At 31.7% G+C, this 52068-nt stretch overlaps 3 protein-coding genes across 6 annotated transcripts; 2 read left to right on the forward strand and 1 right to left on the reverse strand.

Moving 5' to 3' along the window:
• Positions 1-11220: 11220 nt before the first annotated feature.
• LOC133693339 (protein JASON-like) lies at positions 11221-15636 on the forward strand. 2 transcript variants are annotated; one of them, XM_062114535.1, is made up of 7 exons: positions 11221-11566; positions 12015-12066; positions 12168-12247; positions 13194-13441; positions 13819-14602; positions 14687-14769; positions 15312-15636. In XM_062114535.1, exons 1-7 carry the CDS (start codon positions 11465-11467, stop codon positions 15418-15420), a joined length of 1458 nt encoding a protein of 485 aa, XP_061970519.1. In that variant the 5' UTR covers positions 11221-11464; the 3' UTR covers positions 15421-15636. The 2 variants fall into 2 exon arrangements, with proteins under 2 accessions (XP_061970519.1, XP_061970520.1); XM_062114536.1 differs by having other exon boundaries at positions 11222-11566; positions 12018-12066.
• A 20955-nt stretch (positions 15637-36591) lies between these two features.
• LOC133694337 (transcription factor JUNGBRUNNEN 1-like) lies at positions 36592-39791 on the forward strand. 2 transcript variants are annotated; one of them, XM_062115832.1, is made up of 3 exons: positions 36592-36945; positions 38140-38438; positions 39234-39791. In XM_062115832.1, the coding sequence occupies exons 1-3, from the start codon at positions 36738-36740 to the stop codon at positions 39642-39644; spliced, it is 918 nt and encodes a 305-aa protein (XP_061971816.1). In that variant the 5' UTR covers positions 36592-36737; the 3' UTR covers positions 39645-39791. The 2 variants fall into 2 exon arrangements, with proteins under 2 accessions (XP_061971816.1, XP_061971817.1); XM_062115833.1 differs by having other exon boundaries at positions 38144-38438.
• A 4146-nt stretch (positions 39792-43937) lies between these two features.
• On the reverse strand, positions 43938-51848 carry LOC133695060 (uncharacterized). Of its 2 annotated transcripts, none has more exons than XM_062116830.1 (10): positions 51468-51848; positions 51233-51346; positions 50970-51031; positions 50804-50887; positions 50652-50683; positions 50468-50549; positions 49093-49321; positions 45594-45821; positions 45053-45345; positions 43938-44739 (listed from the first exon to the last, which is right to left on the reverse strand). In XM_062116830.1, the coding sequence occupies exons 1-10, from the start codon at positions 51489-51491 to the stop codon at positions 44376-44378; spliced, it is 1512 nt and encodes a 503-aa protein (XP_061972814.1). In that variant the 5' UTR covers positions 51492-51848; the 3' UTR covers positions 43938-44375. The 2 variants fall into 2 exon arrangements, with proteins under 2 accessions (XP_061972814.1, XP_061972813.1); XM_062116829.1 differs by having other exon boundaries at positions 51233-51349; positions 51468-51847.
• Positions 51849-52068: the final 220 nt, after the last annotated feature.

The raw sequence follows: 52068 nt of genomic DNA on the forward strand, positions 1-52068 counted from the left end.
CATGAGTCCACTAAATCTCAATTAACAATGGGGTAAATGCCTGACAGTCGCTCCTCCCATTTGTCATTTGCAAGGACTCGGCTCTAGAAGACCACCATGCTTATAAAATAAAGATGTTTTCACAAGCAGGGAGCTCAATTGTGAGGTTTTGAATTTATTCTTTAATCATGGGTTTATGTTTTTTTAAATTATTGAAGATTTATATAATTATTAATTTTAAAAATTTTAAAATTAGTTGAAATGCACATAAAATAACTCGAACATTTATATTAAAATAAAGATGTTTTCGCAAGGGACGACCTGCAGCTTCTGTTACATTTTTCTGAAGGATTGTGGTTGGCTGGAAGAAAAACTTGTGCCTACCATCGAGGACTTCTTCTTGTTGTTCGTTGTTGTGGGACTCGCTGACGTGGCCATTGCTCAACGTGCTTGGCCATTTATAGTGGAAAATAGTATTAGGCTCAACGCGTTATGGCCACTAGCTCACCTGGGCCCGGGAACTCCCCACTTTCTTTCTCGAGTGTTCTAAACAAAAAGCCTTATTTGAGATTGAGATGCTCGCCACCCAGTCATACCCTTCCAAGCACACAATATTGTAGTAACCCGCCACGTGTAACATACAAGAGATCTCTACGGCGGAGCACAGCTTTTAATTTTGATATCATTTAAAAACATCAAAAATAAATAATTTACAACTAAAATAATTTTAAAAACACAGTTCGATTACAATGCGAACTGAACCGATATTCATTAAATCTATACATATTTTCATAATTTTTTAATCAAAATAATAATTATTGTAATGTCATCGGGCTCACAAAGCAAATTCATTGTGATAAAAAAACACCGATCTTCTAATTAGCCTATAAAAAATTAAAGACTGAATCCTTCTTGAAATTAACTACTATAAGTTTTTAGAAATTTTAAAGTAATTTAAATTTATAATTATTAAGAAGTCAATTAAATTATTTTTCAAGATTTTATTTTAATCTTATCAGGTTTTTTGCATGGTTAAAAAAATAAAAGGTTTTAGGACTCAACCTTAATTTATTTAGTTATGTAAAAGGCTATATTTGATAGCATCAAGTGTTGTTATCCACGTCACTGAACAAATTAAAGGCTAATCAACAATCTAATCATGTTATTTCTAGATTAAGAATGCAAGATTTGCATGGAACAGACTGCTTAACAAGAAAGATAGCCAAATGGGGACAATGGGCGGGCCATTATCATGTCAACTGTAGCCACATATTTGAACGAGGAGGGGGCAAGTGACCATGTGGGTCTGATAGCTAGGTTCTTGACGTGAAGAGAGGCAAGTGGATGCGTGGAGCAATTTGCCCTCTAATTAACCAATTTTGATGCGGTGTGCATGACAACATTAGTAAATGCATGTTTGTTTTTGTTTTTTTTAAAGTAATTTTAAAAAAATTATTTTTTTATTTAATTTAAATTAATAATTTTTTTGGTATTTTCATGTTATTTGTAAGGTGCTAATATTAAAAATAATTTTTTAAAAATAAAAAATATTATTTAAATATATTTTCAAATAAAAAATATTTTAAAAAATAATTATTAACATGTTACAAAATACTCCTCAAAGATCTTTACAAAAATGGGTGCTGACTCAAAATATCGTCGCCATTAATATTGTTTTAAGGCAATGTTTGGCAGTGTGGTTGCGGGTGCTTTTCAAATAACTTTTCGTGCCAAAATACATGTCAACTATGTTTTTTTATTTTTTAAAAATTATTTTTGACATCAGCACATCAAAACGATCCAAAACATACAAACCATATTAAATTTTAACAAAAAAAAAAATTCAAATTTTTTAGAAACGTGGCCGCAGCCGCGTTCCCAAACGGTGCCTTAAGTCTTGGTGTTCTGTCTCTGGACCACATACAGCTTTGGAGATCTGTACACAGTCAGCATGTGACTCTCACCCTCTTTTTATTGATTGCATGACCAGTTAACCACACAACTAGCACGTACCATTATCACTTCAAACACCCGCCGAGTTTGACTTTGACCTCTATGTATAGCATCAGTACTATTCACTATTCAGTACGCCAGCGTTTGAAGTTACTCTTTTTATTTCTTCTCTCTTTTATTTTTTTAAATAAAGAATTCTTGGACTGAGCTTTGTAACAGGAAGAGGCCTTGCCCATTCAAATCCGAAATATTATTATCTCTCTTCGTATGTTTTTTTATCCTATTTCAATTCACTTTTTTTTTAAATCTAATTGGAAGATCCGTGAGTTCTCAAATTATATGATAGAAAAATAAATGCCCTCTGTATTCCTAGTATTCCCTCCATCCCATTATAGGTGCCACCTTATGATTTTTAATTTTCAAACAAAACAGTATTTATTATTGTTTCTGTTGTGAATGATCACATAAATATCTTGGAAACTATAGAAACACTTCATTTTAAAATAATATTTGTTGTTACCTATTTTTAAGGCTCCACGTAAACTGGAAATGAAAAAATTAAAAAAACTAGAAATAAAAAAATTAAAAAAAGTTGGAAGAAAATAAAAAATGTAAATCAATTAGAAAAGTATACCAGAACGGTAGTAAATTGCCAAAGACTGGCTAAGAAAGATTAAAATATATGAAATGAAAAATATGACAGCGTATTTTCAACTAATGAAGGCCTTATTAACAAAGAAAATCCAATTAAGAAGGAAAACTCAATATTGGATATTTAGGGACTCGATTGGAATTTTTCAAGATTTAATTGAATTTATCAAGGGCTTAACTGCAAAAAAAATTGATTTTTAAGGTCAATTTAAGCTTTAATTGAAAGAAATTAAAGTCTGATGGTCGAATTTCAATTCTCAAGAGTTAATTTGGTCTAATCAAGGGCTTAATTGCATAAATATTGAAGTTTGATCGGTGATTAGAGACTTGCTATGACAAAGCCTTGAAAGTGCAGTCAACCCCGGCAAATGCAACTATTTGGTTTTTATGTGTTCACACATAAAGACTCCTCAATGGGTTCACAACACTCCCCTCAAGATCAAGAGGTTAGAAATGAATTTAAGATATCCCAAAACCCTATAAATATCCCCCTCAAAATTAAGAAAAGGGGCTGGAAAAAAAGAAGAAAAAGAAAAGAAAAGATCAAAAAGAGAAGAGATATATCAATAAGAAATATAATGATAGATGTTCAAAAGCTAAAATAAAAGTTTTTTTAAGTTTTGTAAGCTTGAGAGAGGTAAAAGAGAGTAGCTATTCTAGATACATATTGCAGACCCAAAAGCATAGAAAAGAGTTTTTGAATGTTTAACAAATGATGTTGTATTAACCTCTTTGTTGCTGTGATTTCACCTCTTTTGTTTAACAAAAGTTATTTTAAAGTTATTTTTAATGTTTTTGATGTATTAAAGTTGATGTTTAAGATTTCTTTTTAATATATAAATGTTGTTTTAGCTTTGGTTTAGCTTAAGCTATGCATTTTTAAGGTAAAAGTGTTTATCCTTAACTTATTAAGCTTGTTCATACACAAAATGGGTTCAAAACACCAATTTTGAATCCATGTTGCATGAACATGTAGAATGTTTAAGGTTGTTAGTATTTTTATTTGGTATCTCATGCTTGATTTTGATATTTTTTGTTTGTTTTAGATTCAAACATGTTTGTTTATAATATTGTGACTTGTTGAAATAAAGAAAGCATGCTTTAGAGGCTAAAAATGCCCATTTCTAGGCTTGGTAGTGACTGCCTCATGACTAGGTTTTTTGTTGTGTTCTAAGCAATGTTCTTTGTGCTATTAGGAAGAACATTGTCTTAGACCCTTTATTTGGATCAATTTTGGTCCATTTCTCTGCACATAAACCTTTCTTATACATGATTAACCAATAATTCAGTGTTTATTTGTATTAATAATACATTTATAATGTTTTTTAATCTTAGGGTTTTGGTTTTGAACCGAAACCCATTTTGGCCAAATTACGATGATTTAAAGATAATCAAAGTGAATGAACCATTAATTCTTGATTCTGAATGATTTACAATCTTTTTTGTTTTTTTGATTTTCATGAAATCTGGTTTGAATTTGAGTTCAAGTTGTTGGGTTCATTCCGAGTGTTCTTCGTGTTCTTTATTTTATTTTATTTTTATCTTTGATCCATTTTGTTCAAGAATTTTTTTTATTTGTTGAGTTTTTTGTGGTTTTGTTTTTGGGTTGTTTTGTTAGGTCAAACTAGAATTTTTTGTTTGGTTTATGGTCGAACCAAAAATTTCAGGTCGATCCGGTCATGTTAGGTAAAAATAAAGAGTGGGTCAGAGGGCTTAATAACCTGTTTGGTTTACCATAATTTTTGTTAAAGGGTTTTTTGGTTTAAGGGTGTGTTTGACAAACACCCTTTAAGCCTATTTTTTGTAGTTTTATTATAAAGAAAAATAATTTTTTTCCAAACAAAGCCTAAAAAATATATAAAAAAAAATTATTTTTTTTCTTGCATATGGCTGAAAATTCTAAAGTTATTTTAGCATTTTTTTAAAATATAAAATACTTTAACATGTTTTTTCTTAAAAAATATTGTATGGATATTTCAATAAGTTTATAATTTTTCAAAGAATTTTGACCTGCATTTCAAAAATACTAAAAAAAATTATTTTGTTTCTTTTAATACGTGGGATTATAAACTTATAAATAAAACCTATTCTTTTTATTAAATAGAAATATAATTTATTTTTTGTTGGCATTAAAACGGCTAGTTTTTAATCTCATAAAATAAAAAACTCCTTACTAAGAATGACTTCTTTTAAATCTTAGACTAACCAACGCTTAGAAAACACAACTTTTTCTTAGTTTATATCAGATAAATAAACAATGCATTTTATTTTAGGTAAGACATTTGAAGGGTGTTAATATCTTCTATTTATACAATCAGTCCCCTTTCCTAAACTCTAAGACCAGTTAAAGTTTCTAGTGATTAAAATATTAGGTGACAACTATCATTCTTTTTTTTTTACTGATAAAAAACTAGAAATCCTTGTCATTTTTACCCATATTATTCCTGACTATCCTGATTCAAGAGGATAATCGCCGCGACAGTACACCTATTTGATAAAAAATTTAAATATTAATTTAATGATTTTTCAGATAAAAAAGTGATTGAAGAGGTAGATCAGGAATCTATCTTGCAAAGCTAGTCCAGTCCAGTGCATGAGGTAGATCCTTTCACGTGCTTTAGGTTTGGAAATTAAGGTGACAATTCTCCTAGTCCTTTTTGTCAGATGCAGGCAACCTGCGTGTGGTCGTTTAAGGTTCCCAGTGATTTTGTGGCCTTTCTCACATACACATCAGTGAAGACTGACGATGCATGGTTGGCCAGCTAGCTACTGTTTCATATGAATGAAAATTGACTTCAACTTTTAAACTTGATTCTGATTCTCCAAAACATTTCCCTTGCCACATATTTAATTCTACAAATGGCTGTACTTACTTTCCATTCAAGTCCTATATATATTGGGTTTTTACACATTTATATATATATAAAAGAAGATATTCATCCATTATATTTATGCCAAGGATTTTATTTGTAGGGAACTTGCAATTTCTTTATCAAAATAATACCATTAGGAATATTATTTTTGGAATGATTGTGCTTCTTGATTGATTTTAAAACAATGTGAGTGCGGATTGTGTTGTTATAAGCTCAGCCGTTGCTGGCGCTTTCATTGCTCTTCTCTGTCACCACAATTCCCAACCGCATTTTTTGTTTTATAAGCAAAATAATAACATTTGCCCTAGCCAACATAAAGGCACTGTAATTCCTCGATTTGAAAGGCTAACTTCAGCTACAAGGTCAGGAAAGAATTAATTATATCTCCTCAACACGTGGGTAATTAATTATTATAATTATTCAGAGTTGATTATAGGTCAGGCCAGTTGGAAACGTGTTTGGAATATTGTTCCAAAACATTTATTTATTTATTTAAAATTAAATTCTTATAAGCTTTTGATTTGTTTTAATATGTTAATATTAAAACTAATTAAATATATTTTTAAATAAAAATACTTTAAAAAATAGCACACTCTTCGACACCTTGCTAATAATTCACGCTACACATTCATTGTCGTGCGTCGAAGCCAGCCTCGAATGTAATAATCTTCTTCGAGAATACTCTTTCTTGCTGTCCGTTTTGTAGCCCTGGGACGGAATATGCTAGACGACACTTTTGCTGTCGTGGAGCACGATCGATTGATGGGTTCAGGAGTTGGATCCTTTGGTTCTGGGAAATTTGTCACGTACGCCTCCATCCAAAAAATCATGAAAATACACTTTGCACGTGATAACGCCGCATGTCTTATAATAATATAAGACATCTTATCTCCCAATTCTATTATCATAAATTAATCTAATTATTAAAATCAATTATAAACTCACTTCACATTTTAAACATCTTCCAAATTATCTAAAATAAATAAATAAATAAATAGAAGGTGAGTATCATACACTCAATAAATAACAATTCATCTTCCTAACTAGAACAAACATGTCAAAACCTAGTAATACATATAATATGAAATTAGTTCATTTATTATACCAAAATATTAGTACTTTCAAATATTTAAAAGTCAAAAAGCATATTTATAAAATCATTTATAAACTTTCAAATATGTTCATTAATATTCATTCCAATACATGAGCTTGTTTTCAATTTATATTTAATCAAAGCTTAAATATATCACTAGCTTAAATGACCATAAGATTCTCTTTAAAAATCACCTAACACTAGAATTATGTTATTATAGTCCTATGTTTTATTAATTAAATATCTATTTTTTAAAATAATTAAACACAAAAAATAATTATTTAAAGCATATGACAATTATGGTCTAAAATAATAACATTATAAAACTTGACCAGAAAATACTAAGACATTTTTATTTCAAGGAAAGAAGTATTCTAAGCATAACTAAAGTGGAGGTGTCAAAAATTATTAGCAACAACTATTTTTAGAAAATCATTTTTTATTTTTAGAAAACCATTTTTTAAGTAAATAACTAAATTCATATAAAAATCAAGTTCTTTATGAAACACCTTCCATTTATTCAAATTCTAAATAAAAATAAATTGATTTTAGTTTTTTTGAAATGTTTAAAACATAACTATAAAAGTTGTTCACTCTTCAAAATAAATTTCAATTATTAACTACCAAAATTCACTAATTAGAGATATTTTTTTATAAATTTGTAAAGATTCTAAAAAATATATTAAAAACATGTTAAAACTATTCAGTACCATATTAAATAGAAACATGATTAATATAATTCAATTTAAACTATTCAGTACCATATTAAATAGAAACATCATATTAAATGTAATTTAATTTTGCACATAATCATTTTATTCTTTGACATAACATAATTAAACACAATATCTCATCACTTTAAACTAACCATTTATTTCTCTCATAATATAATATAATTTAATTTACTCACAATTTAATCATCATTTATTATTCAATTTGTATTGATAATTTTATTTCAATTTCTCATTCAATCCATATTTTTTACTTGATTAACAAGAAAGACGAAATACACGCACAGAGAGAAATTTTATTTTTATAACTTTTATCATTTAAGTCTTATAGCAAGAACAATTCTAGACAAGGTAAAAATTAAACTAATTCCATCCAATTTTACTTAATCACTCAAAAACACTATTTAATATTTTAATCATAACTAAAGTTATAGAATTAGGTTTTGGGCTTTGTTTGCCTCTTATAAAAGATAAGATATGAAGCTACAACTTTAATGTAGAGAAGAAAACCTAGTTTTATCATTAAGGAATTCAAAATTATCAATTATAGCACTTTATGCAATATGTCCAACAAAATTCACTTTGATTTTTCTTCAGTTTTTAATCCATATATATATATATATGGAGTTTTGTAAATTTAAATTAAGTAAGGTCAATTCTATTTGAAAGCTAACATCCTTGGATATAACTTTTATGAAGAAATTTATTTTAAATTTTATCATTTTTAAGTCCTAATCTCATTTGAAAGTTAGGTAATGAAATTGTTCGGTTTTCAATCTATGAGTTTGACAAACAATCAAGTATTTTGGTTAATTTCCTTACCATTCAAAACAAGTATTTCCATTCCATATACCTTATAACATCATCAAACACAACCCTTCTATTAATCAACTAATCCAATTTTATCCATATTCTTTAACAAATAATAATTTCAAATGATACAATTCATAATTAATTAATAATTCACCACCATTAAATAAAAATAATTCAACTCTTTAAGATTCATCATTTTCACATTTATAATACATTCCACAAATATCATCACAAATGCATCAACTTCCATGTCGTTTCCCTTATGGCCAAAATCCACCATAAAGAAGGCATACATTCTTCTTCAATTTTTTCTATAATTAACACATAACCCATTAATTTTTCATATTCAATAACACAATTCTAAAAACTAAGCATTTTAACAAGCAAACTAATTTAAAACTATATATTCCATATTACATAACTTACTAACTAAGTCTCAATTTATGCCACAACCATAATCAATCATGATGAAAAATATTCTCACCTTCCAATCACAAGAAATCAAGGAGAAATTGCAAAAAAAATCATGCTTTCTTCACCTTCTCTTCCCTCTCCTTCAACTTTTCAAAACCTTCCCTTTTAAGCTTTTAAAACTCAAGAAAGTTTCTAGATTTCTAGCTTAGATACTTTAAACCCCCTTTTGGTCTCTTAATCTAACTTTTTTTATTGTGTTTTATCAAGAATTTTAGAGGAAACAATCAAAACCCTAACTCCTTTTCTCTTAACCATGATGTCGGCCAAAATAGAGAGAGCTGGTACAAATAATTTGTTTTCTTGTTAATTCTAAATTAACCGTCCCCATTATTTTCTAATTGGTTTTTCTCCCTGTTTAATTTAGTGCTATACATATTCTCACTTCATTCAATTCCACCCTTCTCATTTAATTTAATTCTTTAAACTTAATTTAACTCATTTTAATTTAACTCAGATGAGCATGACAAGGAGGTTATAAACAGGGATCCTATTTGGAGCTTGATATGATATTGAAATGGACCGGAAAGAATCAGAGCTTTTCTTTGGGTGATAGCTCATGATAATTGAGAATAAATGGTGTAGGGATTTAGCTGATGATCCACACTGTCACCATTGTCCTTTGGAAGAGGACTATATTCTTCATGTCTTAAATTAAGGACTGCAGTTTAGCTCAGGTTGTGTGGAAGGCTTCGCTCAATTCGAGGGAGAAAAGGAGTTTCTTTGATGCTGGGTCGGTCCCGTGGTTAATTAATACCCTCTCAGACAATGTTTGTAATAGCGAGGGGTCTAATTCATGGGCATTAATGTTTGGTTTTGTTGCTGGATAGCGTGTTTGGAAATGGAGAAACCGTAAAGTCTTTGGAGGAGAATCGTTATTAAATTCCAATCCTTCATATGCTATAAGAAGCTTGACACAGGAGATAGACAAAGCATATGAAGTGGGAGATGTCGGTCTGAACCGGAACCAGGTTGGGGGCATGGTCTGTTGGAAGTACCCTTCTCTGTCACCATTGTCCTTTGAATAAAGTTGGTGCTAAGTTTATGAAAAAATAGGGTTAATTAAAAACTCGGTCGGTTTGGTAAGATCCGGTAAAAAACCTGGTTGCAACTCATTGTTTATTTTTTTTTTATCAAAATGACGTTGTTTTGATTTATAAAAAAATTGAAATTGACCCGGTGACCCGGTCAAAACCCGTGACCCGGGCCTTGAGCTGGGCCGACCACCGGGTCGGGTTTAAAAACACTCCTTGCTTTTTTGTTAGAGCAGAATTGAGAGAAATAGTTGTTAGAGAATAATATAAATTAGACCTCGTCTAAAAACTTAAGTTTTTGGGTTAAATTGGTTTTTTTATATAGTATAAGAGCCTTGATGAACAAGCGATCACGAGTTTGAATCTTACCATTCCTAATTATTTGAAAAAAATTAAGCACAAAGTAATGTAAGCGTATATAAGTTTCAAGACCAAAAAACTTTCATTTAAAAATACATATTAGAGAATAATATAAAATATATTTTGAAACCTCACCTAACAATCTAAATTTTTAAGTTACAATCTAAATTTTTAAGTTAAATTAGTTTTTTGGTATTAGCATTAAAAAAACTTGGTTGTTAGGAATTAGAAGCCTTGATATTGAATCGGATTCCTTGCTGGTGGTTAAATTTTTGTAGGAAAAGGCAATGTGAAAGTCAAGTTGATGCAAACTATGCCTCGATCACCAGAGCAGGTGAATTGTTAGCAATAGAGGGTTAAAGTTTCTTCTTCTTCTTCTTCTTCTTTAGTAATAGACCTTTCATGAGCAAGTATCGTAGCATGGTTTGCACGCCTCTAGAGACAGAGATGCATGGTGCTACGTAAAACTTATAACCCGTTAATGGCTTAATCTATTTTATTGTGTGTTGAAAATGATGTTTTAGCTTATCCTTTTGTGGTGGATTTGGCTGGAGTTTGTTTGACCAGAGACATGGAGGGGGATGGCAACGAGTGGCGGGTTCAAAATATGGAGGCCGGAGGGGGACTCTTGGCTACTTTACACCGGAGACACTCAAATCTCCTAATCCTCGAAGGAGCTTCTTCTCCCTGATTGATTAACTCTCTGCGTTTGATTGCCAGGAGAGTTGCAGAGAGGCAAGCGAAAGAGAATGAGAAATGGTAAAAATGGAGCTCAAATCCCTCGGGAATCCTCCTCAAAAGTTAGGCCAGGACATGGTAAATCTGGGCCTGAGGTCTGATATTTAGCTGTTGCTTTGCTTTCTTGAAAACAATGGCACAACATTTCAAGATGGACTTGACCACAAAAAAAACAATTAAAATTAAAATATTTGAAAAATGAATCTCAAATAATTAATCGAGAGTCTAAAAGAGACGTTATTCCTCAAAAGGAAGTAAACCTGCAACAACACACATTGCCATTCATGAAATCATACCCCTTGACTCCACCTTACTGATAAGACTCGCTCTTCTCTCGTAAAAGGAATCCCTTTCAGGGACACCCCCGTAATTGCATCAACCAAAATATCTAAATCCACCAACGTGTCATGATCGAAAAGCGAGTAGCGTCATTATTTGCTTACCCCTCAAGTACGGAAGCACTCGAAACGTTTTCATTTTAAGGGTGCAAAATCTTTCCCTCGTTTGATTGGTTTCAAAATTCAAAAACGACCCAGCAACTCTCTCTCTCTCTCTCTCTCTCTCTCACTGATTAAACAGCACAAGAAAGAAAGAACATATAAATAAATAAAACCAAAGGGGTTTTGCATAAATATTGAAAAAAAGAAGAAGATGATTGATATATAGAGAACAGTGGCATGAGATGTGTGCATTGCTGAAGCGTGTAATTGGATTTGATTTTGAGATCGGTTTTGCGGTTTCTTGATAAATCGTTTTTTATCAAGAGCTATGGGTTGTTTCTTTACCTGCTTGCGTACTAAAGAAGATCGATCCAATCGGTCTCGACCTCACGCCATCTCCTCAGATTCTCTTCGATCCGAACCTGCTCTTGTATTCTTTCTTTTCTTCCATTTTCTGTTTGATTGCTCATAATTTTATGTTTTAACTGGAAACGAAACTGAGTTTTAAGAAAGGAAGCGAATCGTGATTTGCACCATTCCTTCTTAGTCTGATTTTTAGGAGTTTCTGGGTTTTCTTAGTTTGATATCTGTTTGACTGGCTAGAAAATGAAGCAAAGTAACTGAAAAAAAGTAGAAAAGGCTGCTTTAATATCTGTTTTTTTTTTAAAAAAAAATTGGAAACGAAAAGTTCCCTTTCTCTGTTTCTCGAAACTGAGTTTTTAATATATGTTTTGGTTGGAAAGAAAATGATAAATGAAAACAAGTGGAAATGACTGTTTAATTTCTTGGTGTTCATGCTTGTTAGAGATTAAACAGGGGATTATTGGATTATAAGATATTTACTATTTACTGCTTCCTTTTTTTTTTTTTATGGGAAGCAGGAAGCTCGGGTATCTAAAAATCGTTTATCGTCTCTATTTTTGTCTGAAGGTAAATAGTTGTTTTCTTTAGTTAAGTTTCGCTCTAATTTTTGCAGATTATTTTTTTTGGTTTCTAAATTGTTTTTAATTGCATTTGTTTCCCTTTGAAAGAGAAAGAAGAATCTTTGCGTGGCGACGTTGAGAATCCTTGTTTAGGATCTCCACATATCAACAAAGGACTTAGGGATGAGGTATGTATTAATTAATGAGTCGCTTGAAAAGGGAAAATCAAGTTTCTTTGCAATTCTCACACTTTCACGAATTTGCAAAATGTTTGTGGTATTCTTGCTGCTTCCAAGCTGTAGTTTGCTTAATTCAAGCTCTAGTTTTCAACATTTATTAGTTTTCCATTGATTTTTGATGGGGGTGCATGCTAATGTGATGTTTGTGTTACTGCATTGTATTTCTTAGACCGAAAGGTTGTTCTGAATCGTAGGGGTTTCACCACTAGATAGTAGTTACGAAGAAAAGGATCAGATCATGAATAGGTTTGGAAAACAATACCGTGAAGAGCTTTTTGTCTACTACAGCTGCATGGAATCATTCTCCTTTTCCGATCAGTTAGAATTTTGATAGATTGAACTATCAATCCAAGTTACATTCAATTATTAGGATCTGAATTAATTTTTCGAAGGCAATGTAGTTTATGTTATTTGGATTGAATTTGAATTGGGATTTAACAATAGTTGCATAATCTTCGACCAGAATTTTTTTTACCTTTTCTAAAATGCCTCTTTTGTCACTTCCGAATTATCATTCCCAGCATTATACTTCTATTACGAGTTAAATGAACACGCGAGTTAAATGCAAGAATGATTTATGATGTCGTATGGTCATAGATCGTTGGACCGCTTAGAAGGCTATAGGTGGGCATATGGTTTGACCTTTTAGAGGTGGACATTCTATGGTAGATCCCATGAGAAGATGATGATACAGTTTACATCGATATATATCTTCCTGAAACAGTCATTAATGTTAAAATATCTAAAGGAAGAATTGATCTCGTAATATATTGTTTTTTTCTGGATTTTATCTTTCCCTCTTGCGCACTTCAATTAATTGAATCATCCTTAATCATTCAATTGATAGATTCCATCAGTTAATTTAATTTTTTTGGCTGTTTACTTCTCTCTGCAGGCTAAATTTCTTAAAGCTTGTGGTACATTGACAGAAACTCCAATTGAAATTCGGAAAGCTTGCGAAAAGTTTAATGGTTCATCTACTCTTGATAAAGATTCAGAACCTTCAAAATTTCATTCATGGCTTCCCAGCACATCGATCAAGAAACTTCAATTGGATAATCAAACAGATCTGCCTCTTACTCCGGTTAAACTTTGTGAAGAGTGGGGAAAGGGTTCAGTTTCTTCTGAGCAGACACCTAGCAGGTTGCACTTCTAACTTCTATGAGTTGTCAAACGACTGACACTCGTTTAGATTCTCCGTGGGTACATGTGACCTGGAAAATAATTTTCATCTGTCTCATTTTTCAAGCTTTAGAATATCGCTGTGCAATTAGTTTGAAAACTGTTTGGCAATCCTATTCTTTGACTCCTTTCTGAAGGTCTTGAGAAGTAACGCTTCTGCCCTGTTAAAGGATCTGAACCTAACGATTGTATTTTATTACCATTTTGTTTCTGGGCACGATGAGATCTATTGGAGGCTCATCAAGTAATGCAATTTGTTCCTTAATTGTTTGCAAAACTTTAGAAGAACTCATCGATGAAAGTTTTAGGCTGGCTAACATTTCATGTCTTCTTTTCAGTAGCTGTATAACAAATGTGCACACCAGTGAAGATAGTGAGTCAGGGAGTCGTGAAAGAGTGATCAAGGTTCAAGCAAATGAGAATGATGATGTTGTTGCTGGTCCTCCTTGGCTTTCAGCTTCGATTGTTCAGAGCAGGAACAAGTCTGTTCGCTTCGAATGTGATTTTGATACATCTTCCTCCAAAGGGTCTTCATCTGAAAATAGTTGCCAAGTTCCTGGGAAATATGAATCTCCAGGGAATCTCAGTGTTTCAAAGCCTTCTCCTAAACCAACCCCTTCAAAACTTTTGGACGACATGCAAACACCCGGTACTGTTTTCCCTGCAAACCTAGAAACTTCAGATAATGGAAAGACTAGGTTCAGGTCCCAACATGTTTATTCAGTCCTGAACCCGGTTGAAAGTGCCTCTCAGTGGAAGTTATTGAAGGAAGATGATTTCAACTCACTTCGACTGTCAGGTGAGCCGAGAGAATCTCTAGAACAGTCTGAAAGTGCAACTCCTAAACCGGAAAGGGGAGTAAAAGAATCTTCCTCTGGGAAAGATTTGAAGGTAGAAGCGAGCTTGTCTTCTTGGTTCAAACCATCACAGTCCACACTTGGTGAAGATAATCCAAATACCGGTACTGCTTCTAGCAAAAATTTTCGTTTTGGTAGAACTCCTGGGGACAGGCCTATCATTGGAATGGTTGCTGCGCACTGGAATGAAAATGAACCTTCTCAAATCTCCCCAAAGTGGTGGGATGGAAATGGGATTCCAAATTCGACAAACAAATATAAGGAGGTACGTCATACAACTGTATTCATTCTCTTTTCATTGCTTGCATTAATAGTAGATGCATTCAAAGAACCATCGCTTTGTATACAGGATCAGAAAGTAAGCTGGCATGCAACACCATTTGAGGAGAGGTTAGAGAAGGCATTGTCTGAAGAGAGTGTCATCTCACAAAGGTAGCTTCCTTCTTTTATGGCCCTGTGGTTCCGATCTACGTTTTTGACTATTAGTTGGTCATGGAGTAACTTTATGTCTATTCCCAATCCAGAACCTCTTCTTTCTACAAAGGAAGCAAGTTTTATTACGAGCTAACTTTGTTTCCACCCAAAACAACTTCCTCCCCAATAGAAAACTGATCTGAATCGGTTCCGCATATGGATTATGGAGTCCCATAATTTGGTTATCTTGCATATTTAGTAAGATTTGCCTTGCACTCCTGCCCCTGCTCCCTTCCATAAGGGAAATAACCAGAAATCTAATCCACTAATTACTGCTGAGTTCTGATGTTCGTACTTAAACAAGGAGGAATTAGGGCAGAAACCAATTTCATCAAGGATGGACTCAAAATCTAGCAGCTTTTAAGGAGTTAGTCAAATGAAGTCATTCTATTTTTTGACCACTTGCAAGCAGCTATTGTTAATACTTGGTTAAATATGATTCGAGATTGTAGAGCATGTATCCCTTTCATATAAATTCTGATTGGTTGTCTGGTCAACAGGAAGCCAATCAGCGGGAGACCCATTGTTTTTGACGAATGCGAGGAAAGTGATACTGCTCTATCTCGGTTGCAAACCTCAACACAAGCCAAGTCAGTTGTTTCGTTCTGATGCAGTCTGATTGTGGCTTGCAGCTGATATATTGTGAATGCCAAAGTAGCCACTGTCTACACCATCCTTGGTTTGTATTGCGATGTTGAACAATCCAACTGGTTTGGAAATTACATGAATCTTGATAGTCGTCATCAACTCAAACTGCTTGTAATGTACATTGGTAATGAATATTAGTAATGGTCTATTGGATTAAAGTCTGCGAAGATTTTGGAATCTCTGCCAGCTTTTTTCCTCCTCGGATTGTTGCCTCGTGTGTGGAATCACCATGGTTGTTCAACTGACTTGACTTGGCGTGATTACTTGGAAAACAAGAAGCTTTCAATCTGACTTGGGTAGAGTTTCTATTTAAATTGAACAAGTTATTGACTGTACAAAGTTTGGTTGATCTTATTGAATTTTTAATAATTTAATTGGGATCAACAATAATAATAATAATAATTAATTTTAATAAAAAATATAAACTCAGTAACTCACAAATTAATATTGAATTTTTAATAATCCAATTGATCTGGTTGGATCAACAATAATTAAAAAAATTAATTTTAATAAAAAATATTAGCATTGTTTTTTTTTTTGTTTACTATGGTCTTATGATGCTTTTATTTTTATCATGACAGGTTTGCTATGATGAATAAACTTTGATTTTCTATATCAAGGACTTGGTCTAGAACGGTGAAATGTTGTTAATTATCATTGTGATTTTTTTCAAGGTGAATTTGAAATTTTTTGCTATCGTGTCATTCTAAATAATATTTCGGATAAAATTCTTTGCAGTTTTTTTTTTATCTTTATATTGTGAGTAAATAAGTTGTATTATTCCCAAATATTTTAGATATTAATCTCATATAAGTTTTATATTCTTATACTAAAATAAGTAATAATAAATTATTATCCCAAATAATATTTTGAATATTAACTATTTTTAGATTTTTTTATCCTTATATTAAAAGTGAATAACATTTTCTTACCAAAAATAATTTTTTAAATATAAACCAAAATCCTCTATAATTTTACAAACTTGTTGTAAAATCTATGCAATATCTTTTTTTTTTAAAACATGTCAAAGTAGTTTAGGTTTTTTTTTTAAAAAAATGCTCAAATAATTTTAAGAATTTGTGGCTAAATGTAAGAAAAAAGAAAATATTTTTTTTTGGTTTTGTTTGGTAAAAACTTATTTTTTGTAATAAAACTGCCCAAAACAATTCTAAGAGGTGTTTGCCAGACACACCCCTAAATCAAAAAAATCTTTAGCAAAAACATTACTAGCCAAACAAGGTCTTAGCCATGTGACCCAATTTTAACCCAATCAAGTTAACTCAGAATTCTTGGTTCGACCATAAAACGAACCAAATATTTGCGTTTAACCAGAAAACAAACTAGAAACAAGACAAATTAAACACCAAAATAAACACAAAAACTCAAAATATCTTGGTCAAATCAGATCAAACACATAAAAAAAACACAAAAAACATCCAAACAAATTCCAACAACATGAACAGTAATCCATACTATATTTCATGAAATCAAAAGCATAGAAACATTGAAAATCACTAAAGGATCTAGAATCATGAGTTAATTCACTTCAATTATTATTAAATCTTCACAATTTGGCCGTAAAAAAATGTAGGTCCGAAACCAAAACTCTAAGATTAAAATGCTGAATTACACGTTATAAATGCAAGCTAACTCTAGATTATTGGCTAAAAATATGATGCGAAGATGCAAATGCAAATAAATGAAATAAAACAAGTCAAAATCACATAGCTAAGGTAATATTCTTGGGAGGAACATAAAAAACTCGAAGAACATTCAAACTCGAACCCAACAACGTGAAACCCAACCCATACCAGATATGATTGAACCAAGGCCACATACATATTGAAAATCATGAAATGATCAATAATCAAACATCCATTCACTTCAATTATAAATTAATCAATATGATTTTGTCAAAAATGAGTTTCGATTCAAAACTAAAATCTTAGGATTAAAACCCTCTAAAATCATTATTGATACAAATAAACTCTAGATTTTTTATTAATTAAGTTGCCCGAATGATTTAGTACAAAGAATTGGACCAAAATTGGTCCAAATCATATAGTAAAGGCAATGCTCTTTCTAAGAACATGAAGAACACTGCCCAGCAACCCAGAAATAGCCTAGAAACCTAGCACACTGTCAAGCCTCCAAAACTAGCATTTTTTACTTCTAAAACATGTTTTTTTCAATCTAACAAGCTGCACAACCATAATCAAACATGTTTGAATAAAAAAACTAACAAATATCATCAAAACACTAAAATCATGCAAGAGGTTCCAAACTTCAAAACTGCTAACTTAAAACAACCTATAAAAACATCAAATTTAAATTCAAAATTGACGCTTTAAATATTTGAAACTCAAATCATGCCTAGGAACCAAGAACACACACTAACAAATAAAGAAAACATCAATAACCCTACTACCAAAATTTTAAATCACTTTTTTTTTCATTTAATCTAAACATCAAGTATATTTTAAATATTTAGCAACATTAATAGAAAACTCCAAACAGGATCAAACAAAGAAAAAAATGACATTTTATGCATTAATTAAAATCAAAGCTAAAAGTAATATAATGCAACAAATGTTCAAAAACATCATAAAACACGAAAGAATAGGTAGAGATATGTCTCATGGACATCTACTAGGATGAATAATTTTATTTTTTTTACCTTTTAAGCTCAAACAATAGCTGCTGCCTTTTGGTTCATTCTTTTCCAAGTTTGTTACTTTCTCTCAAAATTGAGAAAATCCTTGTCCTAAGCTCTTAAACCTTCACATTTTAGAGTTTCTTTATTAATCTTTTCCTCACATCTTTCTCTCGTTTCTTCCCCCTTACCTTGATATTCCAGGGGGTATTTATAGGGTTTCAAGCTAGGATTTTTATGGATTGAATCAAATATTGATCAGTTTTCCTCAAAGCTTGGCCCTCTAATCAAAATGAGAGCTTTTTTAGTATGTCTATAGCTGTGAGCTATGTACCTATGCTGGTTTTACAATGATAGTTTTGCAATAAACTTAGTTTTAAAGATTCTGATGGTTTTCGTAAACTTGGAGACCAAGTAGCTTATTTTTGGCCTTTTAATCTTAAGAAAAACATGGTTAACCTTTGATAAGAATTCACTGAGAATGCCTGAAGTGTGAACACACAAAAAAGATTAGTGATTTTGTGAAATGGATATCATAGTCATCGATGACTGAGTTACCCACTTTTGAGACTTTGTTACTATAACATCATCGTTGTTTAAAACCACCCAAAGTTGGTAGAGGGGGTGCATACCTTTCGTTTGGATCCAAATTTACTCAATATGGTGGTTTGTAGCTCCACATTCATTCATTTAAAAGTACTAACTCGATCAGCCCGAATCTAAAAATAAAGTAATGGTGGATCAGGAACAAGATGTTTTTGAGTTCTTTTAAGAAAATAAAATGTAAAAATTTGATAGGAGTAGCTGATCTTTATAAAAGGGGTGTTTTTTATTTGAATAGTGGTGGTTCACCTGAAGGTGCCTATTCGATCAGCCAAAACTGTTAAAAAAAAAGTTAAATAATGGCCGAATGACGCATCGTCTAGGTTAAACCCTAAAATTAGGTTTTTTTAAAAAAAAATTTGTGATTTGATAAACTTTAATTTAGTCCATGTTCTTCCAATTGCTTTTAATTGCACCTAAATTGCCTCTTAAACTTTTAATTTCATGTGATTTAATATTTGTCAAACTCAATTATCAACCTCAAAGTTCAACACTTTTTTTTATCGTGGTCCTTGTTTTTTGATTTGGGCATTTTGACCAACAATTGACAATCAAACTTTCAATTGTTTTCAATTTGCTCCTTGATTTGATCAAATTCAAACTCTGCGTTCATGCGCCTTTTTGTTTTGGTGCTTGGTTTTGAATTTTTTCAATCAAGTCTCTAATTGCTCATCAAACTTCAATATTTATGCAATTAAATCCTTGATTTGACCAAATTAACTCTTTAAAATTGCATTTGACCTCATACTTTAATTTCTTCCAACTAAAGCCTAAATTGACTTCAAAACTTAATTTTTCTTGTAGTTAAACCCTTAATAAATTCAATTAAACCTTAAAAATTCTAATTGAGTGCTTAAACATCTAATTTTAAATTTTTCTTATTAAATTGACTTTCTCTTACCAATAGAGCCTTTATTAGTCAAAATTGAATTGTTAAATTTTCTAATATTGTGTATTTTGATCTTCCTCAACCCGTTTTTGGTAATTTTCTAAGCATTCTCCATGTTCTCCTCACTAATATTTTTTTTATTTTCTCTTTTTTCTTTATATGTTTACGTGGGATTCCAAAACATGTAAAGAAAGACAATTGGTAAGAAAGTGAAAGTTTGAGAGTAAAAGTCTAGAAGGTAAGAACTACGAAGAGAAGGGTAAAAAAATGGATGAGAGAAAAGACAAGTGAAGAAATGATAAGGTTATTTTGGATCATTGAAAATAAACCAATTTTTTAATTTATTTTTCTTGTGGTTTTAGGTTCGAGCCATGTGGTTGCTAATATAATGGCCATTAAACGCTTACATGGTTGTTAACTTTAGGGCCCGTGAGATTAGTCAAGATGTATGCAAACTAACCCAAATACTCATATTAATAATAATAAAAAAAACCAAGTCACACTTGCTTTTATTGAACATGTGGTTAAACGGTCCTATAACTTTTAAAATATAATTGATATCTTAACAACATAATTTTATAGTTTCAATCAAACGACTATAAAAACAAACAATTTCTTAGTCTCTCGCATCACAGTACAGTATCTTTAAAAATATTTTTAAACGGAACACAACTTAACAAATATCTTATTTTCATTGTTTTAATCCAACTTTTATCTTAAATTATAATAAAAAATTGAGTTTGATTTATAGTTTTTCTCAATTTTTTGTGCGGAGTCTCCCGACAAAATTAATTACTCCACCAAGTACCAGCCCCGTCTATGTTGGGGGTAAAAATTGAAAGAAGAGGAGAAAACCGAAAATCCCAAAACCCTAACGATATAAAGAAGACGGGCTCCGTCTTCCTTACCTGATAGATAAGAAAGGGAGCGACCGCAGTGGTGTGCGAGAGAGAGGATATGTAAGAGAAAGACTGGAAGCGGCAAGAAGAGAAACATGTGGAAACGAAAGCCTGAGGGGATAATCATGATGCCCTTTGTTTAAATTATATATTAGTTTTCAATCTGAATCGAAACTCGTTTACTGCTCGTCTTTCATCTTCATACCCCTCTCTGCAGTTACTTGTTATCGACTCCCTTTTGAGCCTTGTGATGATTACACATCTGAAGGTTTACTAATTCTCTTCTCTTCTTTTTTATCTTCTGTTTTTATGCTCCTCTATTCATCAATCTTCTAATTGTTAATTGTTTTTTTTTTAATTTGTTTTTTTATTTATTTAATGAACCGATTGTTTCGTTTATCAAAAACAACTCAGTGATAGTATTCTCTCACTGTGATGCAATACAATTTTGTATCCAATTGTGGGCTGTCCGAAGAAACTAATCAGAGTTCCACATTTTTTCACAAAGCTCAGAAACATGTTCTGTCCTTCGCTTCCTGGAGAATTTTTGTACCTTACCTCATCTCGACAGACCGAATAATCTTCCTCCTTTTCCCCCCCTTCATATTCCTCTTAGGCCAATGCACCAATCCCCCACAGGTCTATGAATGCCAGAAAGCTGAACAGTAGTGAATGATAGATGATCCCTTTCTTCTGAATGCTGATTACACATTTCACAACCAGCATTGTTCCTCCCCAGTTTTAACAACTGTGGCCGTTGAGTATTTGATATTTCACTAGAATTCCTTTGTTCCCTATTCATTTTTCCTCAAACCTTTGCCTGATTTTTTCCATTTTGATGGTAGCACCTGTTTTGCTTGCTTGTGCACGAGCTCTATTCGGAGCGACTTGAAATTCTAAGTAGCCCGAAGTACAAGTCCTGCTCAATTAGACTGCTACTTACAGCTGAGTCATATCCATAATTATCATAGTAGGAGGTAAACATTAAACTGAGATAGGTATCGTGGTCAGAAATGATCTTGCTTGACCATCAGGGTTCAGGTTCAAGTTTCAGGTTAGGCTCCCAGAGCTGAAAAGTAAAACTCCTATGATTTTAGAGGGAAACGGTGATGTGTCTAATAAGAATTGAGAGAGAGAATGAAAGGAAAGGAAACTAAGGCAACAAGACTGGAACTAGTTTGTCTTGATAAAAACAGAGGAACCCATAAAGAAGAACTATTTGAAGGGTTCGCTCTTCCAAGGAGTTGGGAAAACCCCTCTGAGGGGGCGGATGAAATAAAAAGTCCTAAAATGGTGTCCTCTTAGAATTCGAACTTCAAAAGTCAAAACTGAACAGAGTAATGTGAAATTAACAAGCTGCACTAAATACTGATGTCGCAACTCTTTTATGACAAATTTCTAAACCATAACTCAAACTAGCATCATGAGCTATTACAAATTTACAGTAAGGGAGAAGACATTCTACTCTGCCACTACAGTTCGGAGAGGCAGAGAACTTTCAACTTCCTTCGCATCAGCACTCCTCTCAGCAACAGTCTGACATTCCAAACATCTGAAAATAAACCAAGTTTTAAGGCCAGCTACCAGTTCACACGCACTCGGAGATTTACACAATAAATTTGTCAGTTGGTACTTGGCAATTAGCAAGTAAACATTCAACTTAAAAGTGGGAATAAACCTTCTTGATTGTCTTCGTAAAACAAGACTTGTGCTCATCCATAGACGCATGAATGAACTCATCGATGTGATCCTTCACATCCTCCAAAAAAGTGGCATCATCCCTCTTCTTTTTACGACATGAAGTGACAGCAGGATCCAGGGATGCAGATGATTGCTGTTTTTCTGGTTGACTTTTCTGTGTCTCCATTTGAAATATTTCTGTGACGCACGAGATTGGTTTTTAACACCATTAAAGCAAGAAGCTTAGAAGAAAGTTTAAGAGGTTTCATTTATAAATTTAATTCCTGCCTCGACTTGGAACTCAACAATGCTTAATCATCATAAAGTATCCGATGAACTCCTTCAATTTCCCTTCCTTTACACAGCATATTAATCATCATAAATGAGGAGTTATGTTTGGTTCAAGATGTTTGATACAACGCTGCTGAGGAGAGTGGATTTTAATCTAACTATATATATATATATATATATATATATATATATATATATATATATCTAACTATTGGAGTTTATATATATAAAGACTTGAGATGTTTAAGGTTCCAGTCATAGCCCGGTCTAAATATAATCCACAACCAATTTGTTTGTTTTTTTTAAAAAAATATAAATTGGAGTTGTTGTACATTTCTAATGGAAAATATCACTTAGATCCCGTTTGTTTATGAAAAGTAGTTTTCTAGAAATTATTTTCCAAACTTTCTTTCATTTATTGTCATTGAAAAAGTTAGTCAACGGAAAACACTTTCCAGTCAAAGAAAAATTTGGCTTGATTTCTAAAAAAACATTTTTCTTTTATTTTGAGCGGAAAACACTTTTCAAAAATTGTGAAAAATTTAGAAATAACATATTATTTGCTGATTATATCAAATTTGGTCCTCAAACTTTTGATTGCTATATATTTTGTTTTGAATTTTTTTTTTCAATTTCATCCCTTAAAATTTGATTTTTATATTAATTTTGGTCCTTATTTTTGTGATTGTTATTTGCTTTTCTCTGATCATTTTCTTAACTGAAATTTTTTATCAATCAGATTTGGCCCTCATTCTTTTGATTGTTATTTATTTATTTTTTGAAATAATTTATGAAATTGTATTTTTTATTTTCATCATCTTTCAACTTTTTTATCTGTTAGATTTGATCTCTATTATTTTGATTGTTATTTATTTTATTTGAGATAATTTATGAAATTAATTTTTTTTTTATTTTATTCTCATTTAACTTTTTAATTTGTAAGATTTGTTCCTCATTATTTTAAAAAACTTGAAAAAAAATATTAACAACTTATTTTTCAGCCCATTTTTCATGACATATCCAAACACTGAAAAGTATTTTCAACTTATTTTCCATGATACTATCAACTATTAAAAAATAATTTACTTTTCAGAAACTTTCATTATTTAGAACTCAAGAAAAGCACATTAACATTCCACTTTTATTTTCAAAATGCATGGGAACCACATTTGTTTTACAAAGCAATTTTTGAATCAAGCCCAATTAAAGAAAAAAAGGAAAACAGTGGTTGCAGATGTGAAGCAGATTTTTGAACCTATTTCGTCCAGAAATAAATCAAAAAGCAGATTAATTTTAGCTAAAAAATTCTCGAAATCATGAAAACACAAGTGAAGTACCTATTTTTCTATTAAGAAGCAAATCAATAAAGGCGTGAACCAGTCATCAGAGAGATCAATGTTGGTCTTAGATCTTGAGCCTTTGAGAAAACCCATGTTACATCACAAAAACTCTCAAGAACCTGCATGCAATTTCACTAAAGATCAAACCTGAAATTTCTCCTAAAAAGAGATTATATTCAAATCTTAGAACAGTTGGTGGAGATGTGGGATTAGGGAATGGCTACTTCCATTTTATCTAGCATGACATATATATATATATATATATATATATATATATATATATATATATATATATTATTTAACAAAGTATATTTTACTTAAAAATATATTAAAATAATTTTTTTAAAAAAATATATTTTTAATAACAACGTATTAAAACGATTTGAAAATAAAATAAAATAAATTTTCAAAAATAAAATAAAAATTTTCAAAAATACTTTTAAAATACAAAAAATAAACTAACACCATATCTAACTTATTTTACACCTATGATTTGGCCGTGTACTTTTTTAAAGAAGTAAATCTGTCGTAGTTCTTGCAAAACTTATGCATACTAGTATCTTTTTTTTTTTCTTCTTTAGATTTGAGATATTTTTTACTTAAAAATATGTTAAAATAATTTATTTTTTTAATATCATAACATTAAAATATCTAAAAATACCAAATTTTTTTATTTTTTTAAATACTTTTAAAATGTTGAAACAGACAGTAACTCCTTCTCCTATGCTTCCGATAAGCTGGTTGGACAGCAATCATCTCACGTGCACTTTTCCCGATGCACATCCTTCCAAATTAAACAAAAAACGTTGAACTTTCTCGTCAAAGTGGAAGAAGATATCATGTAAAAGTTTTCTCGTACTCGTTTGTGATTGGTTTCTGTCCATTTGAATCACGTTTGGTTAAACAAGTTGAAGATTGTGTAAACATAGAAGCTTGCTTTCGCTGAAAATTCATTTTCCCGTCATTTACGATACCAAGAAAAATCGATGGGTCATCTCAAGACTCGGATATTAACTAATTTGACATGGTGAATTTATGTTTTGTTTAAAATTTTATTTGATTTTAAAAAAATTAATATAATGTTATTTTAACTTAAAAACTAATTAATTAGGATTAATATGAGTTACTATGCTGAATTCATAACCCATAACCCGAATCTTCTATAAACTCAACTATAAATTGAGTTTAATAATTGTTTGAGAAAAAAAGAGTGGAATTAAACAGGAAAATTGAATATAAATAATTTCATATGTACCCACTTAAACTATTATATACTTTTAAATCCCCTAATCCCCATAGATTGGTTTAATTACATAAACTGGCTATTTTGTTTTCCTTTCTCAAATTTTATTAAGGCTCCGCTTAAAACATACATTTACTTAAGGTATGTTCTTGGTGAATTCTCTTTGAAATAGAGACTTTAGATATGTGAAAGAGATGTATTTTATCTTTTCATTTTATTTAAGTGGAATTGAGCTTACAACTATGAGTACGGTATAACTAAATGTTAAATTTTCATTAATTTTGACATGTTATTAATGATGTTTCAATATCTAAGATATGTAAATAACAAGTTGTTTAATGTTTTAGATAGTGGTTTATCAATATGTTCAAGTACTTAGATTTTATCTTTTTAATTTTAATAATTTTATATTTATGGTAAAAGCTTAAACATAGGCAAAGACAATTCTAATCGGGGAAGCTTAAAAACCCTATGATAATATAATCAGTATATATGAAAAAAACAATAAATATCTTAAAAGAGCCTTAAATCCAAGGAATAAGGATTTTTGTTCTTAAGTTTTAAGTGAATTAATGCTCTGAAATCTATAAGAGTTTATCTCATGAGATAAAAAGTTATGAACTCTTACCTGGATGGTTCACGAGGTATTTATACCTCCTAAACCTTGTCGTTTTTAAATAAAGAAAGGACTGGAAAGTCCTTTGCTTTCCGCGGAATTAATGAGAGACAAATATCCCTTACATATATTAATGAGACAATAAGTATGGAAACCATTACATCAATACAAATGATTATTTTAGATGGAGAGACATAGTGATTTATCATACCTTCAATACTTTTATTTTAGGGGATCGTCTAGGATCAAACACATAGTCTTAAAACTTGGTAATGGTTGAATCTAAATGCTTTGGGTCTGACATGTTTTCCAAACTCGCACTGTCTTAGGCTTGGCTGATTACCAAGTCCAAGCTCTTTAAGTCTGTCGTGTTTGCCAAACCTACACTATATTGAGCATGGCTGACTACCAAGCCCAAAGTCCTTTGGATCTGGCATGTTTGCTAGACCCGGGCTACCTTGGGCTTGGTTGACCGCCAATCCTAAGTTTTTTAGGCTGACATATTTGTCAAACATATTTTATTTGGTTAAAATTTATTCTATTTATAAAAATCTTAACCAAATATTTTAACTCATTAGTTACCCCCCAAGCCTTTAATATGTAATCTTGTATTAAAGACTTAAGAAATTTTTAGAGAGATAGCTGGTTAGTACATGTATTTTCTTCCTTTGTGAAGAGGAGTTGTTGGTTGATCTAAAAGATTTTCTATGGAAAATGAAGCAGAAATATTTTAGGAAGACCAGCCGACAACGCACAATAAATATTACAGGTTTATGGCCCTTCTATGGTTATAGATGAGATGTCATCTGTCATTCATTCATATCTTCTCACCCTTGATTACTTTTACAAATCATTTTTTCCAGTATTTCCTGACTTAGAAATTTTCAATTTTACACAATAAAAGAGCTATTGTATAGCAGAGGGGATTTCTTTGGCTAGGTAAACTAGATTTTCTTCTGTTGTATTTTTGTAAACCCTCTTTCAATCTCTTCTTCCTTCTACCATTATGAATTTTAGAAAAGGGAAAGGAAACATATCTCCTGAAGGTGCTTTCAGTTTTAAACCTGAAACTAAAATTGCTCGTCGAAGATCTCCAGCCATAAGGATTGGCCATAAATCTAAGAGTGACTGTGCTCAACCTTTTTTTTACTGGAAGAAGGGATGGGGACGTTCCTCATGAGGTTTCAAACCTAAGAGGATAACTGAGGTTGCCTAGGACTCTTGTGGATGATGAGTAAAATTCGGTGACTTGGGACCAAGTAACCCTAGCCAATTTTAGTCAGCTAGGAGATTATAAAGTGGTCATCCCTAAAGCTAGTGACCATATTTTCCAAGTCACCATCAAATATAGTGGGGGTGATGTTATAATTACTGCCCCTATACTTATACGAGTTTGGATACTAGTTTCCTTTACAAGTATTTATAAGAGATATTCTGAGTACTACAACCTCAGTCATGCTCAAATTCATCCTAATGGATAGACCATTTTGTTCTCATTTGTTATTGAGGACTTTGAATGAGGAGCCTATAGTCAGGGTATTTAGGCAGTATTTTGATTAGTAGCACTGAAGGAAGACCTTCAATCCCTTGCTTTTTTACTTTCATCAATAGATGAAATGGGCCAATAAAAAATACCATAAGAGGAAAGTCCACCCGCTTAAAAAAATTAAAGGAGCAATGGGTTATAATGAGGTTTGCTGGCCTAACCAGACCTCAGGATATGTATAGTCCAATATGAGGCTATACCCATTATTAGAGGACACCCATGATGGGTGTAAATGACAAGCTCCTATTGGGGCTGAAATAGAAGAGGGTTTGCACCAGGTTGAACAAACTTCATATTGAATATGACATTAGTTATATGACTAAAAAGCTATATAATATTCGAGTAGTTGTTTTTCATATATATTTTTTTATTTCAATACATTTCATTCCTTAACTATTTCTTTGTGCAGGGTCTTTACCTGGGATTGTTGGAATGGAATTCAGTGGGTCTATCCCTTCTATGTCTAGTCACGTGTTTATGCCCTCTTCGAATGACGACTCTTCTTTTAAAGATAGTCAACAATTGATGCAAAGACGAAGAGTTAGGTCTTCCATTCAAATGAGGAGATTTTCATTGTCCAAGCTGAGGATTAAATACATCCCTATAACTGACCTTCTTACTGATGAGGAATGTCAAGAGACAGCAGAAGGGTCTCTCTCCCCCCCTCATATCGAGAGGCCTCAAGGTGCCAATACCAAACTTGGTCATTCTAAAAGTCATTTCCTGATGGAAAAGAATGAGAGTCTCCATCCTATCAGGTTATGATGTGGAGATCATTTCTTCTTTATATAGTGTTTCTAGGTCTTCCAATCAAGCTCATTCACCCTCCAAGATATAGGATATCTTCTCCAATCTCAAGTTAGATCACGTCCCTATCTATTTCCCCACTTTAAGTGAGGAAGAAAGGAGGATAATGGAGACTATTCTATAAGGAAGGTCCATGCTGGGACCTAATGAGTTGGATGTGATTGAGACATTGAAAAAACTCCTCACTTTTCATTCTGATATGGAAGGGCTAGTTGACCTAAGCTTTCAATGTTATTTGGCCATTATTGGACACATGGCTTTTTAGGTAAGATGACAAACTAAATTTTGTATGCTATTTTAAGAGATAACTTATCTTATCTCTTTTGTTGTTTAGACTTTATAATATGTGCCCACTTCAAGAGTAGATGGGCTAATGAGAAAAGAGCCATGAAGGAGTTCATTAAGCAATATCGTATTAATAAGTTTAAAGTATGCAAACTTTGAAAAGAAAAGGTTGCTCAAGATATTGAGATGAACTCTCTCAAGACTGCTTACTCCAAGCTACAAGGGCATATAAGAGCCTAGACCTGTGTCTTAGAGTTAATTGAGCAAAAGCTAGTTAAGGCATACAGTCGTATTGACTCCTTAGAGAGAAAGACAAATAACCTGAAGAAAGAGGTGGCTGAGCTTAAAGGGGCAAGGAAGACCTTAAAAGAGGAGCCGAGGATAGCTAGATAGGAGGTTCAAAACTCTTATACAAGAATGGAAAACTTGAAGAAGTACTCCTAAGCTTTTTAGTCTGAATATGAGGAGTTTGTGTCTCTAACGGAGACAATAGGAGATAAGCTCTTCTTGGCCATATCAAACTTGTATTTCTTTAACATGTCCAGAGGGATACAAATTAACTTTAGCGAGAGTTTTCTTGATGGCCAAGTCCCAGATTTCATTGATGTCTTTCTAATTAGAGTTGTTTTAGCTATAAGTTTTGTTTATTTAGCCCAGGAACCTAACATGAAGATGTAGGTTCCTTTAAGGTTTGTTTTTGTTATTTTCTCAAGTGTATTACAATGTATTAAATACTTGGGCTTTTAAGGAGTTATATCTATTCTATAAGTTATTGAAGGATTGGTTGTGTGGGGAATGGAGTATTTGTTATGGCAGAGAGATTGATAATTTATCATATTCCAAGAGTGTCCTGATTATTTGCCATTGCCATTGATAATGATAATTAGAAAAAATAATTAAACAAAAAAGTTATATATGAATTTTTGTAAATGTTCCCATAGACAGCGCCACTGATGATATTTCAAAATTCAAGATATGTAAATAACATGTTATTTAGTGTTTTGAATAGTAGTTAATTAATATGTTCAGGTATTTAAGTACTTACAAAGACAGTCCCAATAGGGTAGCTTAAAGACCTTCCAATGATAAAGTCAATATATATAAGAAAAATAATAAATGTCTTAAAAGATCCTTAAATTCAAGGAACAAAGATTTTTGTTCTTGAATTTTAAGTGGGTTAATGCTCTAAAATCTATAGGTGTTTATCTTACAAGATTAAAAGTTATGAACCCTTACCTGGATAGTTCAGGAGGTATTTATACCCGTGAACCTTATCGTTTTCAAAGAAAGAAAAGACTGGAAATTCTTCTGCTTTCGGCAGCATTAATGAGAGACAAATATCTTTTACATATATTAATGAGACAGTAAGTATGATAGGTTTTTGAAGAGACTTTGTGTTCATTTATAAATAAAGGGAAATAATTACATCAATACAAATGATTATTTTAGATAGATAGGCATGATGATTTATCATACCTTCAATACTTTTATTTTAGGAGATCATCTAGGATCACGCACATAGTCTTAAAACTTGGTAATGGTTGAATCCAAATGCTTTAGGCTTGACATATTTTCCAGACCTACGTTTCATTAGGCTTGGTTAACTGTCAAGTTCAAGCTCTTTGGGTTGACATGTTTGTCAGACCCACGCTATCTTGGGCTTGGCCGACTACCAAGTCCAAACATTTTTAGATCTGTCATGTTTGTCAGATTCACGCTATCTAACTACCAAGTCCAAGCTCTTTGGATTTGACTTGTATGCTAGACTCAGGCTAACCAAGCCTAAATTTTTTGAGTTTAACGTATTTGCTAGATCCATTTTATTTGATCAGATTTTTTCTATTTATAAATTCTTAACCAAATATTTTAACCCATCAATTATAAATTTAAAATTGATATAGCTATTGTAAACTTGGTAGCATTGAGAAATTTTGATAATCCCAAATAATGCATGAGAGAATTTAATTCTTGATAAATATAAATAAATTGTTTTTAACCCATTTAAAAAGTAAATTTAGTTTCGATTTGTGTGATGGCTTAGGGATATCAATTAACTCACATAGTCACAGTGAGCTTAAAAGAAAGGGGGGCAAAATGAGGTTGGTATTTTATTTATAAGAATTGGGCAAACAATAATAGAAGCCCAATCATGTCAGCTAATGTCTGTAGTGATGGAGGAAGAGTAGACTCTTTTGATTTTTTCCTCTCACGAATTCAAATCACGGGTTTGACTTTTTCCTCAATTTAAGTTTTTTTAATGTCCACGTATATAAATAAAGAAAATTCTTTTCCTTATTTAGTTGACTTGCATTCAAGTTTGGTGGCATCCTCGTGGGTAGTTTGAGGGGTAAGTTTGTTGAAAAGTTATTAAACATGATTTGAATTAAAACTTATATCATGAATTGAATGGATTTTTTTTAATTAATTTAAAATAATATTATTTTATTTTATTTTAAAAAATTTAAATTAGATTTTGACCGATTTATTGGTTCAAATTAACACACTGAATCATTCAGGTCATTTTTAATTTAATTTAAAACTCTACTTAAATTAAATCTTAAAGGATTAGTTTAGTGGTTAAAAAGGTTAATTCTCTTTTTAAAACTTTTTAGAACTTTTAAAATAATTATTAAATTATTTTAAGTACACCACAGCATTAATGTGATAGTTACATCTTTAAATGTTTAAATAAAAAAAAAAGGTTGATAGACATCCAAACTAGCGTGAGGATATTCTTGCTATCAAATAAATAAATAACTTAACTAATTATTTGCACTAGAATTTTTTTTAATGTCGGTGTCCGGGTTATATTACGTGCACCTCGACTAATCATACGAGTCATGAAATTAACGATCATGTAAACCTTCAGTGGCCATTATATTAGCAACCACATGACTCGAACCTGAAATTACAAGAAAAGCAAATCTTTTGATCTCAAATTTTTATTATTAGATGACATACTATATGGTTGCACGAGATTTTTTTGAAATTAAGGATAATGGTCCCTCACTGAGTGACTCGGTCCGTTCTCATATTTTTTGAATGATCAATTTTAGTACGCTCGTCATAGTTGACTCACTCCAATTTCAGAGATATTTGGCTTACTAGCTTTTCTTGAAACTCTAACTAGGCTACCAGGTCAACAAATTCAGCTGCCAAAATTAATGAGTAGACGCTTTTCATGACTGAGTTCAATATTCGTGCCGAAGCTACCTTGAATTTTTTTTATTCTTGTTTACTGTGAAATGCCAAAATACTCTAACCCACTGATGGAAAGCATGGCAGACCTCATAATTAATTTGTGTCTGTTTATTTGAGAGATACTATAAGTTACATCCAAAGTAGTGTTCTTAATAATTAATTTGTCTGTTTTTTTTAACATAAATAAATATAGCATCTATTATAAAATTTAGAGTAATAATTATTTAAAAAATAGTAATTTATATAAAATTTTCATGAAAGCATATGTGGCAACTTTTATCATAAGAAATCAACTATTTAAATTTATTAAATTCACATTTTACCACTTACAAATTGACACATCAGTTTTTATGATAATTTAGTTTTGTTGGTACATATTTTTAAGAGATTATCCATTGGTTTTATTTTGAGTAAAAAAAGTATAACTTAAAATATAATGAATAATTCCTTTTTTAAAAATCAAAATGTATAAATATAGCTATCTTTTAGCGTTGCATAAAAGACAATACTGAAACTATAAAATACATAATTTATAAATTAACTTTTTAAAATTATAAAAATCAATGGAGGAAAATATGAAGATAAATTATAAGATTTATTGAAGTAATTCAAGGGATGATTTATTTATTTTGTACTAATATATTTAACTTATTCTCATTTTTTCATGTATCATTTATTATAGATATAGATTATTTGTAATATCTTCAATTGATCACCAATTAATAAGAAATATCCCTAACATATATATCAATGAGAGAAAATATTTTAGGTATATATATTAATGTAGATAGAAATATGGTAGATTTTTTAAAAAAATTTACACGGTTTTTTATATAACATTAAATATAATAAGTCTACGGAAGATTTTTATATATTCAATAAGCATGTGCAGGGAAAATAAAATTCAAAATATGTACAAAGAAGATGAGTCTTTTCTACCAATTTTATATGTTAGGTATTATTTGGATTGTAGTTGAACAGTATTTTTTAAAATTTTGATTTTTTAGTTTTTTAATTAATGTTTTTTTATTGTTTTAAAATGTTAAAATTAAAAATAAAAAATTATAAAAAATATTATTTTCATATATTTTTTTAAAAAAACTATAAAAAATATTATTTATCACGCTATAAAATATGCTCTCAATATGACATGGGATTTTAGATATATTTTTTTTTTATCATAATATATATGTTTCGAAGTTTACAATTCGTCTTATATATTGAAGATTTCAAAGTTCTTTCTATTCAAATCTGTTATGAAATCCGAATTGGTCCCCGTACCAAGGGCGGTGTTTGGGATTACATTAGAAGATATTTTTGAAAGATATATTATTTTAGTTTTAAATTATTTTAATATACTAATATTAAAAACAAAAAATATTATTTTAATAAATTTTCAAATAAAAAATATTTAAAAAAACAATCTATAATATTGCTAATCTATTAATCCCACTACATTAAGCTATCATCAATTATAATGTTATTGTTTAAAGTCAGCAAGCTATCATTTTCTCTTCCTGTCACTTTTCCCAACCCTATTAATTTTGAAAAGAAAGACAAGTCAAGTATTTTTGTCTTTTTGAAACAATGTTTGGAGTGTTATTACTTACTTGTTCGTCTTCTTGTTAATGTAGTTATCAGTTCATTAACTTCAGTTTATTATTACAGTATGGCTATGTTTTTATTTTTTTTAACTTTAAATTATTTTTTTAATGTTTTGAAATTATTTTCATGTGTTAGTTATATTAAAAATAAATTTTAAAAATAAAAATACATGTCTTTTTAATGCATTTCCATACAAAAAGCATTTTTTAAAATAATTTATATCCTTAATATTTGATATAAGTTGAAATTAAATTAAATAAAAATTAATTTAATTAAGTCCAATAGATTTTCCTAGAGCCAATCAAAACTTAATATAACTTTTTAAGTTTTTAAACAAAACTACATATTTTTTATTTTTTTAATATAAAAAAAACCCTATTTGTTCTTATGTTTCAAATCAATTTTTTTAAAATAATTTTTTTTAATTGTTTTAAAATATTTTAATACACTATGTCAAAAATAAATTTTAAAAAATAAAAAAATATTATTTTAATATATTTTTAAATAAAAAATATTTTTTTAATTTTTTTCAAATATTTTAATACACTATGTCAAAAATAAATTTTAAAAAATAAAAAATATTTTAAAAATTAATATTTTATTACAGCACCAAACATTCACGAATACATTCAAAACATGAAAACCGCCGAATACATTCGGTTTTCACCTGAAGTGAATGTGTTAAATGCTATTAACAATTCGAAGGCAGGAAAAAGAAAAGGCTGCTAATGATAAATATTGATATTTATGATTATTACTGTTGATTACTTGATATTTATACGCAGAATAATGCCAGCGGTGCTGATGTTGAGAGTATCTCAGTCCGTAATACTGAAGTATCACTTTTATATTGATAAGTTAATTTGGTTCAATAGAGGGATATATATTTGCTAATTAAGAAAAGTTTTTCCTTTCATTGAAAAATATAACAATTTCAATACAAAATAATTCAAAATACTAGGAATTTCCAATGAAAAAAAGAGTTATTTTAACTACTCATCAATTGTATTTTAATATATTTAATATTAATATTTTGATTTTTTGAGAAGAAATATTGAAAAAGTTTAATGGATAAAAAAAATGAATCTATTTTAATATTTGAAATTTTCTAATATATATGGAATTTTTTAAAATAGTTTTATGTCTAATTAAAGTCATGCTCACATAATTAAGCACTTCATAGTTTCTAGAGTTCACAGAGCCAGTACTGCAGCTCGATCCATCATGGAAGTGTGGAGTTTACAATCAAATACATATAGGAGCAGTCCGACTCCCTGATTCATTGTCGATTAAGGTTTTTAATTTTCATGCATTGATTCTTTTTATTGATTTTACTAAGATTTTGAACTTTATTAGTAATTTTCATTACAAAAGAAAAAAGAAATCATATATTCCATTTCTCACTTTGACAAGACACTTTGTTATTTTCCCTGGTAGTAAGTGTATTGATCCATGGATAGTTGTCTACACTAAAATTAAATCTTTATATTACATATAATATTAGAGAGAATAATATAAATAATATTTTAAAATTTTATCTTTAGTTTAAGTTTGTATGTTGAAGTATTTAATTGCATAAAGTAATTTGAATTTATTCAAATTTTAATTTTTATAAATTTTTACTCGAGAAAATATATTAAATAATAATATAAAATACATATTAAAATATTTAAAAACATATATCTTCATATATTCAAATCCAAATGAAAGTGATGATAAGAAATTTCTAATTTATAAATTAGTCTAATTATAAATGAACATCTAATTAAAACCTATCTATATCACCCAATTTAAGTCTTAAAGAGTTACGATAAGCACCATTAAATACTTGATTTGAATATCAAAATTGTGATTAGAATTTTTGTATCTTATCCTTTCTTTTTAATATATAGTCTAAATTTTTCTTAGAATCTCGTTTTTAATTTATATATATATATATATATATATATATATATATCCAAGTTCCTTCTCATATTTTTAAAATTTAAGCAATGTCAATCTTGACATGTATAACTTAATTAATCAGGTTTTATATTTGTTTTTTAAAGATTATTAGTTCTAGTTCTACAAATTTCAGGATTATTAAAATCTTATATAATAGTTAATTTCAAGACTTATAAAATTAGTTGAGATGTGCTTGCTTGCATACCCGTGTTAATAATAATAATAATAATAAGTTTAAGCAATTCAATAGTTTTGCATGATGGAATAAGCTGCCGATTATAAAAGAATTAATTACAACGTGCATGAAATTTGATTAATAAGTGCAGTGAATTGCGTTATCATAATTACGGGTAGATAGTCAATTCTTTCAATCAAATCGGAAAAATAACTTAGTTTTAATGATAACTTTTAATATTATTAGGGCAATGACATGAAATAATATAATCGGTATAGTCCGTATAAAACCACATGAAGCAGGCCCACAAAATTAAATTGAAACGGAGTAGAAGTCACCGTTTTAATTTGCCTATGGTTGAAAATAAACTTCACAACCTACTCTAATCTCTAATATCGAACACGACAACAAAATTAACTTTTAATATTATTTATTTAAAAATTTTACTTTAATAAATAAAATAACACACACACACACTATATAATAGCATTTTATAATCACCTTTACTATATATCTTTTGCAGTGTTTTTTTTATCAGCAATCGTGCGGTAACACACACACGCGCGCGTGCGCGCACACAATGATATTTTACTTAAATATTAGTATAGCTATGGAACAATTGTTATTAAAATTCTAAGTTATGATAGTGTAACCAAACCACTAAAGTCTAAAGCCGTGATCTTTATCAAAATAATTAACTATTCTCTGTTGTCTTCAGGAAATACATGGGGGAGTATATACATGGAGCAATGGAAGCAAGAATGAAAAGAATCTTCAAGTATATAATTAGTCAAACCCTAAATATATATAGAAATAAAAACAAAAATAAAAGAACAAGAGGAATTTTAGTGTTTTGAAGTGGGAAATTACCTGGTCTACAAAGGGGGCTAAAAATTTATATCACGATGCATTAATTATTAGATTCCAAGAAAGGAAAAAAAAAGACGAAGAAATTTGCCAATCTTAATTCTAGACATAATTGTCTGTGTGTCCCAGGGTGGCTTTCTTTTATATATATATAAAAAAAATTAAAAATTAAATTAAATATATGCTTTCCAAATTAATGAGATGGCTTGGTTGAAATTTTCCTAAATACAAAGAGTAAATTAGGAACCCAATTTTCGATAGTCAAAGGGTCTCTCTTTAAGTTAGACTTTTATTGGTTCAATATCTGATGAGACTTCAAACTTTCCAAAAAAGTCCCATGTCACTTGCTAATTTTTACACCCCAGATTCTCTGCAACATTTACCAGTAACATGTTTCTATGAGCCATCATTATCAGCTGACGATTCATTAGCAGACTTCTTCCAAGACTGATCATCTTCCCTTATTAGCTATGTACCCTTAATTTATAATCAAAGTCATGGCCTTGACCAACTAAGCACACGACGCAAGCATTCACCGAACACAGTATATGTATATATATACTTGAAGACCACCGCGCTAAATATCATTATATATGGTGTAAGAGAGAAGAAATAGAGAGAGAGAGAGAGAGAGATGGAGGCCGTGACAAAGATGAGTGGCTGTATTAGTTCTGATAATTATGATAAGGATGAGGAAGTGATACTTCCGGGTTTCCGATTTCACCCCACAGATGAAGAGCTTGTTGGGTTCTATCTGCGGCGGAAGGTGGAAAAGAAACGAATTGGTATTGAACTCATCAAACAGATTGATATCTACAAATACGATCCATGGGATCTTCCAAGTAAGATGTGCTCTTTTACGTGTATACTGTTTATATATGTTCCTCCATCAACTATAAAAGCACAGCTATATACGTAGGTCATCACTTTTTATGACTTTCTCGTTTTAATTAGCTACAGAGAAACCACAGAAGTACACTTCTTTCATTTTTCAGTTGTGAGCAATCACATCTGTGTTTTATGCACAAAACTAGAGCTTTTCTTTGGGTATCCAAAATCAATCTTCTGTTTAGAGGCATATTATGTTTTCTTGAGATGACATATATGTATATAAGCAGGGTTACTGTGTAAGAAAACAGCACATACCTAAAATATAGTACTTCAGGTGTGTCAAGCTGCGAAACTTCAGCATGATCGATCTCAACGGGTCTCTGACTGAAAGGAACGATATCTGGTTAAGCAATTAGATATTTTAAAATCATTTTGTTTGTTTATTGAGATATTTATCCGTGGTTAGTACATAGAAGAGAAAGGGTGTAAGGTCTGCTTTTTGCAAGGCAATCCAACCCTACCTCGAAAGTTTTATATTTGCTGTCTTTTTAACCTTCCTATGATGTATGGTATAGAAGGATCTCTTATCGAGGGATCATAAAAACCTTGGAGTCACTACAGTTATCTCAAACCGATCCATTATATCTTCCTTTTTTCTAATGTTTAAAACATAAGCTTGTCCATCTTGACAAGAAGAAGCAACAAGAATAAGAAACTGCGCGCAGCATAAAAAGGTTCCCATGGTGGATTTGTTGATATCGGATATATGGCTGCAACTCGCTCCTGCCGCTCTACCGGATATCAGTCGATATCCTGCCATGTGGCCGGATATGAATCATTTACTTTTAGTTACGCAAGACATTCATTTGTAATTGGAAAAAATAATTGAGGGATGAGGTGAAAATTTTGCGAAAAAGGACACTAGAAGAGAAGCAGAGAACGTGCTAGAATCGCGATATTGCCTTGTTGTTAGCTCATAATTCTAATACTAATTTCCTCCTGTATTAGCAGGTATATAAAAATGTAATTTAAAAATAAAAGTATCTAAATCTTGCACTGTTTCCCTCCATGATCAGAATCTGCTTTCAGATTTTAGTGTAAAGCTATGATTTAAATTAGCAGATAACTGCATATTTTAATTCACCTACATTCTGATAATATCATTGGCTTGGCCTCTAACTTTCTGTTTTCTTGTTCTTGTTAAGTTAGCACTGCAGAGGACAAAGAGTGGTATTTCTTCTGCATAAGAGGGAGAAAGTACAGGAACAGCGTAAGACCTAATAGGGTGACACGATCTGGATTTTGGAAGGCCACTGGTATTGACAAGCCCATATATTCAGACAAAGAAACACATGAGTGCATCGGTCTCAAGAAATGCTTGGTCTACTACCGGGGAAGTGCTGGAAAAGGCACAAAAACTGATTGGATGATGCATGAATTTCGCCTTCCACCAAACGGGAGGACTACAAATCCCCTCAACGCTAGGAACGTTGCGCAAGAAGCTGTAAGTTTTCTAAAATTAATCCACATCCTTCCTCATCAATATAGTTTTTCATAAGTATGCTCACCATTTTTTTATGCTGCCACAGGAAATTCCCCCTAAAGATTACGGAGTTCTAATTAATTATTAACCTCGTTACCTGTAGTTAATGTGATGCATTTTAAAATCACTCATCTAATATGTTAAATTTTTAAATTTAAATAATTTTTTAATATAATATTAAATTTTTATTAATCAAATAATTACAAGTTCAAATCATATTATTTTTATTCTAATTAACCCACTTGAAGTGTGTTAGAAAATAATATAAAAACTATTATTAAAATCTTATTTACCAATTTAGTTTTTAGATTAAGATATTTACAAATAAATATATTATTTTTTGTTTTTTTTATTGCTTTTAATATTTAAATTATACTTTTTTATGCATAAAAATACTAATTACCCTAAAATAATAAGAATGTTGAATACATAAGTTAAATATAATTTCACGTGTGAGACTCACTCGTACCCATTGCTGAAATTTATAAATCAATGAAATTAATTAATGAGGTGATGGCCAGTGCATTCATGATGATAATAGCAGTGTATGGACACCAAAATTTAAGGGTTTTTTTTTTTTTTTACGAATTTCGAACTCTTCTTTTTTGGAAGTCAAACTGTGGAAGAGACCTTTAAAGGCTGCAATCAATAGGGAACACCGATCTTCAATAGTTCGAAATGCAAGGAGTATTTATTTCAGTTGCCAAGGAAGGAAAATTCAAATTTCTTCAGCTGACTCTTTTCGTGGCTATGCAGGAGGTTTGGACACTCTGTCGAATTCTGAAACGAATCCCATCCTACAAAAAGTGCGTAGCTGCAGTACCAGCAACTGAACAAAAATCCATTAACTGTGATTCAAATTCAAAATCATGCAGCTTTGAATCTGAAACCAGTACTGAGCAGGATGTAAGTTTTGGAGACTCATTTGTTCAAAGAAATGAAAGGAAGCCTGTCACCATAGACCAAGTTGACCATGAAAGGAATCACCTTTTTATGGGTGGTCAACATGATTCAGTAACTGAAGCTTCATTTACAGCAGCTTACCAGGGCTTTCGGAACACAGGTATTGAAGATGATTTCTTCGTTAATGGAAACTGGGATGACCTAAGAACAGTGGTTGAGCTAGCCATCGATCCAGCTCAAGTTCCTGACGAATGTAGATGGTAGATATATGTACTTTTCTTTCCTATGATTAGGGGTTTAGAAACTCTAATAAGCATACGATGGCTTAGTATTAAATTTTTGACATTTTCTTTTTCTAAGTTTAACCGAACTGATGTCGTATAAGCAGATTTCACCTTTCCTTTCCTTTTATTTTATTTTTTGGTTGGATATCAATTTATAAGCTTTCATGGCTACCTTAAAATACCACATGCAATTGGGGGGGATTGATTTGTGGATGACTTGATGGCTGATGCAAGGAATCACACTATTATTAATTATTATTATTATTATTATTATTTATTGTTGCTTTGAGTTTTCATGAAGTGATTGGTTTGATAAACGGAACGTATGGTCCAAATCCATGCATTAATTTTTCTCACCTGTCTCATTCCGAGGATTAATATGTAAGGTCAATCTGTCGGACTTTGATGAATACAGTTTTCATTTTCTTATATATTTTTTTTATTTTAAATTAGAATTTCATTTTCATGCGATCCCATGATTTGGTGAGTTTTTCAATTGTATTGACCAAGTATGGAATAACTCAACTGAAAAAAATATTATTTTTAGATGGTTATATATTTCCTTCTCTCATTGATGGAAAAAGAAACAGTTTGTTTGGTCATTAGCCCAAATAGATTCGGCAACACCAAAAACAGCTAGAACAAAAAAAATGGGCATATAGTTCCAAGATAGAAAAGAGAGTAAAAAAAAGAAAAAGAAATGTCGAGTGCACGCTGTAGCTCCGATCAATACATGCACGGCACACTGGAAAAACCTAATGACATAAAAAAAGTTCATTATCAAAGTTAAAGGTGAGTCACATGCACCACCTAAAAATAATGGGCGTGACTCACATGCTAGCACATGTGATGCACATACCAACCAAAATTTTATTCCTGTCTCGTCTAGTTCATGTTCAAAATCAGTCCTGCATGAGCTCAAATGGACTAGTACTTGCCAGTCTATGGGTAAGCCTAAATGGGCTAACATATGCATTCAGGCGAAGCCTAAACGAACTTGCCATAGATTAGCAATCCTGTTCACGGCACCCTAGTCTTTCCAATCGCCACTCAAAGTCACGAGCTCCAAAAAAGTCAGTGTAATGTCATATTCTTTTTAACTTATGCGTAGATTTTCAGTGCGATGTCTGTATTTTTCGTTAATGGTTATTTCTTGTCAACATGTCTCCTTGAAATGTTACATGCAAGAAAAAATAACTATTTTCCATTATTACATCACTCTCCTTGAGATAAAACGACAATCATCCCATCACTTTAATAAAAAGTAGTCAAGCTCAATTACTCTATCCGTCAAAGGTATGGCCATGAAAAACCCAATCAATTTAAAATTTCCACGGCTTCATCGCCCACAAAATTCTATCTCCATTCCGACAAGGTTTAAAACCACGTGTGTTTCAAGCTCAATTTTCTCATGCCTCGTTTCCTCTCTCTTGCGCAAATTACACAAAGCCATTAAAGAACCATTTGAAATAGCTAATTTATTTTTACATGAGCAAGTAGAGTTGTTATGTTAGCTCTCTTGGACATGAATTAATATCTCTACATCTAACACAGAGGGAGGCTAGGCTAGGCTGGCAGGCGTGGAAGAACAATGACAGGGAGGCAATGGAAATGATATAGAACCGTAATTTGGGAGGCTCAAGCTTTTCTCCATCGCAAGTACCACTACTAATAAGTAAATTATGAACTCCTTAGTTATATATTGATTACTATATATTTAATATAAAACTAACATTATAATATACTACCAATACTAATAAGTAATAAGTAAATTCTCCTCAACTCTAATTAAACAAAATACCAATATTAACAAAATTATTAGTTTCTAAAAAGTAGACTACTTTTAGAATAAAGTTTAAAATATAGGCAAATCTTGTTTAAAATATAGGCAAATCACTCTTACAGTAATATACTGGCACTTTATTTTTATTATTAATATTTTACAAAAAGACTTAATTAAGAAGTTGATATATATAGAATATTAAAATATGAGAATAATTAAATTAAATTCAAATTTATCAACTTGTTAAATTGAATCCTTAGTCCATTTCTTATATAATGTGTTAATATATTTTAGATCATTTTAATGTGTTAATATAAAAAATAAATTAGATTATTTTGCTGATTCATTTGCTGATTTTTTTGATATTTTTAGATCATTTTAATGTATTAATATTAAAAATAATTTTTAAAAAATAAAAAATATATTATTTTAATACATTTCCAAATGAAAAATACTTTAAAAAACAACCATAATTATATTCTTAATCACGCTGAAAGATACCATGTCATTGCTTCCGATCTTCTTCTTTAACTAGGAAACATGAAACATTGGGTGGATGTTAGTTATTTCTGGTTACAAAAGTTTATATGCCACAGTTTGAATGACTTTATCGGAACCAAAATACCACGGGTTCGGCTTTATATCCTTTTAAAACCCGCAGCTAACTGTCTTTGTAAATTATGATTCATTTGTTCTCTTTTCTGCAACATTTCTCCAATTCATGTCATAATAGTATTATCTAGTCACACCATTTCTTAGATGAAGGTGGATAAACATACATAGCATGAAAAATGTTCATTTTGATAGTGGAATGGTAGTTAGAATTATACTATTATTGTCCTAAAACCAACTATGAAGACCAATATTTAGGATTATTCATAGACATATACCTTGGGTATGTTCCAAACAATGATTTACATGTCTGGACTATCCATCAGATTAAATATTATAAGTTGAGCTCATAAACAACTTAATACCTAACAACTAAATCGATAAATATCTTGTCAATGTCAATCACAATAATTGTTAACAACCATGAAACTTATAAAAATAATTTAAGAATATCTAAGCTACCATCTTAGTAGTGAAAGAATGTAATAAATCAATGAAGTAACTATATATTATAAACTTGTCCACAATAACCAATATAGTGCCCTTACCTTTAGACTTTGGTAGCCCTTTGCTTGATCTCCATAACCACATGTTTATCTATGAAGCTCTGGGTATTATCACTATTAATAAGAATTATAAGGTTCTCGTTTTGTTAATTTCCTTGTATTATAAGCATAAGTATTAGCCAATGTCTTAAGAGATAAGCCATACTGATCCACCTAATCCTATTGAGCCATAATTTTATTATTATTTCCCTTATCTACTTCTAGAAGATCCTCACTTTTTTCTACACCATTCATCATATTCAAGTTCTTCAAATTACATTGATGGCCTAATACAAATTTCTCCCAATATTTATAATAGTACTGTCTTAATTTTCTCTTTTGTTCATGTAAGGTTCCATGCAATCGTTTTCCTTCTACTGTAAAATTAGTTCTTGCATTATAAGGAGTTTTGAAAGATGAGTTACTTGGTGGTTTTCCATATTGAAAGGAGGAGATATTTTGGGTAACATTATATTCTTCCTCGCTAAGCATGTTTAGACTCCCTTTGCCACGTTGCTTAATCAAATGCTTGTATCAATGTTGCAAGCTTCAATATCTTCAATGATAGTTTGATACCATCTTCGCGACCATTGATACAGCTTGATATAAAGTATAATTATAGTAGTGAAGGATTCAAGATGCTCATTAAAGATTTGAGCTCCTCAAACCTTTCAACATACTTTTATACCCCTTTCTCTCGCACCAACTTGTTGAGTTCTTCCATTACATCGTCCTTGCTGCCAAGTCTTGTACAAATGGATCGAACAAACTCCACCCAGTTAGTGAGGTCATGATCTCCTATCAATTCAATGCACAAATGGAAACTTTGAATCCTACAATTCTTGATGAAGAACTTGTATTCTCTCATCCAATTGTCTACCGTGCACTTCCAAAGCTGACTTGTTGTTTTCCACTATTATTTTTGTTTCCTCCTGCAATAGCCTTGAATTCATGGCTCTGGTATCAATTTACTAAGGTTTGACCTTGACAAAAATATTTGGTGGTCGAGAAATCGAGATTGAGAGTTAGAGAGAGAGAGGAGGGAGGGAGATTGTTCTTGTAATTTACAAAAAAAAAAAAAAAATTATTGTTATCACTTGCCTTCTCATTTACGACACTATCAAGTTTGTAACAAATTGCCGCGCCAACTCTAAGGCTTTTAGTGCATAGTTCAACTAAATCCAAATTTTCTTAGCTAAACTAGCAAAGAAACTGCACCTGGTGCAACTGGATGTGCTTCGTTAAATGATTTCATTTAATGAGGGAAATCTTTGGGTAACAACGCATGTAAAAGCAACAAAAACCCAATCAAGCAACAAAAGAGGTCAGCATCTTTAAGAAAAAAATGCATTTAACACTCAGAACTAACAAGCTCTTTACACAAACATAAAAAAGGGATTATTGTTATGCCCTCAGAGACATTGAAGAATGGCCAGCTGTATTCTTTAACAAAGATACAAAGTCAATCACAACAATGACGACTGGAAAATATATGGTTAGGACAAGAAGGTTCAGATTTCAGAACAACGCTCTGTACACGCGTATCATAGATGGACTATTTTGAAGCTCTCAAATACATTCCAGGAAAGCTCTGGATGTATCCTTCATTGAAGATACATGGTGATATAGCAAGCAATGGCGTCCAACCAGCCAGCGGATGAAAGACATACCTCGAGAAGTTTTAGGATTTTACTGTCAATTGACCTCAAATAGCATGCCATTCCCTACCTTTAAAGATTGTTGTCCGCTGTAGAACATGCAAGATTAAACATCAAGCCTGATGATAGGTGTTGGCTCCTTGCTCATGATGATTATTTACAGGTGCCCTAACAACAGGAATATCCAGGCTGCTTCCATCTATCTCCGGCGCAACTTCTCTGACATCAGCTATTGTTGACTCTGTTGCCTGAATATCGCTCCATTCAGCATCTTCAACTGGCCGGGGGTTGCTTTGATCCACTGCCATGTGCACAACATTCTCCCCAGCAGCTGGGACAGCTCTAGAAACACTAAGACAAGCTTTATCAACATTCTCATCTGACAAGTCTACATGCTTAGTCAGGGGAAGAGTGCTGTCCACAACATTTGGAGTCTCCATTTTCTCCTTGAAAACTTGCTTTGTATCTTTGTGCTGCCTGTTGAGGGAATGGTATATCAATTTGTCTATCTTAGCAAGTTTCAAGTACAATATCTTTTTTAATTTCCCCTTTCATGGGCTGAAAATGCTGATGACAAAATGCAGAAAAGAAACAATCGAGGTACATTAGCAGAAGCAGTACAATGGCAAAATCCAAGAGTGAAATATACAGATTTATGTCTCCTAAAGGCTAATATAAGATGATTTCAAAATGTCTCCTAAAGGCTAATATAAGATGATTTCAAAACATCAAAAAATGAAAAAAGGGGCAGCAATCTTTCTATCGGGTTAGAAGGGATCAGATGTCAAACCTTTGAAGTTGTGCCTGTAACATATTCACGTATGCTAGAAGCTCTTCCTTCTCCTTCACAGCAGCTGCCTCTCTCTGTGCAACCTCCTTTATTCTAGCTTCAGCATCTGCTTCTGCAACTCTTGCCTTCTCCTCTGCTCTAACAACAGCTCCTTCCAATATCAGAGCACGCTCTCTGGCTTTTGCAATCTCAGAACGCCATAAATTTGCCTCCTGGATGGCAGAGTCTCTCTGCCTGATCAGTTGATCTCTTTCCTTACTCAGAGTCACAACCTTTTCTTCATACTCTTTTAACTACACACATCCATAAATGAAAGCCCACATAAACAAACTGAAACTGACATCCTAAATTGTACGTAGGCATTAGCTCTCATTTGGCAATGATACGCACATTAATCAAACTGCATCTCGAAAGAGAGAATATGGTCTTGAAGAGGGATTTGCTTTTGCTAACACATCCCATATGGTTTACATATATATATATATATATATAGCCTTTGGACTATAGAATGAACCATTGAAAAAGGCGGGATTACTAGTACCTTCAACATGGATGACTCCAGCTGCTTTTCTGAAGCTTTTGATAACCGCTCAATTTCAGCACAAACAATTCTTCTCTGTTCATCCATAGTATGAGCAGAAGATGCTGCAGCCTCAGCAGCTTCAGCTGTCTCAGATAGTTTATCTGCTATGTCTTTTATTATTGAGTCACGAGCACGAATATCTCGAGCCAGATTCTGTAATTCCTCATCCTTGACTCTCAGCGTCTCCTGTAAAATATTCTCGCTTTAGAAACCAAGTCCATGTGGAATGAATAGTCAAATAAACTTAATGTTTGGCATCAGGAAGCCACAGGTTGGAAACATGCCAACCTAGCCTAGGCAGGTGTTGCACAGCATGTAGTTTATATATAGTGCAAGGATAGTTAGTTGATTCTCAAAAGAAAAGGACGCGTAGTTGGGTTCTCTAGGCACAAATTTCCATGTAAGACCATAACAAAGCCAGCCACTTTGATTTTTAAAGAAAAATTACTATTTATTATTATTCCTAACATGAAATTTGTGAAACACTCAATAATATTAGGGTAAAAATGTTCAAGACTTTGAAAACAACTTCTTGTTTGTGGGAGTAAGCAAGTGTTAAAACAGTAAGTTGTCTAGCAAGTATGATGAGGACATCAAATCCAAGACATGATTCGGTTGTATGATCTATGATGATGGAAGATAGCTCAACTCTTGTATTATTGGATTTTATTTAGGTTTATTTATTGGCTTAATTTAGTTATTGTTTTATTTAGGTTTATTTATTGAACTTAATTTACTTATTATTGGATATTTTATTTGGTGGGACATAAACCCAATTATTTGTTCTAGTTAGGGTTTCAATATTTATATCTTATTTTTCTAAATGTTAGACAATTTTGTTTAATTGAATAAAAATTTGTAGAGTTGCAACTTCTCAACCCCTATTCTTTCTCTTCTTTAGCTTTTTTCTTTGGCTGTTTTTTCTTAGCTTATTACTACATCTTCAAATATTTTTTGTCCCGTATCAACCTTGATATTAAAGCTTAGGCTTTTAATTGTTATTACAATTAATCGATCTTTTAGAGCTTGTGAAAATCCTCAAAATTCAACATAGTTCCAAGCCCAAGAAATTGTGTAGAATCATCAACATTTGAAGAAAAAAACTAATTTGTCTGTTTACAATCCAAATCTTAAGAATAAAAAAAGTTACCCTCGCTCAGCTATGTCATCAAACTACCATGTCTGCACCAAGCCATCACACCACCACATCAGTGACATGTCAACGCACTACCACGTCAATGCACGTCAACAACATCACACTGCATTGTCATGTCAGCCATCATTGCCACGTCAGCATTTTTTGCCATGTCAGCAATAGTACCTTCCAACATCTTCCCACCAAGCAATCTAGACAGTAAATAAGTTTACCTTTTAATACGTTGAATTTTATTGTATTGGTATTACACTTGTTATTCAAATTATCAGTGACCTTCTGTGCCTAAAAAAAGACTCTCCTTGCATTACACCCTTATATATTTGCCCACTTTATATATTGTCATTCAAATTTTGTCATTGGACTTTTTTATTAATTGTGGAGCTTATCGAAATTAGTAAAAAGTTGTGACTTTTATTTGATTAATCATTTACACTTAAAGGTCTAACATTGCATGCTTAAAATTTCTCTGGTGTTTTCTATTCTTGATTAATCTCCACATTAAAAATAAAAATGAAATTAGCTTTATTTTTGTATTGTGATTTCACTTGTAGAAATCATATATGATCTCAATTCCATTTCTAAGTTAGTGTTGCATTTGTATCATGATCATCTAGTGTCAAACCTTAAGTCTTACACTTACCGTGGACCCAACCCTTAGTGAAACTCTCAAGGTCATTTGAGAGGAACTCTAAACTCAGATGACCAATATGTCTAAAAGAGTTAAACCCCTAGAGAGTTCTCAAATAAAGCACCCAAAGACAAGTAAAAATTACAGCAATAATCACTAATAGGGAAGTTCACCATGAGCGTCACCAATATAACTATCATTTAGGTTACTCTACATATGATGACCTTGATGAGCAAGTCACGAGCCCTAACAAAATAGAAGCTTCCACTTTTAATGATCGTCATAATCCTTGGGTCATTGATATGTGGATTCATCACATGAATCAAGTCTTTGTGTGGCATAACTTGTCTGATAATAAGAGAGTTAAATTTGCTAAGATGATGCTCATTGATAGCCCAACTTTATTGGGGAGATTCTGATTGTTTAGAGATGAGAGGTAAACCTCTCATAACTGATTGAACCAAAATGAAACAAGAATTACAGGAGAAATACCTACCCTGGTCTTATAGGAATAAACTCTTAGACCAATGGAACAGTATAAAGCAGAGGGAACAAGTTTGTCAATGAAAGATGTCCTTTGAAAACTAGTCATAAATTACAAGTGAGTAGCGAGACTAAACTTTGATATTAGCTCTACTTTTTACATAAAGAACCTCGATATATATAAAACACAACAGTCTATCTCTAATAATCCTTTTAAGACTCTTGCCCTATTATCATTATCTTTGGCACAAAATGAACATATTAATGTTACTTTGGATGGACAAATTGTTTTTACTATGGATGATGAACTTCAATGAATCCTAGTATATGAGATAGACGACTAAATTCAGACTATACTTGGATTACCAAAGAGACATCACAATAGCTTGATCCTTATCTTCGAAAGTGTTATTAGAGTTGCCATGAACTATACTCGATGAGGTCAAGTTCTTCCAACCCTGGAACAGTTGATGGGGACATCATACCCAAGACATGGTTCACACGTTTTTATGATCTATGATGATGGAGAATAGGCCAACTCTTGTGTTATTGAATTTTATTTAGGTTTATTTATTGGGCTTAATTTAGTTATTTTTGGATATTTTATTTAATAGGCTATAAACCCAATTATTTGTTCTAGTTAGGGTTTTAGCATTTATATCTTATTTTTCTAAATGTTAGACAGATTTGATGAATTGAATCAAAATTTGTAGAGTTGCAACTTTCCAACCCCTATTCCTTTTCTTCTTTAGCTTTTTTTTCTATTTTTTAAGCTTCTTCTTCTTAACTCATTACTTCATCTTTAAATCTCTTTTGTCCCACATCAAATTGCTATTTCAATTTCACTGTTAAAGAAAAAAATTGAGTGCATAATTCTCATAAGCAAGCTTGTGCACACATGCTCTGCACTGAGAACTACTTCTTCATGCATTTACACAAGCTCGGAGCACATAGCTCAGAATTTGCAGTCAATAGAGGGTAAAGGGCATGAAATTTGACACGTCTTCTAAGAGTAAACATCAAGTGGTAAACAATGCAATGGGGCACTATAGCTTAAGTTCCAAAAAATAACAAAAGGCAACCAATTTTGAATATCTATAAAGCATACTGAGTATGTTTCCCTTAATCTGGACAAAAATTGTGATATAGCAACAAAAGAACAAGAAAGAGAAATTTTGGAAATTATATACCTTCAGGATTGTCTTGTCATCCATTGGACCATCAGTTGTCCTATTATTCATCATTCCTAAAGCATTTCTCAAAGAAATCTGCATTGCTGCTTCAATTTCTTTAGAGCATTCCAGCGCTGTTGAATTGGCTGCAGCAACTACAGTGGCAACTGTTCCTAATTTTGCAGAACCATTTCCACTTAAGGAGTCCACAGCCTCTTTATGAGCTTTTAGAACCAACTGAGTAGCACTGGTTATCAGCAAGCCAAAAAAAATAATAAAAAAAAAAGGAAAAAACTACTAGTAATGCAATTTTCAACATCAATCCAAATAAAGTAAAAAAAAAAAACATGATCTCATATGATCCTTGTAAGATTGGCCAAAGTAAATTAGTTACTGAACATCATTAGCAAAAACATAGACCAACTAAAAGAAATTATTACAGGTAGAAAAAGGAACCTAAATGAAGAAAAAGAGGTACTGTTATATTCCCATGCTTTAGAGAAACTTGCCTCTTAGATTCTAAATCTTTCAACTATGTTGCCAGTGTTGGCAGGAAGAGTTTTGAGCTGATTGTTTAACTTTTAGGGCAGCACTTGAACAGGGAATGACTTCAATATACAGCCTATGTGAAGTACTTTAAAGGAGAAACACAAATTTGAAAGTTACTCCAATGTCACAGAGGACCAAACAAATCATCCACAAGATTATCAATGCTAGCAGGAGTAGGCTACAAGAATTATCCTTATTTCTACCCTATCCAAGACCATATGAGCCATACGATTCTAAAATTCTATTTTCTTTCCCTCGCTGCTTGAAGACACACCATATGTTTGCCATTTTTTGCCTCTTCAACCTTGCACTTTTTATTCAATAGATCTACATGGAAACCTCAGACAGATTCACATTATGAGACCATCTTAAATGATTTCTTCATGAACATCTATTTGACTGGTGTCACCTTTTCTTTCTATTGAACTTGCTCATTTATTATATATATCTTTTCTTAGAAGCTCCAACAAATACAATAATTGGTCATCTCCAAGGTGGTATTCAAACAAATGGTATACTGTTGGGAGGGAAAAAAATGCTTTAAAAAGTGTATACTTAATTCCAAAATCTCTAACCAACATAAGGCTTGTGAAAATTTAGTTCACAATGTAGATCATCTTCATGGAAAAGGCACAGACTCCTAGAATGTTGCATTCATGTAAACTAGGACATGGACCAGCAGGATGTTATTGCTTTCTAGTTTTCTAGAACAATATTTCAAACTTTACATAAATAATCAACAAATCTACGTAAAAGAATACCATCTATAATCATTGGAAAGTACGGGAACAGAAAAATATCCTTCAGCTCATTGAAAAGTCCATATTCCAAAGGCAAAACTTACTGTAAAGTTGCTACCCAAGCTCTAGCTGCACCAGGAGTCTCTGCACAGAGGAAGTAATCTTTTTTCTGGGGAGTACCAATGTCTAAATTATAGTTAAGCATGCAACATCACCAAATTCAAATTAACCTACACTACAATGCTTTCAACTGAAGAAAATTCAAATAGTTTGGCTAACTAAGGATACAAAAACAGCATCCATCGTACTTTGGGAGCCCACTAAATCACACCAAAAGAAACAACAGTGTTAATAATCATCCAAATTAATTAATTATGAAATTAATTTCTGAAAATACGCAAAGGAACCTTAATAGATTAAAAAAAAAACACCAATCTTACTTGAAGTTTACAGGAGAAACTGCGATGGTGCTATTTGCATCGAAGAGAATCGTCCCTTTCAAAGCTGGCTCATTTCTCCTAGTTCTAAAGCACAAGAAAACCAGCACAAGTTGAAGGATTGAAACATTACAGGCGAAAAGTGAAAAAAAGCGCAACATTTACTCACTTGTATTCCATTTTCCCAGTAGTTGGGTCTAAGATCACCCATCGCTCATTCCATTTCCTCAGCTAATAACGCAAAATTGAAGCAAACTAATCAATAACTCCTAAAGACCCAAAAATGTCATAGTTTATTTATAATTCAACAGCCAAAGAATTCAGTCATAGCTATAATAAGGTACTGTTAAAACCAGGCTGCAATTCTTGGGTATAAACTTGAAAAGAAAATTTCCGAAGTTAAAACGATTCAGGAAGTGGGAATTGCCGTACAGTTTCAGATCGCTTAAGAAGCGGGCCCTGCAACAAGTTCCTACCAGAGCCGGACGCTAATTGCCGCTTGATCTTCTCCAAACTATTCTCTGTGCCCACTGCAGGTCTCTGTTGCTGCTGCAATTAATCATAATTAAAGATTACTCATCACCGTAATCATTGATGAAAACACAGTAAAACAATTGTCGTGAATTTCATTAATTTATGATTAAAAAGAGAGAGGGACTGGACTGACCGTAGAAGCTCCGTTGGAGGCCATGGTGGGTGGAATTATAGATCGACGATAGGCAGTAAGATACGTGAAATTGAAGAAGAAATCGGAGAAATGGGTTTTTGCGATGTTTAGAATAGAAGACACCTCAGAATATAAAAATAATACCAATAAAAGTTTTACGTAGAGAGAGGGCTGTTAGGTTTCTCTGCTTGACTCGCAGGTGACGCTTTTTTTTTCTTTTTTTTTTTGTATTCGGCCTTTTTATTACTTAGTTTTCTTATCACATGCGAATTGTTCAAGACTTTTCGTACAAGTATCCTTAATTTTCAAGAAACATCACCATTGTTGCAGACCAGGTTTGGTCTCACAGATTAACCCGGGATTTAAGTGACCGGCGATGACCAGGTTTGCAGCTGTTAAAAACCAGACCAGCAAGTGGTCTTTTTAGAAACTTTTTTTTTTTCATGGCAGCATTTTCCCAAAACACCGAAAAATAAAATCAATTAATATGAGGAGAATTTTTTGGCAATATTTTTCCAACGAACCAAGAAATCAAATCAAATCAATTACTAGGCAATTTGCACGTCCATGAACATATGCAAGGTTTTTCCTAACAAACTAA

The sequence above is a fragment of the Populus nigra genome, chromosome 5, assembly GCF_951802175.1.
Source record: "Populus nigra chromosome 5, ddPopNigr1.1, whole genome shotgun sequence".
Lineage (NCBI taxonomy): Eukaryota > Viridiplantae > Streptophyta > Magnoliopsida > Malpighiales > Salicaceae > Populus > Populus nigra.

Bases quoted from the DNA above. Each gene is read 5' to 3' on its own strand.
- LOC133693339 (XM_062114535.1), top strand. From the start codon at position 11,465: ATGGGTTGTTTCTTTACCTGCTTGCGTACTAAAGAAGATCGATCCAAT. The intron at 12,067-12,167 runs GTAAATAGTTGT...TCCCTTTGAAAG, and splicing joins GTCTCTATTTTTGTCTGAAG to AGAAAGAAGAATCTTTGCGT. The intron at 14,603-14,686 runs GTACGTCATACA...CTTTGTATACAG, and splicing joins CGACAAACAAATATAAGGAG to GATCAGAAAGTAAGCTGGCA.
- LOC133695060 (XM_062116829.1), bottom strand. From the start codon at position 51,491: ATGGCCTCCAACGGAGCTTCTACG. The intron at 45,822-49,092 runs GTATATAATTTC...AATATTTTACAG, and splicing joins ATGACAAGACAATCCTGAAG to GAGACGCTGAGAGTCAAGGA. The intron at 45,346-45,593 runs GTACTAGTAATC...GGATGTGTGTAG, and splicing joins TGGAGTCATCCATGTTGAAG to TTAAAAGAGTATGAAGAAAA.
- LOC133694337 (XM_062115832.1), top strand. From the start codon at position 36,738: ATGGAGGCCGTGACAAAGATGAGTGGCTGTATTAGTTCTGATAATTAT. The intron at 36,946-38,139 runs GTAAGATGTGCT...GTTCTTGTTAAG, and splicing joins CGATCCATGGGATCTTCCAA to TTAGCACTGCAGAGGACAAA. The intron at 38,439-39,233 runs GTAAGTTTTCTA...GTGGCTATGCAG, and splicing joins GGAACGTTGCGCAAGAAGCT to GAGGTTTGGACACTCTGTCG.